Genomic DNA, 72089 nt, shown 5'->3' with positions numbered 1-72089 from the left:
CAGATTTCAATCAGAGATAAGTTTTATGGCTGAGTAATAAGAACTTGGAAATAAAACAATGTAATGAAGAGACAGAAGACTGTACACTGTTAAAGCCCAAGTAACTTTGACAGTCTTTAGTTGTGTGTGAAGAAGATCTGGATAGGCTGCGCTGATGGGCTGAGGTCAACTGCATGAAGTTCAACAAGGGGCGCAATAACCCCAAGCAGAGCTACAGGCTGGGAGAGGAATGGTTGGAGAGCTGCCAGGCAGAGAAGGACCTGGGAGTGATGGTGGATAGTCGGCTGAATATGAGCCAGCAGTGTGCTCAGGTGGCCAAGAAGGCCAACGGCATCCTGGCTTGTATCAGGAACAGTGTGACCAGCAGGGCTAGGGAGGTGATCGTCCCCCTGTACTCAGCTCTGGTGAGGCCGCACCTCGAGTACTGTGTTCAGTTTTGGGCCCCTCGCTACAAGAAGGACATCGAGGTGCTTGAGCAGGTCCAGAGAAGGGCGACGAAGCTGGTGAGGGGCCTGGAGAACAAGTCCTACGAGGAGCGGCTGAGGGAGCTGGGCTTGTTCAGCCTGGAGAAGAGGAGGCTCAGGGGCGACCTTATCGCTCTCTATAGGTACCTCAAGGGAGGCTGTAGCGAGGTGGGGGTTGGTCTGTTCTCCCATGTGCCTGGTGACAGGACGAGGGGGAATGGGCTTAAGTTGAGCCAGGGGAGTTTTAGGTTGGATGTTAGGAAGAACTTCTTCACTGAAAGGGTTTTTAGACATTGGAACGGGCTGCCCAGGGAAGTGGTGGAGTCACCATCCCTGGAGGTCTTTAAAAGACGTTTAGATGTAGAGCTTAGGGAAATGGTTTAGTGGGGACTGCTAGCGTTAGGTCAGAGGTTGGACTCGATGATCTTGAGGTCTCTTCCAACCTAGAAATTCTGTGATTCTGTGAAATGAAGATGGCTTTTCTTGTTTTTGTCCTACGAATCAATATGGATTAGTGGCAGTCTGAGACAGAACATCTCATAAAAAAGCCTGAACTGACAGGATTGAGATGTGAGGCCCAAACCTTGTTTCTGTGGAATGAGTCAGCAGTCATGAAAGCCACTTCAAACACTTGCCTTCAGTTCCTTTGATGGTATCCAAGTCCTGCCTGGATGAAAAATCCTATAATGGTGTCTGAAAGCGTTCAGCCGTCTTGCTAGCTGAAAGAGCTTGTGGTGCACTGTCCTTGAGAAAGCTTATGCAGCAAGACACTTTTAAGAGAACTGTGGAAGGAACAGAGGCTATTGGTAAAACAGATTTTTTTTCTGTCAACTTCTGGGCATGTCATTTTGAAGAGACAGTAGTATGCTTTCCACTCTGTCCTTACCTCACTTTCATTTTCCTTTAAAACTATCTAATATGTATATGTATCACAGGAGAAAGAATGCCTTGTACTCCACTGATCAGGCCCTATGCTCCTCATGCTTGACAGCAGAGACTTTTGCCTATGGTTATTTGGTTGCTCTATAGCACATAGAAATATGGCAAGCTGCTAAAGTTGTTCTCAGCAATTGAATTCCCCTGAAAGATTCAGACAGAAGGAGCATGGTCATAGACACCTATTATTATTTTAAACTTGCTACCACATGTGGACTCATGTTTATTTTCATTTTTATGAAAATTAATTGCTTGAAATGTATTCAGTGATGGCTGCTACTGCAAAAACTGTCAGAGGTGCTATCTCACCAGGCTTGGGGCTCTCTTTAGGACAAACACGAGTGGTCACATTATGACAACTAAAAGTAACTTGGAGGGAGGCAATCCTCTTCCTGTCAGCATGCAAAATGCCTAGCAGGCCTTTGGGATTCAGCTGGATTAAGACAGGCATGAGCTATGGGGCAGAAAATTTGCTAAGAAATGGCAGGAGCAGTAGGAGAGAGAAGTACAGCAGAAGAGGACCAAATTAAAGGCATCATCTGCAAAATGAGCTCAGCAAACAGCAACTGGTTGCCCAGTTATTAATGGTTGCTGTCACCCAATATCAAAGGTCACTAAACTACCTTGGATAATCCTAGCTCACAAGCTTTCTTACCAGGTCTGATACAACCAGGTATAATCAAGCCTGCCTCACTTTCTCAGGCTTAATTAGAGTCTTGGCTTCTACTTCTAAGTTTGCTTGTCTGTTCAGGTCTGGACCCTACAGAGAAGAATAGGAAGTTTGGCCAGTTGCACATATGGTTGTTGACTAAACACTTATTATTTAATGAAAATTCTTAGCTGATCATGCCAAAACAGAAATCTGAAGCAACAAAAGGTTTGTTGACACCAAAAAAAAAGGTAGGAGGAGCAGCATTCACATCTCAATAGAGGAACATGTCTGACGTCTGTTGACAAAGCAATAATGACTGGTTGCAAATGCTCTGGTAGGGTGAGGACATACACATAGCTTGCAATTATGCCATTTTGGTACATTTCACCAGTGTCTAGCTTCATTTTAAACAAAGAAGCACAGAAATCTGTTTCTAATCAATCTTCTAGAAATAAAATAATAGGCTTTCTGACATTGGATATTTTTTCTGTTTTTGATCAATGACTGTCTGTCTTCATTCAGCCTCTTCTCTTCTACTTCATCTGATCTTGTTAGTTTAAAATATAGGTATTATGCTCTTTATTAATTAGAAGCCTTCCTTCTTTCTTACTAATGGCTTTGGCTCAGTATTAGAGATTTCATAAAGTACTCATGAACTTGTCACTAAGTTTTATTTTAAGAAGAAATCATCTTGTGGATGCTACTGGATTGAAAACTTACTTTAATAAAAGTGGTTTGTATTTTGAAAAAGTATATTTAAGATACATAATAGCTAATTATAAAACTGACCTTGATTTTTAACATAAATGGAAAATACTGAATTTATTATTTACTTAATTCTGCTTAGGAGTTTTTCCGTGCTGTCTACCCATAGATTTCAGGGAAGCAGGTAAAAAAATTAACTTCTGTAAAATTGGAAAAACTTAGGTTTTGTCAAGGTCATGAAATAAGCCACTAGTTAGAGCAAGCTGTAGAGCACAATCCTTTATTTTATCCATTAAAGCATACTTCTTTCTGGGCTGACTGTAATGTTGATTGAAAACCTGAGCCCAGTTTAAGTGCTTTGTCATTGACATTAAGGCTGCTTAAATCTTCTCTCCTAAGATTTCTTCAGGATCTGAATTCCATGCATGAGCTATGCATTAGTATCTGTAACTGTAATCTATAACTTAATTGTATTTATTCTGTGGCAAAGTTTTGTAATTGCAACTGCCACTTCTTATCATCATCAGACAAAGGTTGTATTACTCAGACATTGAACCAGAATACTGATTGATAGTTTTTGAATTAAATAAATCTATAGAAAGCAGTGTGTTTTATTTTTCCTTGATGCTTCTATGACAAGCATAATTTAGCTAAGAAAATGTGCATCTCCTTTATCATGTTCAATTTAATGCAGGGTCTCATCCATTAAAATAACATTTTAAAGAATCCATTTTGCCAAAGAGAAATAGTTCTTTTACCTCATCTGGAGAACACTTTAAAAATATACTTTCAAATACCTTAGACATCAAGTTCTCATGGATCTCATAACTGGTATAATTTGATGATGGAACGATTTGTAGTATGTAATCCCATTTTGCTTAACATTCTAGAATCTAGATGAACAGATAAAGCCATATCATCTGCTGTAATTAATATACAATTTTGAATTCACTGTAGCCATTTAAAAAAAGATTAAAACCATTCTTGTCATAATCATCAGGACATAAAGGCACTGTCCCAGAAGGACTGTAAATTAGGCTCAGGTATATTGATAAAATACACAATAAAATTCTTTCATTTTGTTTTCGTTCACTGTGGTACTACCAGAATAGGGCATTTACAGAACTGTTACACTAGTTCTAAAAAAAAAGTACTAGATAGCTGAGTGTACCTGTTTCCTAAATATTTTCTGAAAGATCGTTGCCATAAATCAGTTTTAAAACTTCAGCTAGAAAAAAAATTCTTGCCCAGTAACCCCAAAGGCAAAATATCTTCCAGGGAACTCAGTGTTTTTATGCTGTGTTGTTGCATCTCTCTGAGAACTTTGGCATGATTTTCTTTTTCCTGCTGATTAAGGGATATTCTGTGTTGTAAAGCTCTTTTTTTTATTATTATTATTTTTTTTTCTTCACAATGCTGTGTAGTTACTCTTTTCTGCCTGCATCTCTAGCTCCACAGCAGCACTCTTGCTGTGGTGCCAAAGGCTCTGGCTTCATTCTAACATATCCTGCTCAAAAAATGAAACCAGTGTTTAATTCCCTGATGAATACTGGAATTTATTTGAAAATAATCTTATGTAGTAGCAGAGGTGTTTAGTTGTCTGCCTGTCCTTATGATGACTTTCCATCTTTATGTTTGCAGATATTTGATAGAAATAGCATTTAAGATGGAAATTTGTAGTCATATGTAAAAATAATGTAATTTGAAAAATCCAAATATTGTCTGATGTAGTTAAATGAATCCATATACCCCATGTTACTAAAATGCAACTTGACACTGCAAATGGGTATGTAAGCATGTGTATAAGCAACTTAAGATCATTGGCGGTAAGCCACAGAATATAACTCAGGATACATTGCTGAAGTTAAGATTTGTCCCAGACATCTGACATGACGGAGCTGTAATAGCAGTGATGCCATGTAGTTCCAGGAACTGGATGCATATACGTGTCCGTGCATGTGAAGCAGGGGTAAGGTTCATTTGTATCCACATAGCTATTGACATTGCCCCTGGACGTCTACGTTGAAACAGGGAATTAATAAATATAGAGCTTTCAGACTTTGAGTGAAAAGTACCAAATACATTTCATGTAGAATGTGATACAAATGAAAATAAACTTTCTTAAAATGTGCATTTTAGAAGAAATTTTATAGAAAGGAAAGAAAGGAAGAAAAGGAAGGAAGGAAGGAAGGAAGGAAGGAAGGAAGGAAGGAAGGAAGGAAGGAAGGAAGGAAGGAAGGAAGGAAGGAAGGAAGGAAGGAAGGAAGGAAGGAAGGAAGGAAGGAAGGAAGGAAGGAAGGAAGGAAGGAAGGAAGGAAGGAAGGAAGGAAGGAAGGAAGGAAGGAAGGAAGGAAGGAAGGAAGGAAGGAAGGAAGGAAGGAAGGAAGGAAGGAAGGAAGGAAGGAAGGAAGGAAGGGAGTCCTTATTGATGGACACAGCAGTTTATTTTTATCTGACATTCATTATATAATAACAGCTTGCCTAGAATGTTGCCAAAATGATAGATTTAGGAAGCTGAGTGAAAAAGACAGAATAACCATATCTCCTTCTTTAAAGCAGATGAAAACTTTAAAGAGGTTAAAGCTTTTTTAACCTCTTCCCTGTCTTTAAAGATTTGACCCACTTGCACCTTTCAGACTGTATTTGTAGTTATCATTATTAGTTGTTTCACTTCACTCTTGTTCTATACCTAATGGGAATTTCCAGGTTTGAGCAGAGAAGTGCCACTATGGGAACAAGTATAGCTTTTTTATGATCACAGATGCAGAATGTGTGACAGTGGAGTAAGTGAAGTGTCAAGTTTTGGCCGCTGTGATGGCAACACAGAAATAAAAGAGCGTGAGCCGAGAAGTATTTCCTCAGGATCGGTACTCTCCTTCTGAGGAGTCTCTTTTCACAGCTATGAGAGAACAAAGTCCTTCGTTAAAATTAAATGTGTTACTTGTAAAAATGTATATCTGGTTAGGTTTTTGTAACTTGCTAAGCGTACATAAAAGACTTTCTGGTAAGCTATATATCTGTCAAAAGATGTTTATCATTGCTTTTGTTGCTAGCAAAAGACAACCCTGCCAAGGAAAAGAGTGTGTTGGTTGTCAGGGGATTTTGCTCCATCAGTTCCCAATCAAAGGGTGAACATTCTGGGAGACAGGGCTGCTGCATGAATTAACTCTGCTATCTTAACTCTGCTACTACATTGCAAATAATTTAGGGCGGCATTTAGAAAACCAAATACCTGCTATAACAATATTGAGCTTGAAAGGAGAAAAAAAAAAATCCCCTTTCCTCCTTGTTACTAATTATATAACTTCATCTTCAGCCAGCAGTGCTAAGGATTCAAATAGCACAGTGCTGTACCAGAGATGGTGGCAAAGTACAAAGTGGTTGGAAGGCCCTACTAATGGGCAATTGTAAATTGCTTTATGCCTACCATTCTGCTGGAATATGCTCGTTGCCTTTGAAGGCTGATTTGCTATCTCTGTTCAACAACATATCCTTCACTCATGTGAGTAAAGGTTATATTACTGCGTGGCACTCTGAGATATCTGCAGTTTCAAACATACCATTGTTACAACCTTTTATATGGTGTCAGTTAAACAAACACTCATTAAATGGAGTCTGTAATAGGATTCTTTGAAAGTTCAGGTTTAACAAAAGCTGTCCAAAACTGTTCTTCTTCCCCCCATTGATACATTTTTCATTACTGTCTGACCATGCAGGCTGCTGAGCAATCTACCTTTTGTCTAGCTAACACATCTACATAACTTTTTTCTTTTGGTCAGTAGGTAGCATTGTGTTTTGTATCAAGGTAGAGAGCTCAGTACCTTGCAGAATCCCATTCAAGTGCATTTGTGATGTGGACAGTACATTGAATTTAGGTATCTAATTGCAGCAAGTGAAAGTATTTGCATTAAACATGAACATGCAGATATCTACTTTTGACAACGTCAGTGCAATTACAGGTAGCTTTTATTTGCCCTTTCAAGGAAAAAAGAATGGTGAAAAAAAAAAAAAAAAAAAAAGTTATTATTTCAGCAAGTACTTTCACTGCAAAGAAATAAAATTATCAAAAATAAGGACTGAAGTGGCCCATGGCTACAGTGTTACATGGTTCAATCTTCTAAAAATAGGGAACACTTCTACCAGAAAGGAAAGGGATATGAAGGAACCTTGCTAAAGGCTGCTTCTAAGTAACAGCTGTCTCATGTTATAATCCCTCCTTGTTAGGCACATAATTCAGTGTCTTGAGCTGTTGTGCTTCGGAGGAGAACTGTAGAGAACCTTTGGTCAGCTCTGTCATTGAAAGCTATTCTAAAGAATGATAAAATTTTATTTTGCTATTCATTATTTTGTTGTGGTAGGGCTTTTTTCTTAATTATGAAGTGGGGGACCTGTTTCAGTTCAGGACATATTTTTCATATGCCTCCATAAATATTTAGGCATTCCTCCTTCAAATCTTTAATGTCTGGTGACAGAATGCCTAATTCCAACAACATTTTTATTAATTTATTTTTTAAGCTGAAAACCATTCACTTACTTTGGGGGAATATGTGTATGAAAAGGCAGTTAGCTGCTGTTCCTGAAGTTATGGAAACACGAGTGGGAAGTGCTGCATGACACTGGGCCAGATATTCAGATATTCAAAGCATTTTTGTGACTGAAAAGGGAACAAGGTTGTCCTAAAAAGGCCACAAGATTTTCAAACAAATAGGTATTTATTCCCTGTTAACTTCAACTAATACTTAAGCACCTGGTAGGGTTTTTGAGTGACCTTCAGCAGGTTAAGCACCCTTCTGTTTCTTTAGTCACCAAAATACAGTTGGAAATACAGTAAAAAATGTCTACCACCAAGTTGGGAGCTGGAAACAGAAATGGAATGTTATGTAATGAGAGGCTTCTGATGTCTATGAGGCAAACTTGCTGTGTGAGAAAAATACATGATAAAGGATCATACTTGTGTTGCAGAAAAACATTCTGTGAAATAATCTTGTATGTGTGCTTTTGGGAGACATTTCCCTTGCTTTGCTTTGCCCAAAAGTTGACGAGGATAACTTTTTATTTATTTATTTATTTATTTATTTATTTTAATGATGATTAAAGAACTGCATCCACACAGTTTGGAGACTATTTTCCTAGAGAACTCTGATGTTCTTCTTATTTTCTGTTTTGATTGCTCGGGAATGAGTCATCTGTTTTTGCATCATTTAGGACAGTGTGAAATCTAGTTTACAGATCTTGTTTGTCTAGCTCCTGTCAGCCCCCATGTCTGAGATTAGTTGAAGCTGCTCTTCGCAGAGTTGGCATGATGTGCTACTGCTGCAGTGTTGTAGAAGTGTGTTCTGTGCTTTCTGCTATTTCTTAGGTATAATAGCTCTAAAACTTATCAGTTAGTCTTGCAGAATTCTTTCAGAACAATCTGTCAGTAGCTCTTAGAAGCTGAGAAATTCTCTGTGTTTATATCTAAAATAATGAAACATATGTGTTGGAATAGAGGACTAGAAATGACTGGCTTTCCAGCTAGTGGTATTTTACACCACATCTGTCCCTTAAGGATTGTCCTGAGTAATTAAGTGTTCCTAATGAACCAGGTATCATCAATACAGTGGAGAGGACTGACTACATTGCAGTGAGTTACATAGTTGTGCCTGAATATGGCGTCTCCAGGAGCTGCTTGGTAGTGTGTTTGAATACTAGCTGTGTTGCTGTAACATATATATAAGGTGCTTTTCTTCCCTTTTCTTCTCCAAAAATAAACTTGGAAATGTCAGCATCAAGAATGGCAGTGTGTTTCTTGACAGGATGAGTGGAAGATCACAGTCACTTCACAGAAGTATTACTGAAATGTGTTAACTTCTGCCTGCCCTTAACATGCCCAGCTGGAGAGAAGCGTTGGAAGTTGTAATGGTTATGGATAGTAAGCATCAGCATCTTGATAAGAAAAGATTGAATTGAATCATGGTGATTTAAAATTAGAGAAGGGAAGCAATGAACTGCTGTGAGTCTTGTTGCACTTGATTTAATGTTAAATTTCAGTAGCTCATCCCATATGCATTGGCTCTGAACCCTAACAAACCCTGCATAGCATTATAAGTATCTCCTTTTTGCTATAAGAGCACTGAATCGCAATTGAGAAAAATGGGGTGGGAACATCAGGAGAGAGGGACCTTTCATTTTAAATTCTAGTACAATCTTGCATTACCTCTTTCTCCTTTTCTTGTATTTTATCTCTGCACTTCTGTAGTGTTGCTTTGTGTAGCTGAATGGGGGGGGAGGGGGAGAGGGGAGGGGAAGAGTGGAGGGGGGAAGAAAGGAAGTGAAACTGTTGCACAAAAGCTGTTAAAGTGGTTCCACAATGTAGATAAAAGCATTTTTTAAGAACTGCACCTACTGCTGATAATCATGCTGTACGTATTTCTCACAGGCACAACAAGTCCTAAATGTTAGCTACTCCATAATGATTGTGCCCCCATACCTGATAGCTTGTGCTTCTGCTCCAATCTTGAACTCTCAATTAGTTGAACATTTAAATAAAGTATTTTAAATTTGAAATGCTCTTATCACTATATTGACCTTTTAATTGGCTCAGCATTAGAACAGTGCTGTACCAATTGGCACAATGAGATAAATGGTCTCCAGTTATGTAAATTACTGTTGAGTCAATAACCACAGGCTTTTTTCTTCCTTCTTTCCTTCCCTCCTTTAATAAGAATGTGGCTCTTGAAAGAGGGAATTTCATCCTGCCTCTGTGGTGTAGAAACTTAATCTTCTAGCAGTCCTGTTGAAAGGACTGGCAAAGAACTGAAAAGCTGTTCTGCTTAAGTGTTCTGTGTGGATGCTTCTTATTAACTGCTAATATTGAGAAGAGTGTGGGTCTTGGTAATAAGCTACAGGGTACTGAAGGGACTCTACTGTTGTGTGCATTTTTGCCAGACAGGAGTAAATTACTAAAATAAACATTTGCTTTGAGGTTGAAAATTTTCTTAAAATACAAACAGCAGTAGCATATAGGTACTATACCAAGATAAAATGTTTTACTAATAGAGAATGAATAGCCATGAATCTTTTATGTGGTTACAGATGAGACTGTCCAAGAAACAATACAATACAATATGATACATGCTAGCAAAGTTTTATGTTGTACTGAAGAACTGTTATGCTTTACTGACCACTTAGCACATTTAGTATAGTGGAGTCAATCAAACGTTAGGCATTGATTAAAGTAGATGTATCTACTGCAGCACATCATTCATGCCACGCTAGTAGACAGTGACCCTCTATGACTCAGTCTCATAAGAGACTCTTTAGGAATCTCACGCACTTTCTTATTATAGGGTATTTGCTCTTCAGCCAGCTCATGCTTATTAAAAAAATCAAAATCTTATATAGATCACACTAAGCAATTCCTTCCTATCTTTCACAGTTGCATAAATGTAGACTGCAGCCCTAACTCACATTTCTGTTTGGTTTTCCAGAGCTGCGTACATGGATTAGGCTGTAAGAGGTGCTCTTACATGTGTTTCCATGGAGTGTTTCAATGTTTTGGATTGAAATGGGAGCACTGTGGTCTTCTGGTGCTTTAAGCAAAAGCCTCTAGGAATAAAGCATTCAAGTTGAAACACTGGAATCAGCCTAGTGACTCTGATCTTTTTAGAACGCTTATTTTAGCAAGATGCTTGGGGTAAAGAAAATCTGAGTGGCATGGAGAAAATAGGGAATGACTGTGTGATGTCTCTTGCGGTACAAGAATTAGGAGGAATTACATGGTAATGGAAGGCAGCAGGTTCAAGCAAACAAAACAAGACGTTTCTTCAACAGCTGACAGGATGTGGTGTTTGTTAAATGTTTACATTGATCCCCAAAATGACTTGAGATTTTTAGGAAAGAAAAATATGGTGAAGACTATTAAATACAGATAGCATCTTCTGGCTTGAGTCACAGATCAATAAAACCTAGCAAAACATTGTGGTATAATCTTACTCATAGCATGTGAAAATCACAGAAGTTGGTGTTCTGCATACATGTCACTAAAGAACATATCTGAAGATGAAATGCTGTAGGACATTAAAGGTATTTCACTATTAATTAATTAACAATTTCATAATACTTAATATTAAAAATACCTCTTTATATAACGGAATCTGATTCGTATTCTTTTGTGCATGCAAAATATTTTGGTATCCAGCAAGAAATCCTGGATTTCTAGAATAAACAAACAAGAAATTAATAGTCCTTTCTTAGATATACATGTATTTTGCATATATCAGATTAGATTTGCACTCACATCAAATATCTAGTCTTCAAGTGCTGAGATAAATATTGTATACACTTATTTGCACCCACTAAAATTAATATGTATGTTTTGAATTATTCATATAAAAATCAATTCCCAAATGAAAATGTCTTCTATACAGATTACACTATTTGAGGCTATGTAATCAACATGTTCAAAAACATTAGTGGTGCTAATTTTTCTTCTCTTTTTCCCACCCTTCTCTCTCCTACTGTTAAAAGACCATCCAGTTCTCTCTACAGATCATGCCACTACAAAAGGTTTCAGCTCTGTACCCTGAAATCAAATCCTCTGCATCTGCAGATCCTTTATGCTTTTTGAATCCTACAGAACCTTCTTTGATGTTCTACTTTGTGCAAGTCTTATTCCTTAATCATTACATGGTCTAAGCACACAACTTGAATTAATCCTTTTCCTGTTTTTCTTATGTAATAGCATGGGTAGATCAGATGGTGAATAATCCCACAAACCACGAAAAAAAGTAGCTGAAGGTCCCACTAAAAGTTTATTGCTAAATTAAGTTGAAAATCCGGTGAAGATGAGAGGAAGCATAGGACTCAAGTGTCCCTTCTGCGAGGAGCCTCCTAAATCATCACTCATCTGCCCAATCTGCTGTGAGACAGTGGACAATTTAATTCTAAAACCTGTAAGAATGCTTAGTGTAAAGTATGTTTAAAACTTTCTAATGTCATTGCAACCTTGGATTAGTACAACAAAGGTTAAAATAAAACTATAACTGAATTTCTGTGGAAGACCAAGAAAATGAATATGAAGTTTGATTCCTGAGCAAGCCTGGATATGAATTCACTGTGAAGGCACTTGGCTTTCAAAGTAGCTTTGATAGTAAGCTTTGAAAGTAGGCTGATATTTGTCAAGTAGTTGAATGTTATGCATTTATTAAGCACTTATTTTATGGAGGCAATTTTAAATCCCAGTGTATGATAACATGTTGTTAAGGGTTTAAGGAAACAGCATGGCTAATATTATAGTAGTATTTGGAGGGCATCATCGTGGAAGCAATGAACAGACAGGATTTCCTTTTCCAGACGAGCTGGTTGCTGCAGTAGAGATAAGAGGTTACAATTATAATGACAAGTAATTTAGATGATTTGAAGAGAATATATTCCAAGTTCAATATTTCTGAAGTTTCTATATTTGATGTATGTGAACTACAGAAGTACTTCCAAGCCTGCCTCTTCTCTGTAATTAGAGGCAGGTTACTTTGCTTCTGGTTGAGAAGCAACGAGTTACTAACTACAGCACTAAATTTGCCCTCGTACCAAATGGCCCAAAGGGGAATAAAGCTGTCTGTTTGACTACAATAATAATAGTTTTTAACAATTGGATTTACTTAGCTAGATGTTAATTGATCCACTTACAACCTTCTGCAAAAAGAGTTTATGAATGTTACACAAGATTGCAAGGAGCTGGAGGCAAAAATTAGAAGACATCTGGTGAATTAAGGGTTATGAACTGCCAAGTGCTATTGGAGGAAAACCACATTTAAAAAAGGGTCTGAGTCAGTACTGAACATAAAAAAGAATTATGCAAAGTTTAATTGTGGATAGTGGTGTGAATCATCTTTTTATTGTGTAGTTTCAAATTTCACATGAGAGGGAAATAAAGGTGGCCTTAACAAATTCAGTTCTGTTATAAATGAAGAGTTAGAGTTGATTCCTTATTTTCCATTATTCGCTATCTTTTCTTGGGGTTGAAGAGTGCAGATACATCTGGAGGGTGTGCATGATTATGAAATCAATAATTTAGAAACTCAAAGGAAAGAAGTTTTGGTGTCCTTTCAAGCAAAACAAATGACTGATGCACTGAGATTTGGCAATCGGGATATCCTCAACCTTGTGTAAGGTGATAAATAACACTTTAAATAGACAGCTTTTTGCAAGTTGACTTAAACAGAGCTGTATTTTTAACCTGAGATATACAGGTTTCTCACCCTTCTCCCTCCCCTAGACCCTTTCCATGGTATTTAACCATAACCAGTTCTGACCTTTCCCACTCTAAGTACAAGAGAACTTAATCACAATTAACTGCTGGTCTGTGTATCAGTCAGGATAGATATCCATTTAACTGTAGGAACAGCTAGACAGCTAACACACGAGTAGCCTTTCCTTACATCTGGTTGACTAGGGCCAAGTGCAGTTCCCAGTGCTATACATGTATATTGCCAAGAAATAAGCTACAAGAGAACCTAAAGGAGACAATTACATTATATATGTCTGTAATTCTAGGTTGTGTGAACATCTGTTGCAATAGTTACACAAGAATTTACCTGGGAGGGAGTATTTTTCACCTCTTTTGTTACACATCACATGGGGTTGTGTAAACCTTCATAGATAATATTGTCTGTGTACTTCCTTATGTAAAAGACAGAACTTTACAAAATTAAATTAGATGTATATTACAGTACATCTTGTGCCACATTTACAGTATAGAGTACAGTTGAAATACCATAGTTCAGAAAGTTTATCACCTCCACTGTACTAAATTCTTAGTTTACAACAAATGGTTCTGGACCTCCGTTTCTTCATTTGTTAGATCAGACTGGTAACATTTCTGAACAAGTTTAATAATACTGCATATTTTAGAGCTGTCTCTGGTTAGTAGAGAATGTCGTAACTTGTTCACATTTATGCAATGAATGTCTAAAATTTCTCTCAAGTCTTAGCACTGGGCTCCCAAAGCAGGCCAAAGCAATACTATGTCCAGGTTGCAGCACTTCGGAACATCTTGGACGCTGCCATAGCAACTTCCCCACTGATCAAGTCTCTGAAAATGTCTAATAACAGTTGTTGTAGGACACACTTTTAACAGTGTGCCTTCTGCTAAAGGTCTGATCCATCAGGCATCCTACATCCTTGAGTCTTTTTGAACGTGATGCGAGGTGCTGGTGCTAGCTGTATATCCAGTGTATTGACAGTCTGAAAATACAACTTTGGTTTATAAATCACTATGAATGTTTATAGTGACTAAGTCAGTGGTAGAAACTGCTAGGCCAATGCTTTGCTATACATATATGCTGCATAAGAACATGAACACAATGATGTGTCCTAATAAAATTTGCAAATGATACCATAGAAAGCAACGCTAGTCATACCTTTTGTTTGGCACGTGTACAATTATATAGTTTCTAACAGTGATCTTACTATTTGTTACTTCAGAATGGAAAAATAAATAAATTAATTAAAAAAAAAAAAAAAAAAAGAAAAAAAAAAAAGAATGGACAGACATTGGCTAAAGCATTTAGAAAGCAATTGCCCCTTGGCCATGGTTCTTTAAGTGCTATTTTTCTAGACTGCTGATCCATATCTTTACTTAATTTGGGAAATCAGACCTTCATGTTTGGTAGAATACTTTCAGTGAAGTATTGTTCCAATGGAGCTGATGCTAAAATTCTCACTGACCTCAGTGAAATCAGGATTTCCCATAAACCACATACTGCACTTTTTTCACTTCCCTACAACAATTCATTACCTGAAAACAAGACTACCTTAAGGTCCCTTGCTAAAGCTACGGAAGGGTGATTTCCATTATGAGTAAAGCATGTGCTCACAAGTATCTTGCTGTATACCAAACAGCCTCCATTTTGGTGTCGTCAAGAATTACAGTGCACACCCATTTAAAACGTTCAAAAACTTTAATGGGTTTTATTTTCAATTACTTCTTTAAAATAATTTGTTAAAAATATTTTATTCCAACTATACTGTTCTAATGTAAGCTTCATCTCTGTGTTTACTCTCTTGTCATTGACGGTCATTACTTGTGCTTGGAGATTTGGTGGCAAGTCTGTAAATTCTACTGTTCTTCATTTCTGTATCAGCCGTAGGCTCACTGTACCTTCTTAAAGACCTGCTTACACTTGACTCCACACACTCTTATTTCCTAGGAAGAGAAAATAATTAAAAAAAAAAACAAACACAACAACTTTTACATAGGACATGCATTATAAATTCACATATATGTCCAGCTTGAGTATGCAATTTCTTATCAAACTAGATTGTATAGCTTGTACATATTTTAGCCTATTTTTTAATCATAAAAGAAACTAGCAGGTTTGGGTTTACTTTCTGGAGAAAGGTGGAATAAGAGAAGTTATTTTGGGATCCCAGAATTTAAAGGGCCAAATGTGTTCCTGGTGCATTATTCACTATTTGTGTGTGCAACTGCTTAAGTCTTTGAAATGAGCGTTCTGTATTTTAGACACATGAACAAGTTATTTGGGGATGGATTTGAATAACAAATTCTGTATGTTGATGATTGGTAGTTCAAACCTACAAAACTAGAGAACAGCTGAAAGCACAGTCTAGCAACAGGGCAGTCACAGCTAGGAAAGGACATGTAATTGTATACGTAAGAGTTGAGCTAGGTCTATAAATCCCAGCATGGCAGCGAGTTTTGACTGACCTTGGCCATACTGGATGCCTAATGCTTTCCACTTGTCTTTTGTGTTCCACAATAGGTTTTTAAAAAATCTCTACTTGCTAATCATCAGGTCATAGTTACTTGCACATAAGCAGATACATTGATGTTTGTGTCTTGGGCATTGATTTGCGAGGCTTACTGTTGTCCACCTAGCCTTGCTGAAGATGCAGTTTAATTTTCTGTATTACTGAAACTGTTGAAGTTAGACCTGAGAGTTGCACACAATCTTTGTGGGGATTTGTGGAGGTGTTGACTGGTTTTGCTAGAAAAAGAAAATGGGTAGGGCTTCCTAAGGGACATAAAGACAAAGATTATGTGTGACCTAGAAGTAGGTTAGCGCTTCGTATTTCAAGATAAGACTTTTAATTAAGCTGTCTGAATATTTTGAGGAAATGGGGAGCAAAGTTAACTGGAAAGTTATGCCCATTTTCTTATGGGGGACTTTGATAAAATGACTTATTAAGAAGAACTTACACTGGATCAATAACCTTATTGGCATATGTTGCTAGCCTGCAGCAAGAGAAGGCGCTTCATGGTGAATTGATGAAACAAGCAGACTGATGCAGTGATTTTAGCTGGGACCTGTTTTGTTCACTTTATATATAGGTAACCCAGAAGAAAGAGTGTGCTGTAAGTGCTAAGAGATCTGCTGACAATGATAAAAATCTACAGAGCAGAAGCAATCAATACAATAGAAAATGGCAATAAAACTCAAAAGGAAATTGAGAATGGTCAAATAAGTCACTCACATAAAACAGAATCTAAAGAGGAAAAAGAACTACACAAAGTACAGACCATAGAATGAAATGGTGAAAATAGGAGGCGATAAACTACTAAAGGATGTGGTACTGCTTTCTACAGAACCATGGAAGGAATTAAATTAACACTTGGCTCGTTGTGTAAAGTTCAATAGGATCATAAAACTATCGAAGTATCAATTTTTTAGAGGTAACTGTCCATTGTACCAAAGTACTCTCAAGAGTACAGGACCTAGTAATCTTAGCTGGTCAAAAATAAGATACTAAACGGGACTCTTTTACTGAATGTTTAATGGACAAAGTTACACTAATGAGAATTCAGAGGAATAAAGAGGACATTTTTGAAGTTCATGAAACATAAAAAGTGATAACATTGAAATATTGGGAACTAGTCTCTAAAATACTTGGGTACTTCCCTTGCATGAAGGAACTTTGTACTGACTTCTGTGTACAGACAGATCATGGTAAATTGTACAAGTGCCAATTAGTGCAGTGATGCCCATGTAAGCTGGCAGGTATGAGACAGAACTCTCCACAGCCTTCTGAAGCAGCAGCCTCAGATCTGTCAGGTAACCTCAGGGTACCTCAGGGCACTAGACAACAATGTGTGAGCAATGGAATCTCATTTTATGACTTCTAAAATAACCCCCCTGACAGGTTCAGGCATAGAAAGGAGTCTGGCCTGGAGGTCCACGGCCAGGCTGCATGGCTAAAGCATGAATCAGAGTAAGGATACAGAAATCTGGGCGAAAGAAATTGGTGTTGGGGGCAGCGAGTGGGAAGAGAGAATGAGTGCAGAGCTGTCAAGGGACAGGGACTAGGATTTGCCAAAACGGAAGCCAAAAAAAAAATCTAAGAGCAACTAGTGCCATCGCTTCATGTGAGTTGAGTGCTGCAGGGAGTAAGTTGAGCTTCAAGGCCAGACAGTGTGGGGCTAATTACAACCCCTGTACCAACAGAGAACCTGGAAGGGCAGCTGCCTGCGGTCACAGCCCCGACTGTTGTGAGTTTGGGAGGCGGTGTGCAACTACTGTAGCCTGTTTGTGTGCAGACAAGAGGGAATGCATATACACAGAAAATTTTGGAGTCTCTTTTTCATAGGTTCACCTCTGCTTTCATTGAGACCATGACTGCAGCTGTAAAGTTACTTCCCTATTTACCTGCATTATATCAGATGGCAAGGTCTATCACATACATTCATTTTCCAAACTGTTTTCTGGGACTTCCAGTACTTCCTGAAACTTGTGTGTAGTAATAAGGGGCTTTGGGAACTTTCACAAAGATTCATTTATAACTCCATTACTGATTTGAAAAAGAGAACATTCATTTTAAATGCTGTGTGCTAATAGTACTGATCAGTGGAATGAAATTGAAGTTGGATTTTATTATCTCAGCAGGAAGAGTTCATTTTACCCACACTGATGAGAGAGCGAGGATACTATGAAGAGCTGTGTAAGAAAAGAATAGACGTCTTCTTTCAAATCCTGATAACTTAGAAAAGATAGAAATGGTGATCTGAGAGAACATGACATGTTAGAAAACTTAATTGCTGTTTTAGTTCTCTAGGCTATAATACAGTCTAGCCTGTAATTATTTTAGAAGAACAATGGTATATTTCCCCCTTATGGCTTACTGTTGGATGTGTACTTTCACAAGTTCCCATACTGTGTATTTTATAAAATGTACAATAAATGTCTTCCTCAGTGTAAACATTTCAAACTGCTCTGTTCAGACAGACAGTTAACACAGAAAGAGTACTACACTGAAATCAGGCAATCTCTGTAAGGAACATAGAAGAATAATGGTGCCAAATGAAACGATTGCTTTAGAAAGAAGTCAAATGCAGCAACAACTTAATTATGTCAAAGAAAGACAAGATAATATAGCACACAGCTTGCTGCATTACATCTAGCCATTTGAATAAATAATAGGATGGTGTTTGAAACCTATTACATGATCTTACCAGGTGCATTTCATCTCCTTCAATCCACTGAGTCCAGCCACGATCTTCTTTTTCTCCTTTCTGTACGCAGAGAAGCTTATCTCCCTCCCAGGATACTGTGGTCTAACAAAACAGGCATGTTCAGTGCTGCTGTAGCATTTCCTGATATTATGATTAGTTTGCTTAAAGAAAACCTACTCTATGTTATAATAAAAGATTAATGAATTTCATAAGAATAATTGCAGAGCATTATAATAATTAAGATAATTATAAAAGATATGAGCTTAAATGGCAAGTTGTTGTGCAACTGCCTGTCAAAACTCAGAAGGGTGAGATAAACTGTTTAACTGTAAGAAAACAAACAAACAAAAAAAAACAACCATAAAAATCGTTGTGTGAAAGTGCACTCCTTTCTCCTTGCTAACAAACACAACATCAAAAGGGATGTGCAGCTGTATTTGTAAGAGGAGCTAAAAACCTGAGATTCAGTTTCTTTCCACCATACAAAGGATTGTCCAGCTGCCCTACCCAAACATAATTCCCACATACTGGCAGCTAGGGATGCACGAGAAAGGCTTTTACTGCATTTTTTTGTTTTTCTTTAATATATGCATATATGCATATGTATATATACATATATTTTTATATATGTGTATATATATATACACACATATATACATATATTTCCCCCCCCCATGTCTAAATTTGTCATCCATGATAGAGCAGAGTGATTTGGAAGTATCAGTAAATTGATAACTTTGCCATAATCCTGCTTTGCCTAACAGTAGCTGAAGAACTACTTGAGCCAGGTTTGGCAGAATAAGAGTAAGGTGTTGCAGGATTCATCACAGCACTTTTATGAACACCTGTGCTGCCCTGAGTTATTGATTAATAAAAATACTGGAATGTATGAGGGTGCATCTTTCAGCTTGTTGCTGTGGTTAGTATTTACTAACGATTTGATTTCACCCCTCCTTAAAATAAAGAGAGCAATATTTTGTAATTTTTTTTTTTTTTTTTTTTTTTTTTTTTTTTTTTTTTAAGAAGTGAAGACAAGAGCAGTGGCAATTTATAATGCAGTTCTGGTGCTGCAAAAGCTTAGGATAGTTGAGCATCAATATTAGCACACTGCTTTTAAATCAGCTTGTGTGAAGTGAATCTGAGGACTAACTACAGAATTACTGTCTACCTTGTTAAAGCCTTCAAGCCAGTACCTGTGTAAGTAGCCAAATATGGAGACAAGATATCCTGTTTGATTTTTAAGAGAAGTCAGTCCACATTTGTTATTCTGGGAATTACAAGTTCAGCATTCAAGAACTGCACAGTGCTATTTATTAAATTTGTGTATGTCACAAACAATTCTTAAATGATAACCACGAGAGCCACCATCTATAAATGAGTACAGCCAGCAGTCCCCACCCATGGGAAGCTTTAGACTAAACAAGCATGGAAAATGAACCACTAGAAAGAGTGCCAGCATAGATAATCATAAGCAAGGCATTATTAGTACTCCTATACAGTCTGTTTGCACCACACAGGGTTTCTTAAAGACAGACTTTTTTGTCCTTGCTAAAAATCTCTCATTTGTAGAATGCATTGCCAAGTTGTTCTGTCTCTCCTGTAAAATAATGTATTTAAACCTAGTAGTAGATAGCATTTTTTTTTTTTAATGTTTTCTTTTAATGTTTAAAATGCTCACGCAAGAAGGGACAACACATTGTGGCAAAGCTGTATTTAAGAGAGTTATTGTAATCACCATAGTTTATATCCTTTTCCATATCTGTTTTGATTTTATGCATGCCCATTTGGAAAGTGGAGGGAAACAAATAACACTAGTTAACATCTTAGACTTTCTGATGATTCTCAGCATCACTACTATATCAGAAAGTGAAGATTATTTCTTCCAGTGATCAGACAAAAGGGATACTGTGGAATAAATCAGTTGTATGTGTAGCTTTGCTTAGTACCAGTACTTATTTCTATCCCTTGAGTACTAGCTCAGCATAGCTGAGTCATTAGATTACCTGTAAAGTTTTATTTCATAGGTTTATACGTGAATTCACAGGCAATATACAATGATAAAATAAGAACTTTATTAACACTACTAACATGCAAAGTTAGCTCTGGAAGTTACTAGTCCTGATAATACTTCACTAGCTTAGTACACTTGGGGGCAATAGAGAAACGTTTGTAGCAACACAAAGAAATGTTAACTTTTTCAGCCTCTAAGGGTTTTAAAAATTGTTTCATCTCAGGAAACAACAATTTTTTTCTCTTGCATTTTGTTTTTTCAATCAAGATTAGATATCGCTTTTGGTGACTTGGTGACAGTCATGAAAAGTAAAATATCACAGACTGTTAACCAAGCTGTTTTATCAGAATTCCCAGTTGTCATCCTTTGCCCTCCCTTTCAGGCATATAAATACTGAAGGGATGTGAGTAAACCATACAGTTTCTGATTTTTGTATGTGGCTCTTTTGCTATGAAGGTTATAAAGGACAGAAAGTAGTGCTAGAGAACACAACATTTTCTCTTTGTTAGCAAAAACAACCGTTTTATGACAGTAAGATTAATCAGTAGTATTTTTATCTTTTCTTTCTTTAGATCAAACTCTAAAGTCGGAAATAACAAAAGACCCAAATAATACAAAAGACAGAAGTTCCACTTTTACCTCAAATCAAAGAGAACAATACGCTCTTCAATTCCAAGTATCTCTACAGAGACACACAGAGGATGGAATTGTTACAGCTGGTGTATGTGCGGCCAATAGCCCACTCTTTACAAACAGCCAAGATACAACAAAGCTTGCCTTACAGCATTTCCAAATATTTGAGTCAGAACATAATAACAACATTCTAAAAATACCATTGTAGGGCAACTTTTGGTAAATATTGGCCCTTTTATTGTACGTAAGAGCAATGATTTAGAGTTTACCATTTGGTGTATAAACTCTCCTTTCCTTGTGAATACAGAATATCAGTTCAGTGACTACTGACTGGGAGAAATACTGTAGCTTCAAAAAATGTAGGATATTTTCTGGGTTCATACCCAGATGAACCCAGATACTCCATACCTTAAGTGAGAAAATGAACTATTTATGTCTTCCTCACCATTTTCCACTTTCTCCAGGAAGACCCCTTACATTTTTGTGTTAACCTAATGACAGTATATGGGCAACAAAGAAAAAAAAAATATGTCTGGAAGAGAAAAAAAATTGTGGGGAGATACTGTAGGCAATCAAAATCTCCCAACAGGGAGTGCTTGAATTCCCTTAGATATAACATCTGCCTTGAAAAACTGTACTGTGCTGATATATTTTTTAAAAGCTTTATTCTTCCAGACTGATCTTTTCCGTTGCATTTCCAAAAGATGGACAGTGTGAAAGAGAGTGTTAGAAATGTATCATGTGTCATTAGTCTGTGCATCATTTCACTGAGCTACATGAACACTAGCACCATGCAGTAATTAAAGGAGAATATTGATCAAGGGTTTCTTACGCATGTTCTTGAGTCTCTTACTGCCTGATCAAACTTAAAACTTAAGACGAATACACACTAAGTGAAATAGATTTAATTCTGTAGACAACTTCACCAGAAAATGATGATTAATGTGATTAGTGGACAATGTGATAAAAAGTACTGAAGGAACACAAGGAAAGTTAACAGGAGATAAAGTTAGCCTTGCCTCAATTTAACTTGTCTCAAAAATTCTAACCAACAATACTGCACCTCTTTGGGATTATGTACTTGGTTACATACTCTTGAGGTATAATAATGGGGCTTATCTGGGAGGTGAGGATGACAAACCAAGGCAATTATCTGATGAGGCTCCACTGGATTAAACATTGTAGTTAAGTCTCTATTGGAAGAGGCCAGTATCATACCAGTGGTCCCAAAGACTGATGGTTTTTCTGCCTGAGCACCGCTAGGTAGAAACAGATTACTTTACAAAAAAAAGAATTATACTTAATTCACTAATTATATTATCATCTTTGAAGCCTGAAAATACAGTAAATATTTAAATTTTCTTTAGTTTTATTATATGATTTATATGGTTTTACACTATTTTTGTGCACTTAGGTATTTTTCTTTTATTACCTGGCCCCTCACATACTTCTGTTAGTGATTTATGAAGATTTCAGTTACAACACTGTAGTCCTTGAAATAAAAAGTAGAATAAATGAAAATTAAAGTACTCTCATTACTGTTTTCAATTATGAGACAGAGATTTATTAAATGAAATATTTAGCAAAAATAAATCTATCAAGTATGTATTTGCATTTTCTCTAGTTGCAGTAACAGTAGTGAAGTCTTGCAGAATTACAGTAGATATTACTTTCAGCTTCTAGTGGTAAATCATATTGACCCACAGACAGAGATATTGACTCTTGTAATTTACTGAAATACTCATAAAACAAACTAATTTATCAGAAAACTTTGCACTTCCCAGTTAGGTCTAATTGCAAGAACATCTGATGCTGGCGCTGCACAATGTTTCTCATTCCCATGTTAGCTGTTCCTAACGTACTTGTTGGTGTTGTGCACTATACAGCTGAAGATACCTAATGCATTTTACAGATGAATGAACTATAATATTTTTATAAGTAGTCCATGAGCATATTTTTGCTGATGCTATATAGATTTTTGACACACTGCATTTACAAATATGAATTGCAGCTACCACCCTTCATCAAAGATGTGTTATTGATTTTCTATCTTCAGGAGAAACACAGCTGTACAAGTTCTATTTTTCTTCTACTTCCCTTCACAGTGCTGTCTCTATATTATGGTGCAGCAAATGACCGCAGTGCCCTACAACTGCATGACACAGGTCATTTTCCTTCTCAATCCAGTAATTCTGTGTTTATGAGAATAACTAGTCATTTACAACTGCAATTATGATTTAAGAAAGATCGAACAATGAAAAGAAGTTGTTTAGGTCAGATGACAGAGGAAAATCCAGTTCAAGCTGTGTCCTGTAGTATGCTTTTAGATAACACCAAAGGAAATACTCTAGTATTTTTGGTCAAACATAGCTATGTATCCAACTAGATATTTATTAGATGCTCAAGATAAAGTATTTACATCTCAACTAAGTATCGAAGTGATATAAAAACATCTGATAAGTAGTTTTCAGGGGGAATTTTTCATCAACTGAAGTGCTGATGGAATAAAATGTTGGTAACACAAACAATAAAATATAATGGTGAAAGTGCATTCAGTAAGGTCATAGTCGCTACCTGTTACTTTCTGTGTCATAGGCATGCTGCACACTGCTAATGGGAGGGCTACAAACATGTTCAGTTTGTCATCTCTCCAGCCTGTAAGTCCTTTTTATCACATCAAGTCTGTATCTGCAGCTTGTTGACAGATTGTTAAACTATTGAGAAAAGAGCAGATTCAAGCAAAAAAATACTTGATACACTAATATTTTTCTATTTTTCTTCCAATTCCATAACTGAAATTAGGTAAATAAGTTTATTTCTAAGAAAAGTCAGATCCAGGAATACTGGGAACATGCAGAAAATCAAATGAGGGAATGAAAAATATAGGTAATTTTTCAATGAAACCTAAGTTAAACAAGATTATCTACCCAGAAAAGTTTAGACATTCCAGAGCTGAAAAAGTAAACTTACCATTAAGACATTCAGTCTACTTTGTAAGTCTATTTGAAGAAGTCCCCCGTTTTCTTATAATTACTTTTTCAAAGTAGACTTTCTAATTTATGTTTACTTCAGCTGTTCATTGCTTTTACAAACTTTTGAAGCAAGTCTCCGTAAATTAGGTACTTTCTTTGCTCCCTACATGTGCTATGGTAACAGCTCTGTTAATGCGTGAGCTACCACACTACAGACCTTGAACGAAAAATCCTGGAAGATACATGGAGATGTATCAGGCACTGAAAAAATGAGAATCAATTAGGAAATTGATTAGGAATCCATTAGGAAAAGGCCTCTTCATCTTTCCTAGTAGCCCAGTAATGTTTGATGGTTTTATTTCTTGTATTTTTTTGACCTGTCCTGATTCTTGATAGTGTTTGGGCTCTGAGATACCGTATCTGAGAACAAGGTAGCGCTATACTGGAAAAAAATAAATGGCTTCCTATGAGGTCACTATCATAGTTAAGAACGCAAATGGAAATACTGCTAATTTTCACAACACATTATCAATTTACATGGTCAATTGGTTGTAAAGTATAAATCCTTTGAAAATATATATGATCTTAAAATTTGATTCAAAAATATAAACGGCCTACATCTCACTACTTCTCAACTTATTTTAATTATATTAAGAAGGTATCAAATTTTCTTGTTAACATAAAAACAGCTTAGGATGATACAGATAAGCAGCTAAAAAAGCAGCATTGCCATCTGAAAAAAATCACATACAAACTACAGAAGCATTTCTTATTAGCCATGGAATTTATTCTATTGAAAGAAACTTACTGATTGCTTATTCTGTTCATAACCATTCCACGCACTCCAGGCTCTTTTCAAAATTTAACAGAACCTATTCTAGTAGTATTGAAAATAGAGATATGAAGTTACCATAGTTTTAAAAGATCTAACAGAAGTAAGGGTTCAACGTGGTGTTTCCCAAAGAACCAAGTCTCTAAACAGAAAATCTGTGGACTAATTATGTCTCTTCTACAGGAAAATATCTAGCAAACATTCACCAACAGAAAAATTAGTGGTAGGATTCCTGCACATCATCTCAAGATATTGTTGTTGGACAAAGGCTATACATATTTAGCTATCCTTTAGCTGGGGAGGATGGTAAAGACTGTCCAGATCTTTCCTTCCCATAACAACTTCAGTTCAACCCTGCAGAAGCACCTATAAATCTAACCTCCTATTTAATCCTTCCTGCTTTAAGCCAAGCAGCAACAGATCTCCTGAAGTTAGCTAACAGGAAAAGGATGGTGGCACAATACAACACATTTCTCATTACTTTGAGGGGCTGGTGCATGACATATCATAACGGGTACCTGTAGCTATAGGACTCTGAAATATGCCTGTGCCATTCTGAACCTGCTCAGATCATTACTGAAAGACAAGCTGGTTATACTGCGGGCATTCCGTACCTGACTGATAAGCTTACTGAAGTTCACTGTAGTCAAAATATCAGACTCTTGCATAAGCAGTGTTTTGCTTCTGTGATTGTCACCATCTCCATTGCTAGCAAACAGAATTGTAATGACAACTTTTAGATCAAAGAGTAAGCTGCTGTAGCACAGGGTCTTAAAATGTTGAACACTGTTGTTCTAAATGTTATTTTGAATTCTTGCTCATAAGAACAATGAGGGAAGGCAATGACTGAAGACATATGCCAGGCTCCAGGCTATGCAGGTGACAGCATGTGGGAGAAAGAATAGAATAAGTATTCTGGGTAGTATATCAAGTTTTATTTCTTAGGAATGGTAATCTTTTTTTCTTACTGAAATAAAACTGTAAGAATCCATACAAAAATAGGATGACTTGCTTATATCCTACATCAGAAGAAACAACAAAACAATAAATCCAATTCACTTTGTGCAAGGATCAGAATCAATTCTAAGACATTCACTGTTTAATTTGATGTGTGTAATTGAATTACCCTATGTACAATTGCATCTTGCTAAATTTACAGAACACTAATGGTTTGTCATTCAAAATCCAATTTGATAAGTTGGGTTCTCCAGTTTTCACCTGATTCTTTGTGATGGCACACACTGCATTCATCATTCTCTGAACTTTTCTGGATGCACACAAAGCTGAAATACTATGCCCATCCAAAACCTCCTTGCCCACAACACTTTCAGAACATTAGCCGTTGTTTTGTGAGTAACTAGCTCAAACTGTTGGTTAGCCTCAGGTATTCGGTATGAATCCCGGACTACAAGCTTTGAAGTTAACGATATCTTTATGCATACGACAAAATGTTCTAGAGATCTCATCTGACATCATTATGTAAATGTGCTGAACAGATCACTTACAGATAACAAGCAGTACTGCCAAAAGGCCAAGTAATGTGGGAAAAACAAAAACAAAACAAAAAACACCACAAAAACACAATACCAACAAAACAAGACAGAAAAGAAAAATGGGAATAGCATCTCATTAATGAGCCTCAGGGAGTGAGAGAGGCAGAGTCAGATCCAAGAGTGGAACTTTGTTCTCTGGTTGACTGGAGAACCATTCTTCCTCACCTGGAGACAGTAGTTTGTAAAAGGTCAGGAGTATCAACACAAAACTACGTGAAGACTACTTCCTTTGAATTAAAATCACAAGAAGTCAGAGATTATTTCAAGAAGCAACTGGGGAATTTACATTTCTGCAGAGAGAGGGAGCAGTAGATTTGAGAGAAGAATAGTGTGTATATATATACACACATAAGTACAGCCAATCATAAACACATCTCCCAGCAATACTCATTCTAGAACAATGCTTCTTCCAATATAGTATATGAGAAAACACTTACAAACCCAAATCCATAAACTGAAGTAATTTTTAAAAAGAAAACGAAAACATTTGAAGATGTGAAGAAACCAAGGATTTGAATCAGAAGGATCAAGTAAAGACATACACTGCCGATCTTGCATCTTACTAGAAAGACAACTCATTTTGAGTCTTCTCATCCTGTTGAGGATCCCTAGTGAAATTCTAAGTATCACTGGTGATTGCTTTTTTGACAGCAAAGTAATCATTCCAATACCTATTCTAAACTAGATTAACAGCTGTGAATTCCATTTGTGGAATAGAGGAACCCTGCCTAAATAACAGTTAAAAAAGTTTAATGAGCCATGTAATTTTATAATAGGGCTTTATTCTGACCTTGCAGCAGTATAAATCAAATTATACCCAGAACAACTAAACTTTATTGTGTTTTCCCTGAATATAAACTAGACAGGAATCAGTTTCACATCAGGCATGTTTATTGTTTAAAACAGAGCCATGATCAACCTCAAAGACTCTGCCTCAAGTAAGACCTTTCACTAGGATATGGCACGTGCAACTGACAGAATGGTTGCTCAGATGCCTGTGGACAATCCGTATGAGGCTGTCTAAACATTAAATGACTATATACTTTCAGGAAATTATTCCACATGGTAACACGTATGATTGATCTGTTAAGTGAATTCCAAATCCCCCCACCTCCCATACACCCTACTTCTGACTGACATACCAAACAAATGTGCTGTGAAGGTGCATAAAGTTAACTTTTCTGTTTCATGTCAGATCCTTCCCCATTCTTACATTTACTGTTAACATATTTTACATCGTAGGCATCTCCTCGGCTTCCCTGTTTATTACTGACTGTGAGAAAGGGAAGTAAAATTATCTGAGGATGAACGGGACATGCTTTTAGAGACAGATATCAACTAATTATTGTTTCAATAAGCTTTTGCCTCTTTGGTGCACAACACAATTTTTCCACAGTAAAGCTCACATGCTTGAAACAAGGTTTTATCATTAGTGTAATAGCTAAAATGCTTGCTAAATTAATTGTAACTAGAGACTATGGAATTTATCTTTAAAATTAGGAAATTTCATGATGGGGCTGGAGATTTCACTGAGAATGAAGATAGCACAGTGAAATACTCACTTCAGGCAATACCTAAGTCATAGTTACATATAAACTTCAAACTTCTGTCTTTGTACACTAACACCTAACATATGCTACCAGTTAAAACCAAAACCAAACTCTTGAAAGTAGTGGAAACTTTAGCACATGGTCCAATTCAAATATCACATCACATGAGAAATAATGTGATACAATGTGTAGAAAGAAGGCCAGAACATTAATATTGTAATTTGCACCTTGTAATGTCTGCAAAGAAAAGAAGATGCTCCTGAGTAAGCAAACTTCTATTTTATCTTTGTAGTTCAAATTGCCAAATGTTTTAACAACCCTTAAGTATAACAATTAAACTTGCAGAAACACATCTTTCATGAATGTGCCAAACAGAGAAACTCTAACTTCCACCTAGGAGATAAAATCTCTAGGGAAAAGCTCTGGGAGAAGTATGATAGCATCAGGAGCCATACATCTTGTCTGCATTTCCTAAGAGACAAGGCTGTGCGGCAGCATGTCCCATGCACTACTGATAGTGCTCGGAACACGTGGAGTAACAACTGCCTTTAGGCAGCACTTTGCGCTGTCATTAGTGCTCTCTCCTGTATGGTCAACTATCCTAATCTTTGGTTTTACAAAACAGAGAAAATCTAAGTTCTAAAGAAGCAAATTTTCACTTCCCTAGAGAAATAAAACTGTAAAGGAGCTGATATCACCAACTGATGTTATTTATATCCCTTAAGAAAACAGAATCACCTAAAAATGAGTGTCAGAAAAAAGTGACAGTTAAAGGTAAAAACAAAATAAAACAACTGAATCTGCTAAGGTTTATCCAGCTGAATTAACTCCCTGTTCCAAGTTCAGATGTTTCCAGCAGTGACCAACTACAATAAGGAAAAAAAAAATCCAAAGTGAAGTCAAGGAGGAATCCCATACCATCACAGGAGTATTAATCCCTATTGTCATAACTTCAACTTTCTTCTAAAATTAGAATCAGCAAAAGTTTTTAGCCTTTACTCATCATAGACTATTGATGTGGAATTATTGTAATTATACTGTACCCTGACAGACTCAAAGGTGTATTTTACAACTGAAAGGTGAACAAAGTTTCAGTGAATTACAAACCAGATCCAACGTGTTCACTGTGCTAATATTATTTTTACTGATGTTAACTCTAGTTAGATGACTCTTAAAATGTATTTTTCATTAAAAGAAACATGATCCATGAATGATTTCTAAGGTTATTTTTACTAGTCTCATGATGATTGCTCTGCTTTATAAAACTAATGTTTAATGTGTAATTTGTCTTATCCATGTTACTTTGTACTTCTAATGCGTTGAGCTTCTTGGAAGAACAGCAGGATAGCAAGGAGAGAACTTGCCCAGTGGTCTCCTCAGTTCATAATATAGATAAATGATTCATAATCTCTCCCATTAGACAGATTGAGTATTAATGATTAAGCCATTTATGGTGTGCAGTTTCACAAGCTATAGATGAAGAAACGAAACATTAAGAATCACATTCAACCTTTGTTTTTATGGTGGCTTTCCTCGTAACACCAGTCAGGGAGTGTTCCAATATCTCTTGCATCACCTCCATGACCCTTCCTTAACAAGGCTTCCAGCCCGTTGGAGTTATTTCATTGCAAACTGCAAGCCTGGCCTGACGGTACAGTTATCAGATTTGGACTGAAGTGGCTTCCAAAAAACAGCTCCTTGTACTGTTTTCCTTTGGAAAAGCTGTGGTTTCACCAAGAAAATAAATCTTTAGTCAGAAAATTGAACTATAAAGTATGATACATTGCTACAAGGCAACAGTCACAAAGAGTGACCTTAGTTTTAGGGCTGCAGTTGGTATCTGCTTATGATGTGGGAGGTCAAGAAGAGATACTGAAGACTTCTGAAAGCTTTAGTGAAGTTGTATGTCTAAGCCATTCTCAACAAAGAAACAACCAGTTAGAGTTAGCATGACTTTTTTTTTTTTTTTGAAAAGGCAAGAAGATGAAGCTACCTCCTCTTTCCAAGGTTGAGTGATTTTGCACTAAACAATCAATAGACAAATTGTTTAAGCAACACTTGAAATCAGGGTGATCTGGGTTCCACCCCAAATCTAATACCTGCTTTAGTGACTTGAATAGTCTCTATATTCTTCTTTCTAATTCAACACTTTGAATTCTTCCCCATCACTCAATTTAGCAAAATAGGGTAGCTAATACTGACCTGTTATAAACAGTGAAGTGTTAAGGATATTTTTCAGTGAACTTTCAGAAGTTGTGCCGTATTTGTTCAGCATTTCAAAAGCATGGCTGGTCAAGGGCCACATTTTCATGTCTTCTGAATCAGCTTTTTCAGCACACCAGTTGCCTGACACAGTTTATGAGAACTCATTGCAGGTATATGCTAGCACAATTACTTCATTCTGACAAGCAGAGGATGTTTTAGTCTGGAGCTCAATGGTATTTAAGTATAGATAATGCTTAGCTGAAAACAGTTCTGTACTCACACAAACCAGCAGTTCACTGAATTAAACATGGAGTACTCAGACATTTTTAGCACTTCAGTAGATGACTTGAACATTGCTAACTATTGCTATCTTTGACAGTACTTTAGCCACCTAAATTTTTCCTTAGACTCATAACTGGTGGATCTGGACCACATCACCTTGGTGAAGAGCTTTCCAGTAATCAAAAATGCATTATGACATTATGCCACTTTCCTTTACACAAATATACTTTGATTCTCCCATTTGTGACTTTTGTATTCTGTACTCTATCGTGTTTCTACCTTCTCTAACAAGGAGTACAGAGGGGTTAGCTGAGGTCCTTGCTTGCTGATTAGTGGTTGTTTTTTTTTTTTTTCCTGGTCTTTGGGATCCTTCATTTCCTGCATTACTATTACCAGAGCAAAAGTAAATGTATATACCCTAACACTGGAGAACAGTACTTTGTAAATGGCAGTATCTATCTATGAATGGAAACCTATTAATTCCATTTTATATAATTACTCCTCTAGTCTCTCCTGAAATAATTCTTGTGCTTATCAACTTCTTCACCATGGGATATTGCAGGCATCATGCCCTTGAACTAACAGGAAAAAAAAACGTCCAGTCATATTCACCTAAAGAACTTTGTATTCTCAAGTTCTCTCTGTTAATTGGTATTTATAAGTCACAAGTTAGAAAACACCATCTTTCTGGCAAGCAAAAAGAGCTCATAAGGCAGAGTTCTTGGTGTTTGCTTATTGACTACAAAGATCTGTTCCAGAAGGCTAATTAACGCATCTGCTCTACCAAATACGCACAGAAAGGAAGGAGCACAAAAACAAGAATAAGAAAAGCAGCAGGTTTCTAAACACTTGGCCATTGTTGCACATGGGGAAGAGCACCTAGACCTGCAGCTGTTCTTGTACTGTAAAATATTAGTCTACCAAGAGATTCTGAAAACTCAAATGTAAATATCTTTCTGTCCAACAGATATCCCTGTGTAATTGAGTAACATTTAATTGAAATTACTATTAATTCATTGAAAAAAGTCACAGGAATAATTTTAGGAACAGACACATAAAATGGCTTATAGATGTTGTCTGTGCAAGGCCTTGGATTATTAATAGTCTTAATAGTCTTTTTTTTTTTTTTTTGGTTAGTTGTTACAGTTCTAATGCTTACCATGCATTTGCGATCATCCACCCCAGCTAAATCCTCCTCAAACTCCTTCCCTACATCAAATTCCATGATGTAGTTTCTAAAAGTGCTTAGCGTTTTAATGATCATATGATCCCCATTCTGAAGGATTTCTTTGTCAGGTTTTAGCAAGTTTGCTATTTTTCTTACAGCAACATTTACATCTGAAAAAGAAAAAGAGTTATTTTAATCCAGAAAAAGTCTACCACAAAAGCAGGCTTGTAGCTCTTGGGAGGACTAAAATGAACATGGATAAATAAACATCCAGATCTTTCAGGCCAGATTGCTTAAAAGGAAAAATCCATAGCCTAATTCTTTTAGCTTAAATAAGTTTGTCTTGATTTGCTGATTATGTGGAACCCTACAAAACACCACTTGTATTTCACAGTTACTAAGGGTATCAGTATTTCTATAGAACTATTAGCATTTTGCATGCTTCATCAAATGTAAACATGCAGAATTGCATCAAGTACATCATTGCCTCCTTAGCACACATGAAACTTTAAGATTATGGTTGGGTTTGAAATTTGAAATCTGCCACTTACCTCTTTCAGCTATGTAGTTTAATCACTGTAAAATTAATCGTCAAGATGTTAAAAAGTAAAGACTGCTTAAGACAATTTTGCATACAGCAATTCTTACAGTGTATTCCCAAAATAAATATTTCTCGCAAAAATGATTTATGACTGTACAAAGAAAAATAGGTTCATGTCACGACTAAGACAGGTAGCATTTATTGATTATTTATCAAAGAAACATGAAAGGAAGCTTACCCAGTGCTTTCAGATACTCCTCAAAATTGTCATTGCTGATCATTTTCCAGTAACCATTAAAATCTGCAGGCATCCCTACTTTGGGTAATTGTTGAAATAAAAGACTCAGAACAGCGTGTTGATTCTGCACCTCACAGCTCACTGCCTTTCTTTGTGGCAAGTTTGAACTCTGGTTTCTTTTATCTGTTTTTTTAGACCATGTAGCTATGCAAGTCCTTCTAATCCGATTATTGTTGAAGTGTTGCCTTTAAATCCTTCCACAAAGCTGAACTTCTGAGATTTCTAATGACACCACGATAACTTGATATAAACAGAATGAAACATTCACTTTCCTTATAGCTTCTGGAAGGCCACTGATTATCTAGAGATCCATTTTAACCATATTAACTCTTCATTTTTCAAGCTACTCAAAAGTAAGATCTTTTAAATGGCTTTAGTTTAAGTTATTACCTAAACTCACAGAGGGTATGCACCAGTGTATTTTTGTTTTTTCTTTTTAGGCACATCCTACTTGCTTATGTTCCAGCTATTTTATGCTACCTTCTATTTGGAAAACAATCATAAGACCTTTTCAGTGGAAGCAATCTGTATCTGACATTAACTTGTTCCACAAGCTCCTTAATTCTACCCATAGAAGCTGTAGGGCCGGCTGAGGGCTCAAAACAGGCCAGTTAGGTGGAATCTTGCATTAAGAAGCTGTGGTTAACACCGTTCGTAATAAATGCTGCATCACAACACAGTGCATGCTCTCAGTTAATTTAAACACTGGAACACAGATTCACTTCTTATTTGCCTTTTTCAGCCAAATTTAGTTCCCTAATGTCACTGTTGTGTATGTTGTGTAAGCTGTGTATGCCCATGTTTCCACCCTCCCCCAGTACAGCACTATACTACGTGAGCGGAGTTCTTTATTTCAAAGGGATAACATCCAAACAATTCTAATGCACTAGACCAAAGGTCCTTGCAGTTCCAATCCCTGATTCTGGCAGTGCAAAAGAATAACTCTCCTACATTTTAGTAATTTGTAGAGCAGGAACCTTCCAAGTCAAACGTGTGCTTTTATGTCAAAAAATAATTTGCATGTTAGTGCCACTACAGTAAGTGTCAAATGCTAGCAATCACTCAGTGACAAGACGTAACGGTAATTTGCTTTCAGACAAGCCAGTAGCTAGTTTTCAACATAAAGTCCGTTGCAGTAGTGCGTATTCTACTACACCATGGTTTTATGCAGATCTGTTTAAGAAGTAAAAAAGGAACTACACCTTTCTAAAGCCTCAAGTCAGGTTTTTGGCTGTTTTCCTTCCTCTTCCTTGAGTACAGGAAAATCAAAGATACTGCAGTGCTTTTATAGCAACCTTCACATGCTCGTTGTTGCTCACAGAATAGCTATCCCCCTGATATTCTTTGAAGGTGTCTTCTGTTAAAAGTGAGCTAGATTGGATCAGAAAAATAGGCAATCAACATAAAAAGAGTAGATTTGTCAAGCTAGCCTTAGTGCTCAAATACTGAGAAAGCCTCTTAGCTATTTTAATATATTTTCCCTCATGTCTTTTCAAATGGTACAGTTTAAACTCCATGCTGTTATCATCACAGTACTTCTCTATTTTGGCACAAAACCAGTATCTTTTCCATTTTATTTGTTCATCAATACAGAGGACTATGCTGAATTAATGGTTTTCTTTACAAACAGATGCACCTAGTCTAAGTAACAGTTCTGAAAAGAACAACTTATTGAAACTTTAGTGTGTTATATTCAAACTGCAATGAAGAGTGTTTCTTTTTTTCCTTCCTTGCTTATATGATACCACCTTTTCCTATCACTTACAAGTAAATACACCTGTAAAAAAAAGACAACATAACTTACATTTTTTATACAACAAAAATTTGAGCTCAACTCTCTGGCCTAGTAAAGATTGGACATGTTTTAGTATTACTCATGAAAAAAGTTTTTTTTTTAGGGTTCTCTGAAAAACAAAAATACATTTTTTTCCTTTTACATTGCTACCATGACAAAGGAACAAGAAAATACAAGATTAATTAAGAAAATAAATTCACCCATGGAGAATATCAACTACATTTTGATTCGCTTTATGATATGACTGACAACATTAACTCACTTTTTCAACAGCAAAAAAGCTGCTAATGACCCAGTTCTTTTGGATATGTTATCTATTCCACAGCTTGGGCAATTACTTACTCTTGGAATTACTTATTCTGGATCACAGAGGCAAAGAAACACTTTACATTTGATGATAAGGACTGTCTTTCATTTGTAAATCAGGAGATTTACAACTGACATGAATTGTGCATGCATTTTTAAGCACTTGCATTAAAAAAGGCTCTACTCTATCTCTTGTCCTAACTGCCAAAACACCACTTGTACCCATCAGAAGCAAAAATTATTCAGGGGTCCAGAAAGTCATAAGCTTAGGAGTGGTTTTTTTTATATATATACACAAACATTTTACTATATATACACATTTTTATATGTAAAAAGATATATATATAAGTAAGAAAAAGTTATGGCTCATTTAGTTTTGCTGTGTCAGAAATGTAAGGCATCTTCATTCTAAACTGCCTGTAGGATTAAAGAATTACAGTTCAGAAAAGTACGATATTTGACCTTTAAGTATTATTGGAGATTATTATTTATTGCTAAGATTTTATTTCTTCTATTTTTAATGTATTCAACTGAGTGTGCTGATTGGATAAAGCACTGCCACAAATGAAAACATCAATTTAAAACACCACATGAATTCAAGAAATTTTGGGCTGATGTATTTTCCCCTTATTAGGGGAAACATCTTTCCAAAATTTCACATGGAAAAAAAAATGCAATGTCTGTCCTCTCCACACACTACCGGCATCAGTCATTTAGTGGGCTTACTGTTGTGTTATGCAACCGAAGAGGCTGAAGCAAGTCACCTTCATTCTTCCGCTCACTTTCTTCTGTGTAGATATTATGGCGTGCAATGTAGGATATGACAGAATCTGGGACAAGGTATTTTACACTTAATCCTCTGCACAAGGCATAACGTATCTGTGTTGCACTTATTTCATTCTGAATCCATTCTTTCACCAGAAAGATATTGTGCTGAAATTTAGTTAAAAGTTCTGATTCACTGATATACTGAGCAGCATCAGAGCCAGCACGGCTTATACAGACCAACCCAAACTTCTCCACGATTTCTTTGACATGCTCTTTCTTCCACAGATTGGGTGTCTGAAATGTCTGTAGAAAATCAGCCCCACAAAGCAGCTTTAATTCTGGTAGAACTGTAAAGAGAAAAATAAATGAGAGATTCATTAAAAAAATCCATCTCCACACATCCCCAGATCTGTGCCAATAAGAAGCATGTGTCTTCGGCCCTTCAAGGACACTTTGCTAAGTAGTGATCTGCAGCTTCCACTAACTGTAATGGTATAACATCCAAACAATTAAAATAATCCAAACGTTACAGTGCTCCATTTTCTGATAAGTGCAATAACCCTTATTTCAGGCTATGGCATGTCTGAAGCAGGGAAATTGTTGCTTGTTTCTGATCAGCATAGCTCAATCAATAATCGGGCAAACAAATTCTAGTTTTTTGCAGTGTTGTGCAGAGAGAAAGGAGAGGGTAAGCTAAGGAGAAGTAATACAAAGGAAGTAACTGGATTTAAGAATTAGCAAGGCCTACTGAAGGATGGCTGTTGTTGGATTACTCCAGGAAAAAAACACATTTTAAAGGTGACAGCAAAGCTGTTTGCGTAAGGCAACTAAGAGACTTGAAGTGCAGGGAATTCAATTCAAAGCGAAATGAAGACAATCAACTATCACTTGTAAGCAGGAAAAGAAACAGTGCATGTGAAGCTATACTTGGTGAATAACGAAGGGACAGTAAATCCTAGCAGAACAGTATATGAGGGACTGAGAGGAGCTTTTAAGAAACATTAGATGTTAATGATTCTGGAAGTCCTTTCAAAGCCATCTGTAATACACTAGTTTTATCTGACTTGCTCTATTTTACACTGATCGGGATGCTACTTTTGAATAAAAATGTTGAACTCAGGTGTTAGGGCAGCTCCAGATTTTCATCTAACTTTTTCAATAAGACTACCTACAATTTATGCTACCATAATGACAAAATTTTCAGAACACAGGCAAAGAAGTATGAGCTATCCTGAGACTTTTCCAAGGTATTGTAAGCATTACAAGCTACCAAGTACAGAAAAATAACGAGTCTCTGAGAATAAGCTTGTTTTAGCTGTTTCTGATGCTTACAGTTTGCACACTAAAAAACAAATAAAAGGACCCACTAGTCTTTTCTTTTACATCCTAAATGGATAGCACAAATAAGTTATTCTAAGTTTAATAAAACCGCAATCATTTGTCAATACCTTTCCTTAATGAACCTTTTTATTTGCAATGCATACTACAATGACCTGATTTTCGTATTTGAAACAACTTTATGACAGTCAGCAACAAAGGAATCTTACAGTTTAGTAGACATACATCTAATAGAAAAATAGTATGGAATTTTGTACCATTAAATCCAACTCGAACTTTGTGAAAGTTTCCATTATATGGAAGAGCCTTCCTTTAAACTTCACAGAAAATCCTGACTCAATAGTTTTAATCGGTTTCTCATTGGTTTTGTTGAAAGGCTGATGTGTTGGGAGGGAAAACTAAGTGTCAGTTGCCTCCTGTTAGAGAGTTTGTACTGACCAACACAAATTTTTCAGAGAGGGAAGGAACTATATTCTGATCTGGCGTTCTCAGTGGCACTTGATCTTTTCCCTGTGCTCCATTCCATTGCATACTAGCGAACAAATGAAGGGGAAAAGCTGTTCAGTTCCTTCCTGGTGGGCCATGTGCATATTTTTGCCCTGTCTGACAAAGTGCTCAAGGCTGAAAAAGTAAGTAGCAACAGGTTGCTAGACTTCTTCCTGTCCACACCAACAGGAAGTTCTTTGGGATTAGCTGTCCAATAGAATATGAATAGTAAAAATCCGGCCACCATGTCCTAGACAAGGAGTTCTGTTTCTTGCCAGTCCTTCTTTTCACCCACTTTTTGCTGTAGTTTGTTTTTGATTTTAGGGGAAACCTGTGCTGGTGACTGATTGATTCTATACTAAGAAACTTTAACAGGAAAGAAAGACTAGATCAAAAATTTGCCTTCTTGTCTTTTTTTTTTTTTTTTTTTTTTTTTTTTTTAAAGAAAATGCCATAAAGCTTGAAAAAGCTAAAGAAAATAATACCCAAAGGAGAAATTTTACATCAAGGAAAGCTGAAATAGTCTCACCTGCTTTTCCACTCATTTTCCTCAATGTGGTAATGAGAAAAACGTGACTTCTCACTTGTCAACAATGATAAACCCCATCAGACAAGATTCAACTGCAGTCCAAATACCAGATAATTTTATTCCTTTAGCTTATTCCTCTACCATTTCTAATGATAGAACAGCCCATACTTTGGAAGTCTTTGTGTAGCCATGAATAACTTACTGGATCATTCATGTCCAAGCAGTGCTGCAACACCATAGGAAAAATGTAAAGTATCAGAAATCCACCAGTACCCTAGCAAAACACAGAGCTAGAGAATATGATAAAATAGGAAACCAAAAGCTGACAGTGTTTCCAGAATCTGTCATACTTCTAATGCCAGTAGAGACTTTTCTATCCAGAAATGCAGTGAAACAAACCAACAGAACAATGCCTTAGCATTGTTTTAGTATATGGATTTGCCATCCATATACTTTGTTCATTGTATAACAAAAGAATTACAATTATAGATAATCTCCATATTTATTGATATTCTTTCATAATATACTTTATACTTAGCAGAACCAGCAAGGCCACAGCATACATCTCTGACACAGCTAAACCAATGCTTATAAAACCAAAAATTAATACAATCCCGGAATAAGTCTCCTTATTGTAGAAGAGTTGTGGAAATCTCCTTATTGCGTGGAAATTACTACAAAGTAACTGCACCAGTAGTCACGCTGGCATTTGGCATGGCTTGTTTTTGGCAGGTAGCTCCAACCTGCAAAACTTAGCAGCTACTGTGTTCAACTTCATCAATTTGTTCAATCTGGTGAAGTTGTATGGTTTTTAATGCTGTTTTTATTGTTTTAACGAACAAAGTCACGCTGAGAGTTACGAACCAACCTGTGTAGTGGGAAGAAAGGGAATTCTCTGTAGATCCTTCTAAGGGCTGTTTGTTCTTTATGAATTCCTTCTTGTACTGCAGCAGTCTGAGCGATTCATTGTAATGGTGCCTGCATTTAAAAAATAAAGGCTTCTGTGTGAGATAATCCTCTCAGAGATGCACAAAGCGATTACCCGGTGCTTTCAGATTCAGGAACACAGTCTACTTTTATGCACTTTGGATTTGAATATAATTTGTTAAAAAAAAAAACAAAAATCAAAAAACAAAAACAAACAAACAAAAAAACCCACTATATTCCTTCTACCCCAAAATTAGCAGAAATGTAGTTAAATTTTGCACAACTGCAAGCAATCCGTGTAATGACATTTTGTTTTTCAATTCCTTTTTGAAATTCTACTATTAGGGAGAATTTTGTAGCAACATTAAATTTAAAACTTTATGGAGGTTTTTGCTAGGAAAAAAAAAAAAAAGCACACTTCAATCACACTTCAATCAGTATATTTAATTTCTTCATTAAATAGAATCCCTCAGACACAACGATGTTTCTATAATGCCTGCTTTTTAAAAGTTTTCACGAGCTTCCTCTCATCCTGTTCTTCACAAAAGCATGTTCCCTGAGCATTCACCTTGTGCTTTTCATTTTAATTAAACTGATCACAATCCCAAGAAATTCAAGATACACATTTCTCGTATGATTTTGCACACCTGCTATGCCTCTAACTTTACTGATTTCAGATCCATGAGGACATGCAAGAATTATTTTGTCATTTTCTGGATTTTCAATTACTTTATTCTTTTGCTGCTCTGCATCACTGGTGCCCCACTGCACGCTGGTACTGCCTCCTCATGGTGGTGGCTCCTTCTTTGACTCTGAGGGCAAGTGGCAACGTTAGATCCATACACCTCAGCTTTCTTCCTTCAAGCACAGCCTTGCCTGTTTCGAACAGCCCCAGTCTTGCACCACCCTGAGCCATGATTATGCAATGCTTGTATTAATTGGCACAAGCCAACATCATGTCAGGAAGCAAGCATATTGCTAAACAGTGCGGTCACAGCTGAGTACGAAAGCCAGCACCTTGTGTCTGTCCAGCAAATATATAAGCAAAATGACTGCGGGGTCTTATACAACTGTGTCAGAACAAAGATTATGGGTTACAAGGTAAAGTTTTACCCTTAACTCTGTCCAAATTCAGAATTTATACAAAGCCATAGATAACCTTTTGAACATCTGCCTAAGGAATGAATTTATAGTTTAGTGACTTAAATATACACTTTTCAAATCACGCTCAGTACTTCAAGCCACAGTAATAAGTTGCACAAGTGCCAAGAATATACACCTAGCCGGGCTGCATAATTATCTCCAGTCATTTTTGGTGCTCAGCCACTGTCTAAAGGAACCGTATAGACAAGGGGTGCGGGACATATGGCAGGAGAGAGTAGGTAGCAATAGCTTGGCCTGTGCCTTCCTACATTTCTATTTTTGATCCTGCCTTCTTGTAAACAGGCTGATGCTATGTATAGTCAAGTACACTAACTTCACATCATGGATTGACATTCTTGGGCCTCGATTCAAAAATAAGCTCTTTTGGCAAAGAACTCACTGCAGGACTAACAGCACAAGTAATGCAAAGTCTTAGCTGCCAAAAGGTCTGTTCAGCAGACGTTTCAGATGCTGGGGTAGGGAGGATTATGTTACTTTAAAGAGACACCAAAAAGGACAGATTGGCTTGTCAGTTTATCAAGCATTTTCTGAACTCTGTATGAAGCTTCAAGTATCTATATAATTAAAATCACAAGCAGAATTCAGAAAATCTTGTTGGGTAAGACATAACATGATTTAATTTAGAATTGGTAAATTTCTACCTGCACTACAATTAAATCTACATTACAAGAGGAATGATGTAGTTCGTTGATTAGTAGTTCTTCTGACAATATTGTAAGAAAATAAACCACTCCAGCAAGCACTGGGACAGTCTTCAAAACTTCCATGCTCAATGTAAGAGGCAACTAATGGCATCACCACAAGTGGGATATCACCTCTGCTGCTCGAAGTTCTTTTATGCCGTAACTATTTGGAATCCTCTGCAAAATCCACAGCTTCTGATAAAATATAACAACATCAGCACACACAGGTAAAAGAAATACTGGAGGACAAGGCCATTCACGCCTCCCCTTCAGGGCACAATGTCCTATTACAGTTAAGCTTACAACTCAAAACACAGGAAGGAAGAGGTACATCTAGGTACAACAGGTTTTGTCTTTGACTTGCAGTAACAAAATCTCTTCCTACTGCTACTAACATTTCCTGCCTGAGGGGGCTTACAGTGCAGGTGGCAACGAGTTTAAGTTCTAACTAGGGGAGAACCTTAGTAAGGATCTAGCCCTAAAACCACCTCTTCTTTTTAAGACAGTTACTTTTTAAGACAGTGACAGTTACTGTGTAAAAACCAAAGCACTAACCTGTGCCATTTCATGAAGATGCTGTTTCCCCTTTCAAGGGACAGGGTTCAGCATTAAGTTATGGCATTGGTTCAAATCATTAATATAGGTCATTGTTTGGAAAAAAAACGCTTCAAAGTAATTTCTCTCCTTCATAGGCATACATTTCAACATTTTGTCAATTTATTTATGAAGCTAGTGGCTTACTTTCTAGGCAGAAAGGCAATTTGGCTGCTCATGCCACGTCGATACTTATATTTCCTAAGGAAAACGTTATGCATAGAGGTTTTATTTACAGTACCTCTTATCCTAATTTTTATATGCAGTACATTTTATCCTAACTTTACAATCTACAAACCCAATCTTGCAAGTAGTATTCAATTCAGTTGGAGCTGTGCAAGATCAAAGTCTTTGTAAGTAGGATCACCTGATCAGTAGGATTTGTGGCTCCTTCTCTGCAAGGATTTAGTTTTACAAAGCTAAAGTTTGGAGGAGAAATCCCATACCCAGCTAACGTTGCAGGACAGAACTGTTGGTGATTTCCTTCACTGGTGCATACCATTTACCAATGTGATTAGACAAAACAGCATAAGACATGCTAGCAGGGTGTCCTGAGTCCCCTCACCACACTTTACTCCTATTCTGCTGGCTAGAGGGAAGGGAAAGAAGCAACTGGATGTTTATGTTCACCCAGTGAACCAAGAAAAAGCTGAACTAAAAGGCTGCACTAGCTGTTTTGTGCACTGCATGTGTTTTGCAAGTACACAAGGTGTTCTTATGCATGCTTCTGTGAAATAACACGTCTTCTTTTTTTTTTTTTTTTTTTAATAATGGCTTTCACCTAAAGCCGTAAGAGCTTTCTGGGCAGTTGTTGGAAGGCACATGCTAAAGCCTTCAGCTATACAAACAACTGTTTTCAGTTAGAAAGTTAGAAAATCTGAGCAGGAATAAGAAATAATTAATACTTCTTACAGCACACTTTCTTTTTTGAAAGACATCCAAAAAGTCTTCCACTTTAACGGTGCCTGTAGACTTTTGTAGTCCCTATGTTTCCAGAAGGTGCTCAGCACAAGAAGTTTGTGTTTTTATACCTTGCACTGTACTGCATTTGTTATCAACGGCAAGCATATGGGGAAAAGTTGCATTTCTAGGCAGGCTTTAGACATTGTTTTATTTTTCCTTCTAGCACAATAACAGCAAACTCGGTGATTTTGTGGAGAACCTCAGCAATTATAGGCTTGGGTTTAACTTGCCATTAGAGTTAATACAAAAAAAGCTTTTCAAGGAAGTGCGAATAGATAAACCTGCAGGTATAATACTGCCAACATAGCTGATCTAGAATAAGTGTGCTCCTGACAAATAGAGCTGTTTTGAACTCTGTTAGTTTCTGATTGAGATCTCTCTATTACCTGCTTAGTGACTTAAAAACTAGAGAAATAACAAGAGAGCCAAGACCTTTGCTGCCCAACTCTTTCAATGACTATGGCTTTCCAGGGCGCATTGTTGTCAAAGAGGCTTTCCACATGGCACCTAGTGACTTACATGGCACAAGCACATCACTATGCGGCGTGATACCAATACACAGATTTGGGGGAAGCCTTTCTGCTTTGCACTGGGAAATTAAAGACTCCAGATATGGAAATGCTGATTACATAACATTTCTCAGAGGACAGCGACATGAATTTCTATCGTCACAGATATAATACTTTATCTCGTAGGAGAAGATGCCATAAACAGACATGCTTTGCTTGGGTGTTTTACCAGAGTGAGTTCTGCGCACTGATCCATCAGCCTGACAGATTTCTGGCAGTCAGTAACTTCATAAAGAAAGAAAAAGCAATGTAATTACCTTAACACTTTTACTGTCTCTGTCCACGTCTCCTGCTCGCTCTCCCACGGATCAACTCGAATCCAGTCAGATGTCTCCAGTGCTAGTTTTGCCATTGCTACCCGGTGCCTTGCTGGAACCAAGCCTTTCTTTCTGTAGTCATCATTGACAGGAGACATTATGCCTTCTATCACTTGGTATCTTCCTTTCAGAAGGAAAAAGAAAATAGTCATATTCATAGGATCTTCAAAATTTAAGGTAGATAGAATATTGGGAGCTCATCTAGTCCAGCCTCCTGCTAAAAGTACAGTAAACTTCAAAGTTATGGGAAGCCACAATCCACTTAGTAACACTTTCATCTAGGTAATATTTTTAACAATAATAATTTAAAAGAATTGAAAAGCAACCTTCCTGTTACTCTGAACCACTCATGAATACTATCAATATGTTTGTATCATTAGATGATTCAAAAAACAAGATCTGGATAAACATGCAATTTTCAAGATATTTATAATTTATGATGCAAGCTATCAAAATTGCTAGATATAATGAAATTTTATATTCCAATAATTGTATCAGTACAGCTTTTAGACAGCCAGAATAATGGATGACTTAACTGACCACTGGGTTGTTCTCAAGTGTCTCATGCTTGTTATTTATCAGAATCAGCGTGCTTCTTATTGTACTAAAGCAAGAAATATAGCATGTTATTGTGGCTGTGATTAATGCAAGTCTGACAAATTAAGATGATTCAAGAACAAAGATGGGTAATGGAGTCTAAAATTAGACTTACGAAACTATGGTCAAAACATCAGCTGAGCTGCCATTAAGCACCCCTTCTATCTGCCTGATCACGTTAATTAAACTTGAAAAATACGCCCATATCTTTCTACTCTTGTAATGTTGACATTACATATGAGCTCTTTTTGTTAGAATTAGCAGTTTTGGTTTCATATCAGGAAACAGAACTAGATAAAAATGTAATACTCATTTTAATAAGTCTGAGAAATAAAGCACTGATATGAGTTGCATCCCTCAAACTGAGTGCAAAGGTGTTTCAAATAAACAAAAATGAAAAAAAAATCTAGTCTAACACATGCATTTTAAATAACTATGATAAATATGATACTGATGACTAAAAAAATATATTTTTTTTTAAATTCAATTGTTTCAACAAAAAAACTCACAGAATGCAGCAAGTTCCCTCCAGAGCTTTGTAATGAAAATTGAACTTGGACTCATAATTTCATAATTGGACAACTGGCCTTGGACTCATAATTTCTGATATTAGCACATGACAGTTTAATAATTTAAAATAGCAATTTAGTAATGTAACAATTATTTTGATATAACAGAAGTAAATTTTCAAAATTATGTAAGGGAGGTGAAGTTTAAAAAAACAGCATTAAATTTCAATGCTATTTACAGGCCTATCTCCCGTGCAAATGTCAACCCAACCTATCCTCTGTTTTTAAAACATTCTCAGCATAGGCAAAATGGTCAATAGCGCAAGATATGATTTCCCAGGAACATGCAAAGACGTGTATATAATTAAATCCATCTGTTGACCTGAAATTGGAAATATTTCCTCTTGACATATGAACAACCACCATTCTCTGACACTTTGATAAGATACAATGATATTGTAAATTCTCAGTTGACATGGAAAGCAATTACACTATGAATTCATTAGTTACCCTCATTAATGTTTTTTTCTTATACAACAACTTTCTCTTCTACATTTCAGTTCCTTACTGGTCAGTTTGTACATAGAAAAATTGTTCCCTTGTATTTCAAACAGATGTATTAAACGTAAAAACTAAAATTGCATCATCATGCTAGCTAAGAATGAGTAAGTTCTGCCATATTCTTGAGAGCTGTAAACATTTCAGTCTCAAGTTTGGCCTACAGCTGAATAAATTGGATGAGATGAGAGCCTCCAATGTCGTATCTTCCTGTTCTAAAGTAGAAATGAAATCAACTGAAAGAATCATTGCTAACACTGAAGATACGGAAAATCAAATGCCGTAACAGTTTGAGGTGATTCACAACCACTGGGCAACCTAGCACTACACAACCATAATGCACATAAGAAGCTACAACCTAAAAATATGAGTTTATAGCTCAAAATACAAGAGAATATTTTATTACTGGCTCTAAACAACTTCTGTCCTCTTCTGTAATTCAGAAGTTCACATGCTCAAATACGTCCTTCAATCCTGGTAGGCAAGCAAAGAGGAAATCATTAAACTCCTTTTTCTTTTTAAATTATTGTTATTATTTAAAATTTATTTTAGATTTCCTCTGGTATTTTCTTTCTTACTCCATAAATTATAGGTAGTTTCAAGCCTTCCTTGCTTCAGAATTGCCTTCCCATTCTGCTTCTTTGAAATGCTGTTTGTTGTCATCATGAAATCTGTTGTTGCTTGTCCTGTTGGGTAATAACTCTAAACTATTTTTGAATTGTATTTTGTTTAAAATGTTGTTTTAACTACAAAAAACAAGCTAGACAAGAAGAATTTGTTTCTTATTCTAGGGTTCAATAACCTTAGTTCTTTGGGCTCTATATATCACTAGATTTTTTCCCCTTTTTTGTTCTTTCAAGGAGGAGCTTGTAAAGACTTCAGATATTTTTGTTGTATATGTTTGCATTTCTTCTAATCCTTAAAGTACTTTTGGTCCTTTTTATCCTATTATCAGAGTTGAGCACATTTGTTATTTGCTTCCCATACATTTTTATTTGTTATTCTCTTTTTCAGAAGAGGTCATTTATGGATGTTTCTTTGCTAAATGGATATAGGTAAACATTTTTTTGAGGATGGACTACAAAACTGTATCATTATCCATCTTTCAGTGTCACAGGAAAATCCATGACAGACAGGGAATCTCTGCAGATGTAGCGTTATCCTACCCAGTGAGCAGGAATGACCCCAACACTGTTCTCCCTTCTGTCATCTCCAGAGCAGGTTGCAATAGGACTTTGTGCTTGAGTATTGTTTTAATTTATTCCTTCTTCCAGAATCCTATTTAATAAGTACTATGAGGCAGTACTATTTTAACAGTTTCCAGAAACTTCTACTCCCTGCTGAATATTGACTGAAAAACATTAGGCCTCTTTTGCATAAGCATTAGACCAATTTATTTATCTGCCTGATATGCTACACCAAATTAACTACCCCAAGTTTTCTAGTTAAGAGTTTAGATTTACAGTATGACACTATAAACAGGCAGTACCAACATGTAACAATTGTAAGGAACAACACCAACAAAAGATGCATGTTCCATGCAAAGTTTATTACACGTTAAGACTTTATGCTTCCACATGAGTGAAAAGAACAGATGAACCAACACTCTTATTTTAATGTTCTTGTTAAAACTATAAAGCTTTAGAAGTTTTGCTGATGTAGGCTTACATAAAATTATTTCAACTAATGCCAATCTCATCTGTAGGTTACAATTAAATTCCTTATCGTTCAGTATTTGCCCCTCCCAGTTTACACTTTATAGTAAGTTGTTTTTTTTGTTTGTTTGTTTGTTTTTTAAAAAAGACTTGCTGGTAGCTTCTATGACACTTTTAAAACACAATCACAAATTAAAGCCTAGAAACACATGCATTTTCCCTTCCTGTAGATAACAGATATTAAGGACCATATAGCTCTAAGTACAGGAAGAAAAAATAGTCTTAAGATAACAGCTTTTAATTCAGCTATCCAAGGCTTCTGTCCTGTATTCAAAGTCTGCAAGCATAAGCCAAACCAAATTCCCTGGGCTTTAACTTTTTATTTTCTTACCCCCACATTCCTTGGAAACTGCCCCAGTTTTCTCTTCAACACTGAAGAGACTGATCTGACTGGTGTTGTCCACCGGTGCAAAGGGCAGGACTCAGCCTGGGTGGGTGACAGAACCAATGCTCCTTGGTCACAGATCGTTACAGATACATCTGGAAAGGTGAGCAGCTGCATGGAGCTGACAAGCTCAGAAGAACCTGCGCATTCCCAGGCTCTACCAATTTCAAAATGCCTTGCCTGATGGAACGATGCAGTATTCTCTACCTCCTACCATTATTTAACAGCACATGTTGTGAAAGATGGTTTAGAACTGCCTGTATAAGGTTAGTAATGTGATTATTTGTACTGTAAATTCCCTTGGAATGAGGCCAACCATTCCCAGTTTTCACTAGAAAGTGGGTTTAGCCAATTCACTATGAAATCAATGGAGACTGATATTCAGAGAGATTGTGAACAACTTCAGGACACAGGGTTGCAAATCTTTGGACTGGGTTTTAGAAGGTTTGTCCAGGAACAAGCATTTTATCTGCTTCATTAATCCTATTCTAAGGGCTTAAGGTTACCCACGTATCTAAGAACAAAATGAGTCTGATAAGCAGTTTGAATTTTACTGCACAGTACATACACAACATTAAATATTTAAACAAAGAAAATCACTGATTACTAAATCAGTCCTGCTTTGTGACAAGAAGTGGCAGCTATTTCAAAACATTGTAAAAGGATGTAAAACTTGCTATCAGAAGTGAAGCATTGAAAATATTTACAGTAGTCTCACATTTTAACTTTCCAAGATGCACCAATAGTTTACATTAAAATAAGCTTACATTTCTTTAATGAAAAAAAAAACAAAAACTCTCACACTTGTATTTCAAAATATGGTCCATTGGATTATTTCTTTAATCTGCCCTCTGTGACTACACATAAATTAATATCACATAAAAAAATCTGAATGAAAGTAACAGGAATGGTTTCCCCTGAACCCACAAGAGATCAGCAGTTATCCTCCCAGAACTCTCAGCCTGTTAATGTTAGGAAAACAGATACAAGACTTTTTTATTGTTCCATTTAAATCAAGATATTAACTTTATTTATAGATAACTGTTTTGAAGCCGTGAAGGGTAGGAAAACAAAAAGAAAGCACCATATGCCTAGATACAAGAAATCCCAAATACCTGAATTGTTCAAAACTGCTTACAAATAAGACATGGAAAGGACACCATCCTATGCTTACCTTCCCACGATATGTATGCAGAGATTGTCAAGCATGAAAAAAGAAAAGAAAATGGGCAAGACTTTTTACTTTATGTTCAGTCACCTCCTGTGAGGATTCAGCAGAAGGAAAACCAAAGGGTAAACAATTTAGCTGCCATTGCATTGAAAGTCAAAGCAAACAACAAATATATCAGAACAGTAATGGACAATCTTTTGCAATAGCTCTTCATAGTATGGATGGCTTTACCTTCACCACTTCAGAGTACTTGAAAGATGCATTCACTGAAATAGATGAGGCGTGCAAAGATTGTAGTGACAGATGCCATATAAGTACCTAGACAAACATAAATCATATCCACCTGGCTGAGCAAACTACAGGGCCTGAAGATGCAGATTTACCTCTGCAGTCAGACAGCCACCAGCCACTCTCAAATAAGTTGTGGCTTCAGTTACTCCTCTGCTGGAGAAGAGGTCTTGGGGATGCACAACGATCAGTCCTCAAACACTGTATGATCTCCACATATCACATCTAGAATAAACATTTCTTACTAAGACCTCAAAATATCACTTCTCTTAGAGTTCATTGGATTTGTCAAAAAAAAAAAAAAACAACAAAAAAAACCACCAACCCTATCTTGACAGCTATGCAAATGAGCATTTCCTACAGAAGGGAAGAAGAAAGCCAGCATCGTGAGAGTAACAGGATGAATATTAACGTGTTACAGTACTCTGCTCACAGGACACCCTATCCTGAATTTCCTAAACTCAGTAAAAGATTAGGAGCTAACTGTGTTCACTAATAAGGACTGAGAAAATTGAGTTTTATGTAATGGAAGCTTCTTATGTAGAGATGCAGTTTATCTTGAGATGTCTTAAGATTTATACTTTGATTTGCACCTCTGCAAAGTAGTTTTAATTCCTTCTGGATGCTAAGCCACGTGCACATCTCCCCATGTATCTTTCAAGGATACAGCCTAGTATAATTAAAGTACTGCTCTATATAAGCAAGTACTGCTGTAAGCCTTTTAATGAAAACACAGAAAATTAAAGATTTGTTTCCTTTAATTCACATTCAGTTAATCCTAACTAATGTCTGCACGTACAATAAATATTGACAATGGGTAACTATTGCAGATTTGATCCTATACCAATCATAGCTGTGTTGCTATACACACTACACAAGCAGCAGAATCAAAGCCTTTTTTGTGTTGTGTTAAAATTCTGGTTATCAGAATTGTTGCAAGAAAATAGCATGAACACATTGACTTCCAGTTGACATGCTGCAGTTATAATCTGATCTCATTCTTTTTTTGACAGTATCGGGTTGAACATAAGCTTCTGAATTCCCAGGACTTGCTGGTGACTCCTTGGATTTCTCAGTTGCATTGCCCAGAACTGCATCTGACAACCAATGTCTCACATTTTTTCCCCACCTTCTCATAAGATAGTAACTGATTTTCCTTCTCCTCCTCGAATCTGTTTTGTCACAGCCAGAAACATCTTGTCTTTCACACCCTCTCCCTTGCCCTGCATCCCTTCTGGTCTTATCTTGGTGATGTAAGCATCCTCCGCTTGCAATATTTGGCAAACAACATTCTGAACATCTTACACAGGCTGATTCTATCACTTTGGACTTAATGGTCACATTTAAGAAACACCACCAAAGAAAAAAACCATCTGACATTAGGTATCATGAATGAAAAGGTATTTGGCAAAATCATTTCAAATTTCAAGAATATCTTAGAACAAGGAATCAAATCTGAGGAAGTTCTAGTTACGTGTGAGGACTCAAATTGATAGGACTTGAAACAAAATTCAGATAAACTAAGTTATTCTGTCACGTGTAGACATGTCTGTTGTATTTAGAAGGTGGCATTACAAGATTTGGTGACTGATATTAACAAAAGAAGGTTGAATTACTTGACTTGTGGCAATGAAACTGCAGATGCTGCTTGAAGTATCAAACTCCATAAAAGAAGAATCACAGAATTTTCTAGGTTGGAAGAGACCTCAAGATCATCGAGTCCAACCTCCAACCTAACGCTAACAGTCCCCACTAAACCATTTCCCTAAGCTCTACATCTAAACGTCTTTTGAAGACTTCCAGGGATGGTGACTCCACCACTTCCCTGGGCAGCCTGTTCCAGTGCCTCACAACCCTTTCAGTGAAGAAGTTCTTCCTAACATCTAACCTAAAACTCCCCTGGCTCAACTTAAGCCCATTCCCCCTCGTCCTGAAGATTAGACAGCATTTGAAAATGAAATGATGGGCAAAAAGCTGGCAGAGAGAATGACTGGAGTTGTCAGTCAGGATGCACACTGGGGCAGTCATGTCATTTGTAACAGTAAAACTTGACTGGGAAGTCAAGTCCAGCCAAGCTATTGAACAACTCATCAATTCTGCCTGATTAGCAGTGCGATAGAAACACGGAACTAGGACCACCAGGAAGTAATTTCTCCAGCCTTGGCAACATTGCTTCTCATGCTAGATTATTTTGCACTCATGCTAGCTACTTTTTCAAGCATTCAGTATTTGTTGTGACTGAAGGGAGTCAACACAAACATGGCAGACCACTGCCTCACTTCTACAAGCAAGCTCTAGAGGTATATAACCACTGCCTCCCAGCCCCACTATCAGCTTCCAGCCTGCAACTAGGGCTCCTTCTGAGCAAAAGCCTCCAGTTTCTTCTCTTCTTCCCTGGGTCACGACTGGCACAGAAACAAGACAGGAACCATGAGAGAATGATCAATGAAGTTTCTGGGCAGAAATGGTTCTACCATAACACAGGTATTTTTATAACATGTTGCAAACCTTTTCTGTTTGAAAAATTGCCCTCACCATAGCTAGCAAGACCACATGCATACACATATACCCACGTTTATAGTTACTTTATATGAAGTTACCTCTGCTTGAGATAACTAAAGCTCCCACAAGCTAATTGAGGATTCTTACTTTGCATACCTACTGGGTTAAACATTCAAAAGGTGCAAGGATTACACTGTAGGCAACCCAGATGTAATTAAATTTCACTTTCTTCACTGTAAGAAGTACTTATACCAGGAAATCCCTGTACACTGAACTAAGAAGTCAAAATGCAAGTCGTACCCTATCCAGAACAAAGGACTGACGTTAGTCACGATGTAAGGCACAAATTTCATTTCAGCCATTCAAAATTTTATTTTTAATATGATTTTCACTAGACCTGTTTAAATAAATTGCTCTGAGTAAAGGTTGGAGCCTTGTTACAGAGACCCTGGCACAGATCAGGGCATAACTGCAATTTAGGCAGAATCATAATTCATTTCCCAAATCAACCCTTCTTTCAAGGTAAAGAAATAAGTTACTTGATCGTAACACATGATGTAAGAGAATTACCAGTTGGTCTCACATTGCCTTTCTACTCTTTGCACACCTGGGAACCCAAAGGAGTTAAAAATTACAATAAGAAAAGCTAATGCAAGTCCCTTAACCCTTTATTTCTAGTCCTCCAGGAGAAACAGTATCATTTTACTATGTCAGCAAAACACAAAACCATAAAAGCAGCTCTCAGAGCCAGTTGTACAATTCTTCTCATGAAAAAGCAAACTCTCACACTATATGGTGAGTACGTAGCTGCAGCTCTTACCGCAAAGCTATACAAGACGGTTTACCAGATTCCCTCCTGCACCCACCCCATCCACATTTAAGAACCAAATAAATTTTTATGCTTGTTCCTATTGCACAACCCCCCTAGCAACATCCCTGTCAAGTTCCAGTAAGCTATGATTCCCTTCCAACCTCTTCCAGAGGTATGTGTACATTTTAGCAGCCAGAAGGAAGATAAAAGCCTCAGCAACTAAGCAGTTATCAAGCTTAGAGCACAATGCTCCTCCAAAGCTTTTCTCAGTCTTGCTTAAGTTTTTGGTATTACCCAGCTTTCTCCTTTGTTGCTGAAACTTTCTAGCCTGCTGACATCTAGCTTTTATGATCACTTTTCTGAAGAAGTTATTTTGCTGGGGGAGATAAGTTGTACCTCTTACTGAAGATGGATAATGAATAATTAACATTTCATCTTTTCTCCAGTTGTCAAAGCTGCTAGCTGTAACACTTCTTCATATTAAAATACAACGTATCATAAAGAATGAAATCTGAACATAAATGTTTCTTTTCAGTTTGAAAACTATTGAAGGTCTCTCACAAGATTCAGTCTATTCCATGCACAGGATTCTAAAACTGCTGATAAAGTTCTCAGTTCAGTTGCACAGACACTCGTGATACCTTTTTTAATGCAGTAAGTCAAAGGAAGAGGTAATGCTAGAATTTCTATATTGAACATTCCACAAAAGCTTCATATCAAGTCATCAAATAAAAAATAATAAAGTTAAGCTAACTGTGAAGTGACAGCTTAGCTATAACAAGTGTTAGAAGTGTCTTCCTTTTCCCAGGAAAACACCACGTATGTGTGGTCCTAACAAACCCTTACTGACCTGTTTGGTGCAGATGATCTCTAGCCAGCTCAAATAAACGCATATGCATATTTGTGATGGGGTTAAAGGAGCCACAAGCTAGAAGAATGAGAGGTATCCTGCTCTTCATTGACATCAAAACTACAATTCCAGCCTAAAGAAAAAAAAAAAAAAAGATGAAAAAAGACAAAAGAGCAGTCTTCCCATTGTCCCTCAAAATGAAAGCAGTGCTGTTCTCAGAACCATGTATTCTTGAGGCATTGGGAAAGTATCAAAAGTTCAGTTTGCTGCATCATTACAACACACAAAGTATTAGCTCAGAAGCACACATTCTTTTATACTAGTTAGGAGATCATCAACAGGTTTTTTCCCTATATACATAAATAGCTAGAAACCGTTTCTAGAAATTCATGTAGTCATTTATACAAAACTGTCAGAGTTTTGAGTTTTTATTTTTAATCTGCTCTTACCAGAAAACATCTTCATGCTGTCTTTCTGTCAGCCCCCTATTAATAACTTTAGAACCTGCAGGCCTGTCAAAAGCACTTTTTTTTTCCTTTAATTAAGTTTTTAAATGGGACCTGTGCAGCATATGGCAAAAACCCACATGTAACACCAAAACCTACAGGTCTGGCTTCCTCAGAGGCAGGCAGGCAGTGGCTGGTGGCCAGGCAGCCAGTCTGCACATACTTTGAACACTGTCAGCAACTGCCTCCTCAGTTTCTTCATTGGATGGCAGAGCAAGTGATGGTGGATAGGGAACAGCAGGGAAGAGAAACTATGGGTGTTACAAGAAAACACAGGGGACATTAAAAAGCTATGGATATAGGAATAACAGGTGGGGAGCGATGCTGTTAGGAGCCTTGCTGCAGTAGGAACTGGGTTGAGCTAGTTACTGTGCTTGGTGCTCCTTATTGGCATAACTCTTTTACCATTGGTCCAAAATATACCAGGCATGATTCAAACAGTTGTGTCCTACATATGTCTGTGATCAGGGTTTTTAGATGGGCTGTCTTCTTGGCACTTGAAATTATCCCGACAATGCTCACACCCATGTACAGCACAGAAAACTACTGCATGCCAAACATCAGAACCCAGCCCTGGCCCAAAACAGACCAAACCTGGTATGGATTCTGTGCCCTGTGCAGCACAGTTCTGTTCCAGAGCTGCAGCCTACCAAAGCACTGGAGCTCAGAGCCCACCACTCACTGGTCTGAGTCCTTATGTTTCCCCCTACGTATTTTTTCCCTTTACTTCCTTAGAACAATTTCACAATAATGGTTAAAATAAAGCCCAGTTTATGTTTCATATTTGCAAATTCCATCAGTTCATTTATAGAATTTACTGTAGGATTTAACTGTGAAGACTTGGACTGCACCATTTAACAGCATTTGGTGCACCCAGCAACAAGTTCTAATATTTCCACTTTTGAAATGTTGGCAGTTTGCAAACTTTTAATAGATAAAATTATTTGAAGCATACGTACTATGAGTTCGTTGTCTAGCATTGAATACACATAGTAAGATCCCCCCTCTAGCCTAAGGGAAATATACAGGGGTGTGAGAAGACTCACTGGCTGGAGATAACAATCGAAGTCAGCAGCAATTTTATGGTCTACAATTGCAGTAGCTGTGGAAAGCGCATTTCACAGCAATCTGTCCCTCCGTTTTGGTTCACTAACCCTGCAGAGACACTAACAAGCTCATACATGAGGGCTGTATACAAGCTTTACAGCTGCTTTATTCAGAACAAAAGCAAACTCAAGAATTTTCTTCAGTATCACGAATTCTGTAAGCAGATCTTCATTTTATTGGGAAACATCCTTCTGCCTTGAAAAAGGTAAAAAAAAAAAAAAAAAAATTGCTATCTGATGAACTGAAAACTAGATTGTTACCGTAATATTTAAGTGTTCTCCTACAGTTCCAGCTTTTGCTGGGTGAATTCTGTTGCCTCAGATTAGTCAATGTTGAACTCTCAATAAGAAATTAATTAGTTCTAGACTAAGAATTTCCTGGAAGCAGAAACTTTTTACAGTAATAACTATAATGATGTTGCTCAGCATCCAGCCCTGCAGGTAGGCTTGGACAGTATTACATGAGAAGTTAAAATCAGTAGTATTCATACAGCTCCATCCAGATTGTAGGCAGCACTCCTCTTACTCTCTTGTTCAGGGGGCCAATACATACTCAGTCTTCCCAGTTACATCTATCAACAGCAGCTCCAGCAAGGCCTCTGGCATCCTCTCTTCTGTTCTATTGAAATGTAGCTTATGCTTCCTTTGCTGTGCTTTCCTTTGCCATGTTGAAAGTTATAATTTATTTATTTTTTAAAGAAACTTTTAACTCTATACACGTTTAATTCTTCTTTATTTCTCACCTGAAAAAGATGCCTTGGATGGTTTGATTGCAGTTCTGACTCACTTATACCTCTAGGGAAGGACTTCAACCTGTAATTCCCAATGATAAGCAGAGCATACAGCTAATGGAAATTAAAAATAAGAAAAAAAAAAAGGAAAAAGAAAGATCAAATAAAAATACACTAATGGCAAACAGGTAGTAAAGAGGCATTCTAGAAGATATTTATTTATATGTACACATCATATATATAAATATATAAAGAAAAATCAAAACAGCAGTACTTTTATTCCTCGTATCCCTATGTACTGTAACCTAAAGTTACTCAGCAGGTACAGTAAAGCTTTTAAGGTTCCAAAGAAAGCTTTCAAGAGAGAGTGCTCTCTCTTTCCTATTCAAAATAGGTAAATCTTTCTCTGCCACTTGGAAGTCCATCAGTTTGGGACCACCTTAAGCTGGGAAGGGTGGAAAGCTGCATCCCCAGGGAAGTGTTTTGTGTGTGCCTCTCTTTTGGATTGAGAAGGAAGACTTCTGGTAAAGGACTCCAGCTGGAGTGAATGCTATTTAGATTCTGCATACTCCCTGAGTATATTTTAAGATACCAATTCCCCAAGCAAAATTAAGTATAGCATATTGTTAAAGAAGTGAAGAAAAGTTATTTCATTTCACACTTCCTCCATTTATTCTATTAGTATCTATTAGTATTAGAGGATTCTATTAGTAGAATCCTCAGTACGTTTTCTGGCTTCCTTATAGCTAGCAATGAGTGCTTCACACCAACTGATTTTTCAGCTAAGCTCCCTTGAGAAATCAATCAGAGAAGAAAACTCCAAACACCATAATGTTCTCCTGACCTGTTCATCTCATGAGATGTAGTGGCAGTTGCACTAAGTGCTGCAGCACCACTGTGCTCCTACAGTTACAAATGCCTCCAACCATTCAAATCAAAGTCACATGCATTTTACCTACACATGAAGCAACATGCCCTTAACTAATTTCACCATCTGAATACAAGCAACTACCAAGGAAGTAGGTGACTGTGCTGTTATCAGGCATTTATGGAGTGTGCACATCGTGCTAGGGGAATATATTTGTTCCATGTGTTCCATAAAAGTAAGCCATTAAACCAGCCCCGAATACTTTGATAAGTTGTCTTCCCTTGCCAAATGGCCTTCAGACCAAGAAAGCAGTAGTTAGTAAAAGCCTGCATCAATTTCAATATGCTAATCCCAATTTGCACCTATTAGTTGCTATATGTGTTTGCACAAAGTCACCCAGGTGTAACATCAATAACGTACTTAGTTAAATAAATAATCTCGGATGAATTTGTTCCCTAGCAATTGTCCCTGCATAATGCATCTTCCATTAATGGTGCCCCATAAAATTGAAGTGTTTCCTCCTGTTGCTGCTCCCAAGTCTAGCTGAAATACAAAGTACTTTTGAGGAAGGTGTATATGGGTAAATCAACTGCTTCATTTTCACGGCAAGGCTGTAAAAAGAAATTCCAATTAAGTCAAAACATGTACCTTGACCTCAAACAGAGTAGGAGAATTATGGAAAACGCACAACACCCTTAGATTGGGAGGGGAAGAAAGGACAGAGCACACCATCTGAAACAGGGCTGCAACATAGAAAGTAAGCTCTCTAGTACCTCCTAGGTAACCAAATTTTAGGAGTGCTGCAACATAGCAATGATATTAATCATTATTAAGCATGTTTTAGAAGTCAGGTCCTTATCTCTGTGCTTCCACTTCCACAACTGTGAAACAGGAAATAACATTCAACTATTTCTGTGGCTGGACTTGGCTTCATATATACCGAAACTGAAGCGACCTGATTTGTAGAGATCTACTGCACATCTTCTCCCTCATAGAGATTACTACTTCTGTGACAAACTACTGCTTTTGTTTACAAGCTACATACAGTTAAACATCTTCCACAAATCCGCATTTTAGAATTCTAAAAGAAAGTACTTAAAGTGCATTAGGAGATAAAGAGAAAAAAAAAAAAAAAAAGCTTTTACATCTCAGCCTTTCATCCGTATCTCTTGCTTTAACAAACTTTTCATTTTTTTTTCTTTTTGCTGATATGCCATTTTTTTTTATTGCCTATGCCATTCCTCCAGTAAGACCTCACCTATTTTCAAATCATTTTGAAGCATTCGATAGAAACCTTGGGGGCACGTCATTTAACATTTCTGCCTCGTCACTCTTATCAGTTAGTATACTAATTTGTATATTTGAGCTTAGTAATTCACTTCTTTTTAAAGCTTTTTTTTAGAAGAAACAACCACATTTGATTTTTGCATAAAATCAGTACATTTTATCAATACATCTTGTGACAATGCATGTTCCCTCCTGACATGAGGGCAAAATATAACACCTTTTCTCATCTTTGCTGTCTGTCCTCAAAATTCACGAATAACGACAACAAGTAAAAGCACACCTCTGAGCAGAGAGCATGAAGATACGCCACCTCAGAGCATTACAGCTTTTGTTTTTGATGACGAAATGGATGAGTTAAAGACTAGGGCTCGCAGGAGATAAATTGTAGCAGCAGGTTCACGTTTCATGCAACAAGTGCGCATGGCTCCCTCTGGTGAGCACTTCTGCAAAAGGGCTGGGCACGCTCGCTCCTGACAAGGTGCACCGGTAGCCTTGGCCAAGCAGCTGTCTTCTGGCTCAAAGCCAGTTACCTGATGTGCTTGGGGTACTGCCTGCAGCTCCGAAAGGCTCCATGCAGCCATACTTAAAAGGACAGATACCTTTAAATGAGGAAGCCATACTTAAGCAATATGATACAGGTTATGATGATGGAAAAAAAACCACACAGTTTTCATTAGAAAATTAATGCAAGTTCTTTTCCTGCTGCTTACGTTCCTACAATACATCAATAATAGATGACATTACAGATGACCACAGTTAAGTTCTGCTGAAAGTCAGTAATTAGAGCCATATCTGATTAATTATCAGGAGCACAACGGAGTGCTGAGCAGTGCAGTCTGATTCATGAGCTGTTAAATTAGTAAACTGGAGGACAAGACACTCATACGTGCACACTGCGATGCAGACTCACCCTTGAGTACGATTTCTGAAAAGCGCAGAAAGAAATCAAATTCTAGCACAGGATAAAAATGTTATCTCCTCCCACGAGGGTAAATCTAGACTAGTTTATATGAAATTTAGATTCAAACAAGTTAAAGCTGCACAAATCCATTCTTTCACTAGGCCACCTCATTGCCTCATAGAAGTTTATTTAGCTGAGCCCAGTGAGTTCCACGAGGTGATGTCAAGGGTATTATGGTTGGAAGACACATTCTCAAGGTCAGAAAATAACAGCGTATTTTACTAGCTGACCCAAATCATAGCAAACCACAGCACACAAATATCCCTTAAAAATATGACCAGATACCAGAGATTCTCATGCTGTTACTAAAAGAAGCTGTTGCTCTAACAGAAGTTACTCCAGTCACTACATTCCCAACGTGTGCTTTTACTAAAAGCAATCCTCCACAGCAGTGACATATTTATGTTACGTTCATTATTCAAGTGGGAGGTGGGGATATACAGGTAAATATCTGGGTAAAAGAAAAGATGAAAAATGCACAACGTAGGGTGATATTTTATTTACTTATCAAAAAGTTACTCACTCAAGCCATGAAGAATTTCATAAGGTGGCTATAAATATTCTGCATAGCCTAATATGACACTCTAATCCTCTAAAATGGCTTTTTCAGGGCCACATGATGGATCATATTATTGTTATTTCCAATGACTCAGGTGCACTTGGTTTCTTCCTTCATTTCATGAAATCTTTCATAACTTGCATTGTAGAGCCATTAACAAAGTACATGATAGAACACATGATTTTCTATCATATTCAGCACATCAGAAGGATGAAGGTGCCTCTGTTTTTTTTTTTTTAAAGCCCGACTTTCAGTTAGAAAATGCAAGTCTCACCACAGTTTCTAAATCAGATTAAAAAAATAAGCAACCCTAACCAACTTCAAGCCTGTTGCAGGCTCCACCAAAGCAACAGATTATACAGCCTCATAGAAATCAGCTTTTTCCCCTACACATACCTGTGAAAAGTGGCCCTAAGCATTTCAAATACTGTCTTTAGTAGTGCATTGGGCTCTTTTGCTTTAGATAGGCTTAATTTTGGGGTACTCGCCATTTTTCCTTCTGTTTTGTCCATGCAGTAATTTCTCCAGCAAATGGTAGTGACCAAAAAGCTATCCATGCACAGGAAACCTCACAGAAAACTGCAGGGAGTCCGTGTCCTGAATCCCAAATGCCTGGGGGGCTAATAGAGAAAGCAGCCACTGCCAAATTGTCTCTTCCTTTCCTGAGATTAGAATCCTCCACATCACAGTATGAGGCCTTCTTCTTGCAATCGCTTTATTTCAGGCTGTATCAGTGGGGAAATGCCCATTCCCAGAAAAGCCAACAAAACCTTTTAATACTGCCTTTTCTTTTTCTTTTTAAAACAAGTTTCTAAGTATAGATCTATACCTTTCTTAGCTCAGATTTTAGCTAGTAGCTCAGTTTGAAAGTGCAAATCATTAGTTTTTTTACATCTCTGAAATCACCTTAAATATGATTTACCCTCATTCTGCCCTTTTAATATTTTTTTCCAAAGAAAAAATTAGTTCTGTATTTAACTTCCATTCCCAATTTCCACTCCACTGATAAGAAGAAACTGGAACTGAATGGCACTAAAATTCAGTGAAAAGCACACGTGGACAAAACATGAAAAATAATCAAATGATCACAGGAATCACCCAGTTTAAAATATGTGCTAAAATTGAATCTGGTGACTGCTTAAATGGCTTTGAAGTGCAAAGAACTGGGGCAGCAGAATTCCTTAGTATAGCCTTAAGAAAACAAACATTAATCTCAACACCCACAAGATGGTGCCAGGGAATTCAAATCAACCACAACATTAAAAAGTAAATACGCTTATCCAGGCAGTAATTTCCCCAGCAAATGGTAGTAACCCAAGAGCTAACCATGGACAAAAAAATAAAAGAAAACTGCAGTGTGTCTGTGACCCAAATTTAGAGAATAGAGAATAACTGAGAAGTTGTCCTTTTTTTTTTTTTTTTTTTTTTTTCCTAAAAAAACAAAAAGGCCTGTGAATTCTTGCAGGTTTATAACCATGAATACACTCAGGGATATGCAGCATTTGGTCCTCAGAATTTAGCCATTAAGATGTCTGTAAACGTGCTCCCACAATAGGATTCTGTAGGACACTTTCTTTTCTGTATTCTTAATTCAGACCCTCATACTGCACAGTTCATATTCATAGGTGCCCTATTTCCCAAACAGGAATATGGCCATAAAAAAGACCACTCACACACATCAACAGCAAGCTCATGTATTGTTACAAGGCACATACAGTGCATTTTACCAAGTATTTTTTCGTAGTTAGATTTATCTACTCTTCTTTAAGCAGAAGAAAAAAAAAGTTTGTAAGGACAAACCACTGCATATTGCTATTACACTCTTTCTCTATATTCTCAGGGAACACTGCCCATTTGTTAAAGTTTGTTTTTTTTAAAAAAAGCATTTAATTGTAACTGCCCATACAATACACAACAATGCTTACACACGTAGCTCTGCAGTTGTTGCACCTGGTTGTACAATCACTTGACAAACCTGGTAGTACTACGCTAGCCCAGAACTACACAGAACAGAAGTAAAAAGAGAGCAGCTTTACCCACGACATCCACTCAGCCCTTGCTGGGTACTGCAGGATGCACTCATCTCAGCATGCACTGCACAGCAGCAGCACATCCTTTAAGCAGTGTTTCAACAAGCTCAAGAGACTGTGACTGAATCCAGGTGTCTTCCTGTACTCAGTACAGTGTGGGCTTTATAGTTACTTATCCAACAATCCCTAATGATCTCTCAACACCTAACATTTAACTGCTTTTCCATTCCTTGTCCTTACCACATTAGCCTATAAGTTATGATTTTCCTCTTCTACAGCTGTTTTATGCAACCAACAGTCACCCTTCCATTTACATGTATGATTCAATTATCCACAAGAAACAATATATTAATTTCCAAAAAAGAGAATATATGTAGAACTGTGACCTGGAATGACTAATTTTAAGTGCATAAATTGCTGATTTAGATGAAGCACTGGCTTGTTTGTCACAACAAACTCTTATACGACTTCAACAATTCCCTTTGCAAAGCCAATGATTTCTTTCCTATCAACTCATTCTGGAGTTCTCTTACAGTTAGCAAAATACATTCATCAGGACCTAAGGCAAATTTAGTAACAAAAATACAAGCTGCACACAAATGGTAGACATTTAAGTGGCAAAGAAAGCACGTTCAATCACCAAAAGTGGGCTTTAAAAGGCAGGAAATAAATGGAGCCCCTAAATCCACTACTGTAAAACACTCAGCCATGAAATAATTGCTTATTGCGACTACAAGGTAATGCAGGATTTCCAGAACATCCAGCAAGACCAAAATTAAAACAACATCTATAATTGTACTGCTCACTTTCTTGTTCCAAAAAGGGATAACTATTTGCTGTCTAGTACATCAGAAGAAAGTAACTCACAGCACAGTTTGGGGAGTTATGAAAGAGCATTTCAGTGGCTCTACAGTTACGTGAAAGATATCTTCTATCAAAGTAAAGAATTAGAATAAAATGAAGAACTAAACTGAAGGCTCTCTACCTACACTTCGAAGTTTACCTTACCACCTGCGGGCAGCAAGAAGGAATCTTCCTGCACCACACAGAACTACTCGCTTTGTTAACAGCATGATACATTTTCTCATTTTGCAGTTAATACCAAGTACAGAAAGCTGCTGTTTGAAATGAAACGCTCCCATCCCACCCCACCTCCAATTCAGTAGCATTCAGGTGTCCCTAAGTGGAGCACAGCTGACAGTATGAAGGCGATCTGCAATCAACACTTAAGCCATCAAAATGAAACGCATTCCATGCATTTCTTATGCTACCTTAGGAATTTGACTAGTAACATTGAGGATTTTGCATAGCAATAAGGCTGCTTAAGTAAATGGTTTCTAGGCACAGGAGATCACATAGCTTGTTGTCTTTGTATTAGGTAATCAACTTAGAATTTCTACTTGTTCTATCCTATACAATCAAAAATTCAAACAAATTAAACAAACATGTATGTGGCTTGCCTATCATCCAAAATGCTTTGCTTGCCCTTAAGAATATTTCATCTATACAGGGATTTCTATCTAGACAAAGAACAAAGTAAGATTCTGAAACAGCTTTATAGAAATGAGTTACCTACTTACTACTGATTTTCAAAATCCCCTTGCATAATAGCAATTATCACCCTATTTGTAAATTTTTAGAATCATTGAAGTCAGCGTTAATAACCATGCAGTTATATCCTCCTGAAAACATCCTGACCACATCTCTGTTTTTTAGTGGCAGCCAAAAAGCCAACAAATGCTGGGCATCATGAGGAAAGGTACTGAGACCATCACAGGGCATTGTTTTAGCACTAGGAAAACCTGGCAGGACCCACATCTTGATTACTAGGAGTGTTCTGGTCTCGGCTCACGAAGGGCAATTCAGATCAAGTGAGTGCGGCTACAGCTGCTCCAGGGAGGCAAACTGATGCCTGCAGCTGCTTGTCTTGGAGAGGAGCTTGAGGGAGGACACAGTTGAGCATTACAAAGTTGAAAGCAGAACTTTTTCCTGCAATACTAGATCTAGGAAGCAGTCAATGAAAGCAACAAAAAACTTTAAGCCAGACAAAAGCGCAGAGGATACCTGCATGTATGGCTTCCCTCATGAAATGGGGCTGGCAGCTGAGAACACAAGTGGAAACAAGCAGCTGGGCCAGTTTCCCTAAATAGTCTTTGCTCTCTGACGTCCAAGACAAACCACAGGCTGGACAGACAGTCTGACACTGCTTATGGTTTTTGAGCTCTCCACAATATTTGTAAGCTTAAAGGCTAATTTCTTAGTTTCTTTCTTTGAAAAACCTGGAATGTTGGATGAACAGAGAGACTTCTACAGCGTTTTGCGGAGTGGTGCACTATACTAAACAACAGCATTAAAAAGGCAGAGCCTGCTATAGTTCAAACTCCCCTTTGACAGGACCCACCTCTTGTGTCCCCAGCACCCCTCACACACCCCTGTGCCTTTCACAAACACTCGCAGACGAGCTGAGCGCTAACTAGTTTACTGAACCTAAGCTCAATTCTACAGCCTGCATTTCTGCAGTTACAGGCATACAGCTAATCCACTGCCAGAACGGAGCGCTGTAACCAGGCTTAAACAGCAAACTAACGCCTGAGGAATGAGCAAAGCACGGCCTGCACTGCTACTGCGCATAAAGGAACAAACACAGCTGGGACACAGCCCTGCGCCTGCAGAAACCCCGGAATAACCCTGCACCAGGGATCATTATAAAACCAAACACCAGCTGCTGCACGAGAGGGGAAAACGACCTCTGAAACTGACGTGGAGGAGACAGATGAGCAGTTACACAGCAAAGCCAAAGCCTAAATATACACACACACATATATGGCACCACGGCCGGCCTCTTGTCCTAACGCTGACATTCTAGCAAGTGTTAAAAAAAAAAAAAAAAAAAAAAAAAAAAAAAGGAAAAGAAAAGAAAGAGAAAAGCCCAAACTCCCTGATTAGCTTGAAATAGCTCTATACATACAGAAACACAGACACGTGCGGTCCCGGTCCCGGGTACCTGCTTACCCCGCAGCACCCGCGGGCAACGCGCCCGCCTTCCCGGCCCCGCCTGCGGGGCCCCACAGCGGCGGCGGCCCGAGACTGCCCCCACCCGGCCCCGGACACAGCCCCAGCCCCAGCCCCAGCTCCTGCCCTTGCCCCAGTCCCAGCCCCAGCCCCTGCCCCTGCCCCCTTAGCGCAGCGCGGCCAGGCGGGCTGGCGGAGGGGCGCGGGGCGCCCCGGGGGTGCCCCTGCTCCTCAGGCTGGGCCGGGCTTCGGAGCTGTGGCGGCTTCTGAGTAACCGGGCTCGGCTTTCTCGGGTCGGGGGGGGGGCACCATACGGCCTCCTTCCTCGGCAGCGCCTGCTGAATGTCTGCAAAGTGCCCCGGCGGTGTAAAGCAGGCGTTAACGGGATCCTAGAGGAGAGGGGAGTCCGGAGAGTTTCAGGTCATTTGGATATTACATTTAATTCTCAGCAATGTGAAATCCAGCATCTCAAAGTGTCAGAATTACACCGGTCAGTTCTGTCATCTACCCCAAATCTCCTAGTTATCATAATGTTGAAACACAAGTATTCCTCTTACTTGACATTATACTCAATATATATATAGAGAGAGAATAGGATTGTGAATTTTAAGCTTTGCTGTGCGAAATGCACGTGTAAAAGATGCTGTTCGCTGTTGCAGCGAGGACAGGAGCTTCAGACCTTTGGTTGGCCAAGGGATGGTTTCAGCATTTGGATCTTCGGCTTGTGACTGGAAGCAGGGTGTATTCGCTAGGCACAACTTGAGGAAGTCTGAAATCATAAATTAAATTCCCCAGGCAAGGCACAAGTTTAAAAAAATGCAGATAAGTGCATAAAGTGTTTTGTCTTTTGCTTTAGAGCGTATATAAATATTAGTGTTTCCAGGGCTTTCTTCCTAATGCTAAATCTACAACGTTATAGGAACATTAATTCTCCTAACTTCCTTTGAGGGAGAAAAGACCATTTTTAAAAACTTCATAAAGCTGACATCCCAGACCAAAATGGATCATTTATTTTGTGCTGAGCAGGCTTACTAAGCATATAAAGCTTATTCTAAATAGCTAGAATTAAAACCTCCGCTTTATATATTTTAAATTACTGTCATGTGTTTTGGGAATAAATAAATTTTCCTATAAAAGGAAATATTGTGCTTTGTTTACAAAAGAAATAGAAAGAAAATAAATGGGGAAAAAAAAAAAAAAAAAAGAAAAGAGAAAGGAATAAAGATTAAATCCTGTGCATTAAGCTTGAACACTAAGGGCAAGCACCAGAGCTGACACAGTGCAGTTCCAGTGACTGCAGGGGGAGCTACACTAGCTGAGGATCTGGCCTTCACCAGTTATGTTGTAAGCTGAATCATAACTGTTGAAATACACATTTCTTGATTGTGGCCTTTAAATATAAGCTTTCCATTTCTAATTAAATTTTTAGAGACTGTTTAATAAATAAATGCTTTCAGAACTGAGTTGTATCTAGAATAATTTGATGATGGTAAACACACTGAGCAGTAGATCTGATCCAAATCGTGTTCTCCATTCCCCTCTCCTGAAGTCAATGGAATCACAAGTTGTGCTGAAGCTCAGCCATGTAAAAGAGTTGATATGGGAAGGGGTGAGTATCAGGCAGAAAATGTGCACGACTGGAAGCGTTAAGATGCCACATTGTAAGGGATGTACAAATGACCACAGAAAGTTCCAAGTCAATTATGAAAGATGAACCAATTACAACCTGTCTTCCAGCAATTAAATGAAGACAAAGTTACCAGTACGGAATCACGTAGTGTTCTTACAATTGCTCAAAGAGAATGGTATTCACCAGACCAGGTCCTGCTCTTTATTTTGCTGGTGTGTTTCCATGGGTTTCAACTCTGGGCCAGTTCCAGTGGGAGCTTGGAGCAACAATATCATTCTGTTACTATTCCGTGATTTTAAGTGAAACACAATTTAGAATACCCACATCAGGGTATAAAACTGCAAGTATGAAATCCCAAGCCAAAGGTGCCCCAGATGCTCTGAATCAGCGGCTGTACCAAAATTCGTCATTAGCTGCAGCTCTTGAAATGCAAAGCTCCCAGGGTCTTACATGAGTTGTGCACGCATCAAGGCTGTAGGATTGGGCCTTGTAATTGTAAAATCTGCCAAAAGAACCACACGACAAGTCAGCATAATCTGTTAGTTCTTGGCACCTGGCCTTACGGTTGCATATTTCAGGTCTGAAAAAAAAAATCAGTTGGGAAGAGATAGAGAAGAGAAACATGAGAGAAATGTTCATTAACCTTTGCCCTCCATAACAGAATTGGAAAGCATTAGCTTGTATTCTTGGCTCGGGCAACAAGGCAATCATTCACTCAGCTTAGTCTATGAAGTAAATACTCGAGCTTTTATTTTTAAATTACTTAAATGCTGCAGTTACAGCTAGCTTGACCATCACATCAAATATTACAAACTGGGTGGATAAGAAAATGTTAACTTCCTCTAAATGAAAATCATTCAGTTACTTGATTGCTATTAGAATTAAAGGCAAACATTAGCAAATCCATTATTACTGAGGCAAACAGTAGAAATCAAAAGGCTAAAATGCAGTATAGAAACAAAGCAATGCAAACTCCCATGTACTATATTCCTCTGAAGCTGCAGAAGATAAATGAGCCGCAGTAGAGAACAGCACACAATGCTTTATTTGAAAGCTAAGAAAAAAAAAAAAAAAAAAAAAAAAGGGAAAAAAAAACACTTAAAAGGGCTTGAAGAACAATCGTAAAACTTTTTACTTTGTTGCATGGAAGACTTATCTGAAAGACAAAATACAAATGCTGAAAAGCAGATAAATAAAAATTTCTCACTTGTTTTAGGCTCTATGACCATCAAAGTGTTCTTTTTTGTCACAGGTGAACTGAACAGAAAATTAATGTTTCGGTAATTTATTTCTTTCTTTTATTAGAGAATGCCATGCATTTTTTAATTGTTTTTCTCTCTCCCCCTAATCCTTCACTGTTTGTAAAATTCTGTCAGTATTCATCAGTATGTCTTGATAGGGCATTGTCTTCCATTCGTTCTGTCTTTTGCTTTTGATCATTGATTTTGCATCCTTGTATTTTGAATTCTAGGGAAGTTGTAATAGCTCTTTGTGTTTTCATAATGCTTCAGATATCACTCCGAATTATCTTTCCAGCATACTGGTATTATTTGTTGATATAATCTCAGCATTGGGATTATGTTTGATAATATAATGACTCTTAAAAAAAACTGTGCAGGATCATGTGTGGAAATAACACCATATATGCAGTCCAAGAGAATTAGTGTCAGTTTTTCAATGTAAGTAACCTAGTGTTTCTTTGAAGTGGATTTTATAAAGGTACTGGGGACCTTTGCTTTAATTTTACACATTGGACTATTGATGCTGAGCATTAACATGCTACTGTTTACTTCCTCTGTAATCTACAGAGTTTTTCCAGCAGGTATTTTTAATTATTGTATTGGAAACCACAGCATCATTTTGTCAAATGTTGGCTTTTCAGTACATAAAGTTTCTGCATCATTGGAAGTTTGATATGTAATAGCTGTAATGTATCCACTGTGGTACAAGGGCAAACCAGCAGAGGAAAAGCTTCTCACCATGAAGTGGCCCATCTCTGGGTCGTGGTGCATGCATCTCTGCGTGCTGGTGTGGCCCGGCAGATGGCCCTGTGCTGAGAGGCGGCAGCCTCCGAGAAAGAGGAGGTGGGAGACTGCTGTGAGAATAACAGTAAATGGGGAGGTCTAAGTCATCCCAGTAGAGCGGGAACTCCAATAGTAAAAAAAGGTTGTAAGGAGAATACAGCACAAACTTTAGGTCTGTTTATCAAGAATGAAATTGGATCCAAAAGAAGCATTCATTTCTATACTCATCAATGAGAGTAACTTGCGTCTTTGCCTTCTTGAGCAGAACCCTTCTAACTTTACACTGGTATATCTGGGAGGAATTACCAGGCTTTGGACATTAAGATTGTTTAAAGTGCAGGGAACAGTCCTGTAATGAATGGAGTAATTTTAATTTAGTTACTCTAAGTTAAGATACATCATCAGTCAAAATGGAATTCTATCATGGTGGCATATTTGTTCTGATAAAGTTTTGACTGTACAGTGCTCACTTGCACAGATAGGGCAGGGAGAAAAGAAAACAAGTCTATTACTAGAAAGCATGGGTTTTTATAAAATTGGAACTCTGATGCAATTCCCTTTTACAATGATACCAAGAGGACTTTGTGTTCTTTCAATGCGGAACAAAGAATAATTTCAAAACCTGAAGATTTGTTGTGAGACAGAGCTGTCATCTTTTTGGGAGCTCTGTAATTTTTAGAATAGCTTTTCCATAACGCAGAGTCTTGTAACACAGAAAAATGGGTATAATATGTGGGTTTCACTATGGCTTATCTGAGAGGACTTGCTATGAAGGCTCATCATTTTCCCATTCTAAGTAATGGAGGTAATGCAGACTTTGGTTCCTGCTGCCATAGCCACACAGGTTTGCTGAAGCGCTCAAGGTCATTGCCATTTTCTGGGAGAAAACTCTAGAAAGTTATTTTTTTTTTCCCCAGGTGACCTCCCTTTGTTCTTCTCTCCTGTTCGTTACTGAACTTACAGTTAGTACTCCAGGATTTTTGTGGACAAACAAGGGGGAAACTTACAAAAGTGATCAGCAGTGTGTTTTTTTGTTTTGTTTTGTTTTTGTTTTGCATTTTGAGTATGCGTTACAGTATCATTCTTCTTGCAAGAACATCCTCTCTGTGCCTGCAGTGATGGCACCCATGCTGTTACAAAGTCATACGGTTTCATCAGAAGCAGAAATCAGAAGCAGAAAGTGTTATGCAGGTGTTGGTCAGCTGCAACACCTTAATGCCAAACAGATGCCTTTCCTCTGTAGCTAATATTGCCATCCCTCTCATAGTCCCAATACTCAGTGATACATAATATTGCTTAAATTAAAAAAAAATATATAAAAAAAAATTGTATACTTTTTAAAAACACAGTGATGTGCCTTAAAGCATAAACATTAAATGCAATACGAACATCACATTTTACCCATTTTTAAGCAAAGTTCTTTCTTTGTCTCTATTATCATTTTGCCAGCTAAGGGATTTCTCTCTCAGCCCTCACCAGTCTAGTTTTTAATGACTTGGCTAGAGGATTATTTAATCTGTTTTATACAAACTTAAAAATGATATGATGAGGCATAAATATAATGCTCAAAATCTTGATTTCAGAATAATTTAATATAAAAGATCTTCTAAAAAGCAGCACTGTGCAGTGCAAAGCATCAAGGCTTTCATCTATCTTTATTGTTTCTCATTTAAGCCCAGATCCACACTTATATGCCAGATGGCAACTGCAGAGGAGTTTCAAGTTATAGCTGCAATAGACGAGAAGATAACTGCCTCTTGAGAAAGGGAAAGCCAGATTGCATATTCCTTTCAATTGCACCTGATGACTTATTGCTAGTCACTAATTGGCTTGTCCATACACAAGCAATTAAAAATCTGATGGCAGTTCCAAACTTCATCTGTAGCTCTGTTCTTCCTCCAGAGATCACTGGTGAAATAAACCCTTACAGTGAAGAATATTTTATATGAAGCTATGCAAAAAGGAGACCTAATGTTTTTTTGTTTTGTTTTGTTTTGTTTTGTTTTGTTTTGTTTTTCCTTTTCAGTACTGCCATGTCCATATTTTTTTCTTCAGGAAAGACATAAAATTTTATGTTACTGTCATTGTTAGTTATTACTGCAAAATAGAGTAGCTGCCTGTGATCTGCTAACATTGAATTGACAATATATGAATGCTAAGAAAGAGACAAAACTACAATCAATAGATCTTGGTCTAATTTTCTTTAAGTATAGGAATGTTTTAATAGCTGCATTCCTTTCCAACAGATTTTATGGGTGTGTTTTCATTTTAGTCCTGGGTGGGACATTTGACAAATTATTTAGACTACAGACAAAGAACCAAGAGAGCCAAAAATGAAAAGCATAAAATTATTCAGGGATGAGAAACTGCTGTTTTATTTTCACTACTTAGAAGCCATCAGCAGCTGAAATGTCTCTAGAGCTTTAGAACAGTATTGTTGCTTTTCATTGTTGTTGATGACAGACAAAATCTGGGTAATGGTAGAGTGTATAGCCAACATTGTAATGAGCCCTTTAAAAGGTGAAGTATCCACTTAAAAAACAGCATCCCTCATACAATGAAGTGTCAGTAATTTTCTAGCTAATGCAGAGCCTGCATTATCTCCCAAAGTCTTCAATTCAAAGCATTTTCCCTTGATACATTTGGCTAAATGCAGTGACAGTTATTTGCAAACAGAAGAAAAACAGCTTTCTGTTTTATAAATGACTAACAATTGTTCGGGAGGGAGGGACAAAAAAGAAATCAGACCATGTAGTTAATATCTTAATGTGCAGTATCTTTGTTTCTTATACATATGTAGTCATAGTCCCAACAGCAATGCGAGTACAGGTGTGAAAGAGTGCAACATGTTAGGGCTGTAGTGTCATAGGAGTAGGTAATGAACATCAAGTTTATTGTTAAATAAAGATAAACCACTTGGAATCAATGGTACTTCTTAAAGGTACTCTCATCAAAGGTGGGAAAGAACACAAATATTCTTAAGTACAACTGGGCCATATTAAACATTTAGAAAGATGAGTGGAGAGATTCCTGACGCTTTAACTGGAACATGAATCAAGACATGTAACTAACTGTTTGCCAAATCATCTTTCCCTGTTGAAGGCTCCACCAGTAACAGATGGGGCACAATCACAAATAATCAAGAAAGAAGCTGTTTAATGCTGGGATAACTGCATAATCAAACCAGTAGTCCTTAAGGAAATGAAATTTAGGCACCTCAAGTGTATTATAAGTCAGTGAAAGTAGATTCCTAAAAATGCTGACTCAGATCATTCTTCTATATGGGATCCACACTCAAAACATAACATAGAGTACCCCAGGAGTACCCCTAGAGTTAGAGTTAGCCACAGCTAACGTAGCATTTTGGCAGCTGGTAAGACTTTAAATCCTTTGCCCATCAGCAGCCACATGTGGGTGAAATACAACACTTATTGAACAGAACACTGCCACTTTACATTGGTGGCTTAATGGCAGAGTTGAGAAGTCATTGTTCCAACTGAGCAAGTGGGACATCTGTAGGTAGCCCCAAAATGGACTTAAAAAAAAATGCATGAAAGTGTGTATGCCTTAAATTTGTAAGTGTGGACTGTTGCCAGAATAGTGTGCTCCTCTGAGTGTGGTTTCTGAAGAGGTGATCCAGTTGCTCACTCAAGGGCTTTAGAGAGTAGCTATGATAGTGATTTCTGTAATAACCTTGGCAAAACTTTGATCCACCTTAATACAATGCCTCTCAAGATACATCTATAGATTAGTGGATAAAAATGTTCACAACATCCTTTTCATCTTTCAAAAAATCTTTCATCTTCCTAGTCTGTAGCATTCCATAAACCCTCAGAGGGAAAGCAAATAACTGCAGAGTAAGGGAAGAAAGTCTATTATGTTTTAAGCAAACACCTCACAAGGCTAAAAGTAAAGCATCGGGATGAATGCATGGAGAAACAGCAAGAATTATGGCAAGCTCACCAAGAGGTGTTTGAAATGGTAGTATGCTTTGCAGTTATCCAAGAGTAAATAGCTGCTAATAATAATGATAAAGCAATAGCACATTCTGTAACTGACATTGCATTAAATGTTTTTTTTTTTTTCTAAATTAACTATTACCATTTGTGTAGTATATAGGATGATATATGTCAGTCTGAATATATTATAAGATAGTGTTCGTGTAACAGATACAATTATTAGATATAAACAGGCTGATGGAATACTGATATACTAATGGAATGAAAACAACATAGTGTTCACTGATTACTTCTTCATCTTTCTCTACCTAGGGACCAGAGGTGACCCAAGATGAAACTCAAGATGACCAAATGTGAAATAAGTAAGTGAAAGTAGTAAGACTTCCTATAGTCCGCAGTCATCCATAGTATATCACTGGCCTATCACTGTGTTTGGGGGGAGACAGGAAGGTTCTTTTAAGAACTGGGTAATGGGCTGATAGATGTAACATTAGTGATTTTACAGGCCAGGATAAAAGTAACTGTCTTACTTCAGGATGTAATTTCAGTTTTGCCAAGGAATAGTATGAAACTTACTTCCCATTAATTCTGCCCAAGGTTTTACTTTTGAAGCATTTGGTATTGGTTATAGTTGGAGGAAATTCAAAGGCAACAAAGGACCAATAGGTCAGTTATGACAACAAAGTGACGTGAATAGTTTTTATGTGAATTTATTGCTTTTAAAGGTGCTGGCTTGACTGACATACTATGGACCAACTTACTTTTAGAAATACAGCTTCCAGAGATGAAAGGGCAGCTTGGTTATGGTATAGCTAAGAGAGAATTTTTCCCAATAGAGAAAAATTACTGTTTTTTCTCCTTAAGATTAAATGTCACTCATTGGAAATTGTAGAGGTTGTTTTATTCAGTCTTATTTTCCTTTCTCATATAACTCTATGACTGAATTCAGTGGGGGTTGTGTGACCTAGATCAGTAACTTTGTGCTGATAACTACCAAGGCTGGTTGACCTTGATTGGCAATGGTCAGGGAGAACAGAGGTGATGAAGGATGCTTACTTTTCAGTGAGACAGAACATCCTATATTTGTAAGTAAGCACTTTGTTACAAACCATTTTTTTTTTTTTTGAGTTTGTACCGGTGGGATAACAGGTCTGCAAAGAACAGTGGGGACTTGCTTAATGCTTCCTCTTTCACAGAGATATTCATATGTATGAGTAATAGCAATTTCCTCTGCACTTTTTTTTTTTTTTAAACTTGATGTTTTGAATACTGTAACTACTGTTTTTATTTGTTGATATGTCATGGCTTACATATCTCAGCAAATACAGCAAAGTGTAATTCCAT

The 72089-nt window shown here is 37.4% G+C and overlaps 2 protein-coding genes across 4 annotated transcripts; both read right to left on the bottom strand.

The window, feature by feature from the left end:
• Positions 1-14692: 14692 nt before the first annotated feature.
• Positions 14693-32296, bottom strand: RBP1 (retinol binding protein 1). The gene is made up of 4 exons (XM_084530047.1): positions 32188-32296; positions 31400-31578; positions 18203-18304; positions 14693-14941 (listed from the first exon to the last, which is right to left on the bottom strand). The coding sequence occupies exons 1-4, from the start codon at positions 32258-32260 to the stop codon at positions 14888-14890; spliced, it is 408 nt and encodes a 135-aa protein (XP_084386173.1). The 5' UTR covers positions 32261-32296; the 3' UTR covers positions 14693-14887.
• NMNAT3 (nicotinamide nucleotide adenylyltransferase 3) lies at positions 31558-63181 on the bottom strand. Of its 3 annotated transcripts, none has more exons than XM_084530044.1 (7): positions 55932-56266; positions 54428-54529; positions 52073-52205; positions 42627-42810; positions 38338-38447; positions 35075-35463; positions 31558-31578 (listed from the first exon to the last, which is right to left on the bottom strand). In XM_084530044.1, exons 1-7 carry the CDS (start codon positions 56013-56015, stop codon positions 31573-31575), a joined length of 1008 nt encoding a protein of 335 aa, XP_084386170.1. In that variant the 5' UTR covers positions 56016-56266; the 3' UTR covers positions 31558-31572. The 3 variants fall into 3 exon arrangements, with proteins under 3 accessions (XP_084386170.1, XP_084386169.1, XP_084386171.1); XM_084530043.1 differs by lacking the exon at positions 31558-31578 and adding an exon at positions 32133-33618 and having other exon boundaries at positions 55932-56268; XM_084530045.1 differs by lacking the exons at positions 31558-31578; positions 55932-56266 and adding an exon at positions 63089-63181 and having other exon boundaries at positions 34195-35463.
• Positions 63182-72089: the final 8908 nt, after the last annotated feature.

Source organism: Aythya ferina (genome assembly GCF_964211825.1).
Source record: "Aythya ferina genome assembly, chromosome: 9".
Lineage (NCBI taxonomy): Eukaryota > Metazoa > Chordata > Aves > Anseriformes > Anatidae > Aythya > Aythya ferina.
Note: the sequence above shows the minus strand (reverse complement) of the source record. Positions and strands in the feature narration are given on the sequence as shown.

Excerpts from the sequence above, each read along its gene's own strand:
- RBP1 (XM_084530047.1), bottom strand. The coding sequence starts at position 32,260 with ATGCCTGCAGATTTTAATGGTTACTGGAAAATGATCAGCAATGACAAT. Across the intron at positions 18,305-31,399 it reads TGGATGATCGCAAATGCATG|ACCACAGTATCCTGGGAGGG; the intron begins GTAAGCATTAGA and ends CTGTTTTGTTAG. Across the intron at positions 14,942-18,202 it reads AAGGAGATGAAATGCACCTG|GAAATAAGAGTGTGTGGAGT; the intron begins GTAAGATCATGT and ends TTCTCTTCCTAG.
- NMNAT3 (XM_084530043.1), bottom strand. The coding sequence starts at position 56,015 with ATGGTGTGCTCTGTCCTTTCTTCCCCTCCCAATCTAAGGGTGTTGTGC. Across the intron at positions 38,448-42,626 it reads GAGACAGTAAAAGTGTTAAG|GCACCATTACAATGAATCGC; the intron begins GTAATTACATTG and ends TTTTAAATGCAG. Across the intron at positions 33,619-35,074 it reads TTCGGTTGCATAACACAACA|CTCACTTTTAACAGAAGACA; the intron begins GTAAGCCCACTA and ends GATCCAATCTAG.